Genomic DNA, 71373 nt, shown 5'->3' on the forward strand with positions numbered 1-71373 from the left:
AGTAACTGTATTCTGAATACCACCCTTTTAAACGGTAACTGTAACGGAATACAGTTACTCATATTTTGTATTTTAAATACGTAACGGCGGTACATGTATTCTGTTACTCCCCAACACTGACTGTTGGCTACAGAAATGCAGCCTAACAAACCAGGTGCAAAGTCTCATTGACATTAAAATGTGTTTTTAAAGAGGTCTAGCCAAGAGAGCAGCAGAAAATGAAAGAAATATAACATCTCAGTTTATAAATATATTTAAGGGACCAGAAGGACTGGATTAATGACAATAAGGGTACAATTATAGAGTCATAAAGATACTTCAGGAACAGGTCTTTTTTTAAATTTTACATTCGCTAAATGAACTTGCTATTAGCATTAGCTACAACTCCCAGCTGAAAACAAAGTGCCGTACGTACACTTGACATGACAAACAAAAAATGGGAAGCGCATTAAATTAAATTAAAACAATAATATCAGCACATTAGATTAAATTAAAGCAGTAAAATAAGGGTCAAACAGCGTTATAAGCCAAGGAATGAAGTGGGTTTAAGACTTGTTTTAAAAATGGACAATGAAGGGGCCTCTCTAGTGTGCAGGGCAGGTTATTCCAGAGGTTAGGAGCAGCAATAGAGAAGGCCCTGTCCCGTCTGAGCTTCCTCTTGAACCTGGGTACCTCCAGAAGCAGCTTGTCAGCTGACCCGAGAAACCTAGGCATTCAGTAAGGATGAAGAAGCTCAGAGAGGTAAGGTGGGGCAAGACCATTTAAGCACAAGGAATCACAAGGTCCACTAGGACCAAACACAATCACCTCTGTTTTGCTTGGTTTACATTTTTAAAAAATTAGGGCCATTCAAGTTTTTATTCCAGTGTGTGAATGTGTGCATGAATGGGTGGATGACTGGATATGTAAAGCGCTTTGGGGTCCTTAGGGACTAGAAAAGCGCTATATAAATACAGGCCATTTACCATTTATATCCTCTAGAAATGCCAAAAGCAGTTTAACAGATAAAGCATCTTTCTGCTTCAGAGGCAGATAAATCTGGCAGTTGTCGGCATACCAGTGGAAGGCTATTCCATCCCTTCTATGCATGGCTCCCAAAAGCTGTAAATACAAGGGAAATCCAGGGGCCCTAAAATTGAGCCCTGAAGAGCAGCAGAAAATTACTCATACCCTTAAAAAGTTAACACTAAAAGTTATGTCAGACAAATAAGACTCAAACCAATTCAAAGTAGTACCACGAATGCCTGCAAGATGGTGTAAACGAGACAGTAAAATGTTGTGGTCTACAGTGGCAAAAGCAGCTGCTAGGCCAAGGAGGACAAGAACAACATGATTACAAGAATCATAGGTAACGAAGCTATCACTAAATCTCCAAGATACCATTCTCATCGAAACAACCAATCAATTAGGAATATACATTTTCTCTATAATTTTAGACAGAAAAGGCAGCTTGGAGATAGGCCTGTAGTTAGCCAATACAGTGTGGTCCAGGGCAGGTTTCTTGAGCAGAGGTTGTACTGCATGCTAAAAATTAGCAGGGACAACTTCGGATATTAAACTGGTGTTTGACAAAACCCTGCCCTATGCTAGGCAACATCTCCTTAAAAAAATCGTGGAGGGGCAGGATCATTTGGTCTCAGATGGCCAACCACATCCTCTAAATAAGAAAGAGTCACAAGCTCAAACTAGTCAAAAACAACAGAGCAGGGGATGGAGACAGAGGGTCAGACCCAGGGGCAGAGATGAGAGCTTTTTCAATAAAAAAAGAAAAAGAAAGACACATAAAACATTAGGTCGTTTATGAGAGGCCTCCAAACAGCCAATTTGTGGAGCATGGCATTAATCTTTTCACGAAACGCTCCAGGAGCAACAAACGCACGCGCAGCTCTCCCGTCCAGTCTGTGGCAGTCACGTAGCAACTGAGAAAAAATGTTCGCAGTAGAAGAAGAAAAGCCGGAAGCGCTGCGGATGTTTTGGAAAACAGTCGGCTCTGGGGTAGGGAAACTGAGCTGTGTAGGAATGTGACGTTTGCTCACATTTGACTTACTTTATGTCCCTGAAACAACGAAAGCGACCTCTTCAGACAGTAAGGACGACATGTAGCGTGTACGGCTGCAGTTTGCTGCTGCTTCTTCTTCGTGTACGAGATTTAACGAGCTAACGGTAACATTTAACTTTAGACTGCTGTGAGTTACGAGTTTAACACTCGGCTTAACGCGGCAATATTTTATAGTATTAGGACGCGTTTAAGAGAGTAAAATGCGTCTTTTAGTTTAGTTTCGTTTTATGTCAGGGTGACGTGTTGCTTTAAATCAAGCTTGATTTTTGTGTTTATATTAACCGGAAACGTTATTTCCTCTTTAACATCGCCTTCCCAGGAAAATGCCTAAAAAGGCCAAAAAGAGAAAGCACAAGAAGTCGTCTTCGTCCTCAAGTGAAGAAGACGAGAGGGTAAGGTTACAGCGTTTGTGTACTGTAGTTGACTTTGCTGCTACATGACATGAATACTGTCCAGTCACAACAATGATTTATTGAACACACGCGTGGGAGATGTATACAGTGTCATCCTCTGCATAGATCTCAACTAGGTAGCACACAGCATACTGTTTTTATATATCAGGGTTCAGCCCCTTCATAAGCATATATCCTAACATGCATCAGTTGCACTTAGATACACTTCCTTTATTGACAAGCTTCTGTAAGACTTAAAGAGCTGTCTCAGCTGTCTTACACTTCAGGTGTTTCCCGCTGTGCTGCTCTCTTCATACTCATCTGTGGCACATCCTGAGTACATACTGTACTAACCTTTGCTGAGCAGGCACGTATGCAAGTTACAAGCAGAACGTTTCTTCTAAGGCCCTAAGCTTTGCACGTTCAATAGCTTCTAGGTTAATATGTCACTAATAAAAGCCCTGTTGTATAAAAATATATTTTCCACAATACGTGTGTGTTAGTGAGAGGGATGTAAGAGTGACGCTGGATGAGTTTACATGCCTGGGTTAACCATCCAAATCGAGGGATAACGCACAAGAGAGGTGAAGAGAGAGTGCAGAGAGAGTAAGTTTGAGTAAGAAATAAGATAAATAAAAGTAGTCCAAACTCATTTTGATTTAAAAGCCAAGGAAGCCATAAAAGTGGGTTTTCAAAGGGTTTTGAAAGTGTCCAATGTTGGGGAGGTCCTGATGTGAGGGGCAGTTTGTTCCACAGTTCAGGAGCAGTCACAGCAAAGGCTCGATCTCCTCTGTGCTTTAATCTGGACCTTGGGACAGCTAGGAGCATTTGATCTAACCCTGATGACAGACTGACGCCAGAGTAAAGACTATTACAAAAGTCAAGGCGAGATGAAATGAAGGCATTAAGGAGGGGAGAAAAAATAACTTCACCCAGACTGAGCTCCTGATGGGAGAGCAGTTTGAGAACATGTGTGTGGAGCATGTATTCAACTCGAGAAAGAGAGAGTGCCCTTTCACCTCTTTTTAAGAAAAAGTCAACAATCCTGAAGTCGACGCAGGTGACCTTGAGGAAGTAAGATGATGAGGCAGAGCCGTCTTGTAATCTGGGAGAATTTGTTGTTCCAACTTTGGCCCTGAAGCTTCCAGCTGGTGAGGGGAGGCAGCATGAAGATAGTGGGTGTTTGGGTTTGGTTTAGGGCGACGAAAACTGCATCCCAATTCCCAGTGGCACTAGGACAAGACAGGAGGCGTGGCTGGAGGTGCCAGAGTTAAAGGTTCCTAAGATTTTCATCGGAAGGGATAAGAATTGGAACTTCAACATTATGCACTACATACTGTACATTAATGCCACTGTTTTGCACATGTCTCAACTCTGTATATTTTTATATATTTTATTTATTGTTGACTCTATTTAATTTGTAAAATATGTGTATACACACACACACACACACACGTAGAAAAACATTTAGTATACACATCCAGAAAAAATTTTTTTTGCATATACTATTATATATTGTACATATATTTATTAGTTTCAGATTTAGCCATTCGTATATTTTGCCTGTTTATGTTATTGTATTTTGCACAACTCTGTTGCTTGTGAAGCTCGCACACAAGAATTTCACTCGCATGTGCTGTACCAATGTACCTGCACATGTGATGTGACAATAAAAGTGATTTGATTTGATTTGATTTGAATTGGGAAGAGTATATCAGAGAAACGGCTCAGGTTGAGCAGTTTGGAGACAAAATTGGTTTCGACATGTGCAGCATAACTAAGCACTATCATGACAAAAACGTTCAGAATAGGAGTGACAGGGCACTGGAATATTACAAAGTTTTCCTAAAAACAAGAAGTCCCTCATGTAAAAAATATCAAGAAAAAATAAAAATTTCTTTTATTGCTTTTATTTCAGCTGTAGTCTGCCTTAATTGTTGCATTTCACAAAATGTTTCATGTTTTTTATGTTATCAGATATCCAGAGGACAATATGCAAGCAACAGTTACAAAACCGCCAAGAGGAAAGAAGTTTTAAAGAGTCAGAAAAGGTTTGATGGAATTTACATAACCATTTATTTATTTCTGCATTTTTTTAACTGGAAATTAATCGTGTTTTTATATTATTAAAAAAAAAAGTTCTTACAGCATCGTTTCTTTTTATTCTTCAAAATCTAGCTGTAAAAAGGACAAGGAAAAATCCGTTTCTTCTTCTGTTAAAGATGACTCCCAAAGCACCCGGCAGATCAAAAAACCTGTCTACAGACTGGCAAAAACACAAGCAACAGAGCAGAAACCCATTAATAAGGACAGACAATATGCAAAATCCAAACCAGACTTTGTGGCATTCCATGGGGATCATTGCTCCAGTAAAGCAAAGAATTATGTTTCAGGGAAAGATAAAAGTGTCACTGGAAGCGACATTGTGGAAAGAGGATACTCAAAACTCAGTGCAGGTGCAGTCCCTCAGAGAACAGAAACGAAGTCTAAAGGTGGGTTCGATGAAAAGTCTTCCCAGAGGAGCCAGTCCAAATTAAACAAGCCTCGAGTGGGTCCCAGTTTAGTTTCTGCTGAAGTGAAAGAACCAAGGCAGGATGTGCAGAAGAGGAACTGCAGAACTGAGGACCCACCGAGGACTGGAAATCACAGCAGGTATATCAAGACCAGCAAACCTACCTCCTCCACCTCTGCTATAGAGATGTGTCAAAAGCATGAAAAAAAGGAGTTAAAGCCCCAAAGAAGTTTCTATAAAGATGATGCAAACACGTCTTCTGCCTCCATCTTAAAGAAGTCTTCCACTTCAGCCAAACACAGTGCCTCGGAAAGCAGCTCAAAGGTAAATTTCACATCAGTGTCCCGTGGTAAAGTTCAGTCATCATCAATTCCAAAGCAAATCCTGGCACATTATCGAGAACCATTAGAATGTTTTATTAGGCTCAGATATAAATACACCATCATCTGCATATAGGGCCACTTTGTGGTCTTCTCCACTTATATGAATACCTTTAATACTTTCTCTCTGTCTTAACCATTGTGCAAGTGGCTCTATATATAAGAAGAGGAGCAGACATTACAAATGCTTATCACTACACTGTTGATCTTCCCTGAGATTACTATATGCCTCCCTTCTTAATAGGCCTCAGAAATGTACTCAAATTGTACTTTTTGTGATGTTAATATCACAACTACCCTCATCAGTCCATTTTTAGAAGACTAGTAGTATGCCCTTTTGTAACCCATTCTTTTCAGCTTCTCACGTTCTGATGCTGCACGTTTTATTTTCGATAATATCTTACTTCTTTAACCAGACTTGAGCCCCTTTTACATTAAATGAGACCATCTTGATGTCCTGCATGATCGTATGGTGAAAATGTGCTAAATGCTTTTCTTTAAACTTGTGCATGGACAGTTTCTCTCCCTCAGAAAAAATAATGAACTCAAACATTGAATAAAAACAGAGATTAGGAAAAATACAATAAAAACAAAAATAGTCCTTCCAAGAAGAAACGAGCCTTCTACACCCTAACAAGTTTGTGTCTAACATCCTGACTCAGGATCTAATTTTTGAACATAGTTATATATTTTTAAAAAACTCCACAGTTATTACAAATAGAGAGAGAGAAAAGAGAAGTAAGAAGCCGAGTTAACGACTCTACTAAGTAATGTGACCATAACCATGATGTAATATCAGATTTGTAAAACAATCTGAACTCTTCAGTCGTCAGTATCTCTCCTGAACATCCGAAGCTTCTCTGCAGCGGATGCGTTGGCTTTCTTGCGTATGATCAGGCGTCACTCCGGCTTGGTGACCGTGCGCGGTGCGCCAAGCGGACGGCAACTGAATCTCTTCCTGCTGTCGGGTTGCTGTGGGGTTTTCGCGCGGTGATATTCGTTGCGTCTTTTGAAGACCTCATTAGGGTAGTCGTGGTCCGCAAAAATCGTACCCTTCATAGAGCACCTCCTTCTTCTGCCATGCGCTCCAAAGAACATCTTCTTTCGTATGGGAGTCCCCAAACTTCACAATGGATCGGGGCTTTTCGCGGTCAAAGCGCAATGTGCTGTCTGGTCACTGGGAAAGCCCAGCGTGTTTTTCAATTAATTGTCAAAACATGTAATTATGTCGGCCCTTTCTTAATCTTCACATATTCCATATATCCAAAGGTTGTCTCTGCGCGCTGCTTCTAGGCTAGCTTGACGTCCCGTCTCTTATTTAATGACGATGCCGCCGGTAGCGCCGTCTCAGTCTCTTCATTCGTCCCTCTGCCTCTTCCACTCTAGCATCAACTCCTCTTAACTCACGTTTAATATCCGCCTGTTGTTGGTTGTTGTCTTTTCTGAAGTCGCGTAGCTCTTTCAGGATATTCAGGAGGGTGGGCTCAGCTGTATCCATGCCCTCCGTGGCTAACCTTGGGTCAGGAGAGTAGCTCCAATCCACGTGGCTTTTCTGTTTCCTCATCTGTCGGAGTTGTGACTCTCTTACTTCTTGTGACTACCCCCGTTTCCATATTTAAAAGCAGTCTCCACTATTATAAGAAGATTAGCCTCGTTTAAACCATACAGGGACAAAACAAAACAAAGCCTGTCGTTAAGAACCGGAAGTTCTTAGCGATTAATTCTAGCTATGCAACGAACCCAAAGTTGCTCAGATCTTAAACCAAGGTTAAAATTTGATGGCAGGCCTTCTGGGTATGGGCAGCTCCCGCAGACACCTGATACCAACACTGACCAGGTAACATCACTCATTTAATGTTGATCCATGCTCAGTCATCTGGACCTAGCGTCTTCAGTGGGAGTCATCCAAGTGACTTCTTCAGTCTCAGCCGACTGCAGGTTTTCCCAACCTTATCAACAGTACATTTCCACAATAAACCAGCCCACCGAATGAACAATCGTTCAGTGGGCTGGTTTCAGTTCATATTGTCCACATGAACAGAATCAGCCTTTTGGGATCACTCATTTAAAACAGTAAGAAAGAACTGAAGGATAGATGTTTGTTTTTAAATGGATGGCTTTTCCACAGATACAGGTGGTTGAAGAGCTTCATCTTGCCCGCTCTGAGAAGAGATTGGAGGTGAATGTCCTGAAGAGCTACGGGGAACTCACCGCTATGGACATAGATTGTCCCGAAGAAGGACCTGCAGGTACGTAAGCGTCGTCTCTTTCCTAAAGACGTCCCAATTTTGTACACTCATCATGTGTTAAATTTTAAATCACACTTTGAGGAGTTTTTGGTTATTGTTTCAAAATTTCAATTAAGTATGTCAACTTTCAACTCACTAATTCAAACATCTGTAAGTGACAAAACTGAAATAAAAGCCCAAACTTTCAACTTGTGGCAGAAGCAATTTAACACATCTAACCCACTCGTAACTTGATCCATGGTTTGACTTTTTTTAATTAATCCTTGTGTGACACATAAAGATTACGATATAAGCATCTGATTTATATATTTTAACATCTGACTTATGGATTTAGTTATTAATCTAACAAAATGGATAACTGATAAGACAACTGAGATGCTCAGCTCAAGTTAGTCTTAAGTAGTTTCTGAAATCGAGTTTCCACAAAACAATTATGTGGAAAGTAATATTATTTTTTGTGTTATTTTATTTATTGTTTTGATCATTTAAAAATAACCAAGAAATTACTTGATTCAATCCAATGTTTTTTTTCTTCACAGGCAGAAACTCGTCTCAGCAGGACCTAATCCTTGTTCTCGACACAAACATTCTCCTCAGTCACCTGGATTATGTGAAAAAGATCCGCTGTCATGGCCTCGGAGGTGTTTCACACTATAATTTGCTATTAAAGCAGTAACTAATACTAACGGTGTTTTGTAGAATGATTTATAATATTTCATGTTGTTAAGATTTTTTCAGTCATGAGTTAAATGCTTACGTTATCTTCAAGCAGTGTATTTAGCCTTTTATCTTGAAAATTGTCCCCATAGAACAGCGTATTGCATTTTTGCTTTCCCTAACATAACATAATTTAGTTTTTAGACTCTATGATCACGCATCTGCTCCCAAAGAATGATTTCATTCCAGGATCAATACAGTTGCAAGAGAACTGAAGAGAAATTTTTAATTTAAAAAAACGTTATGATCGCTTCCACATTGTCAGATTGTATTTTTATGGATAAACTAATCAGTACTGTCTGCTTGCTCTGTGTTTACTTCATGTTCTGTTAGGCCTGGGCTTCCCCATTATCGTCATCCCCTGGGTGGTGCTTCAGGAGATGGACTCCCTAAAAATGGGAAGAGGCCTGTCAGGCTCCGTGGCCCACCTGGCGACTCCAGCCATCTCTTACATTTACAAGTGTTTGAAGAGCCGGGAACCTCGGCTGTGGGGCCAATCTATGCAGCAGGCCGCAGAGAGCAGCAGTGAGTGGAAACTTTGTCTCTATTACACATCCATTAGCCCATGTGAGAGCTGCCTGATAGGCTGTTGGGTGAATTGTTGACTTGATAAATAAATAAATGTCACCGTCACCCTCAACAACAGCGAGCACATGAAAACCTTCTATCCATTACAAAGGAACGTAACCGTTCCAATGTTACCAGCATGACAAGCAGATCCCACCTGAGATGTTTTCCACGTGCCACAGTGGAGGAGGTGCCCTAACTTCTTCTTGTTGCATGATGAAACTCCACTTGGAACCTTGTTAACATCCAACCATGCAAAATATGATTTTTTTGCCATTTTTCAAGTGGTCTGAAACTTTTGGTCGGGACTGTGTTTTGTCATTGCTTGACGCCTCTGCACAGACACTAGGTGGCACTAATGCTGAACTCTTTCTCAAGAAATTAGTCACCATAATATACATTGTAAATATCTCAAGGGCACATTGTATCCGTGCATTCATTGCTGTGTCGATATTTTGTTAGATTTTAAACAAGATCTGACAAAGGAGATGAGGAAGAAATGTTTTGGGTTTATTTTGGAGCCTCTACGCCTTCAGTATCTCTTTTAAAACAGGCATGAATTCTCCATCTTGTGTTTTCATTGTTGAGTCCTCCTGGTGTTTAACAGCGTCATGTCTTGTCCTTCTGTCCCTCTCTCTCTTCCTGTCTGTCTCCCCTTGTATGCAGATGGTCTGACTGCTGAGAATAACGATGACAGAGTGCTGCAGTGCTGCCTGCAGTACCAGAGGCTGTACCCAGAGTGTGCTCTCACCTTATGCACGTGAGTTATCCCTCCTCCCCCCCTACAGTAAACTGCTGCTGCTGCAGAGTGTGTCCTCTGCTGATAATGCACATGCATGTGACTGTGAGTGGGTCCAGCCAGATAGTTCCAGTTGGGATGAGAGAAAGAAAGCGAGGGCCAGACAGCTATTGGCAAAGAATAGATGTGCTGAGCACGGGAATGTGAGTTTAGTTTAGCAACTTATTGGCTCCGATTTTATGACGCAGCTATTTTGTTTTGTTTTCATCATTTTGACCTATTTCACGGCGCTGTTTCCTGCTGTAGTCATCGATTGTTTTGCTAAATCAAATTAGCGGGCAGACAGCGCTTCAGTGTCGCACAGTGAATTGATAATGAGTGTGGATGTCTGTGAAAATAAATAGTCTTAATGCCTTATCACTGCCCCCTGATTAAAAACATGCTTCTATTCTGTCATCTTCAGCAATGATAAGAATCTGTGCAGTAAAGCCCTCCTGAGTGGGGTGAAGGCACTCTGCAAGACTGACTTGGAGGCAGAGGTTGGGAGATCCAGACATGGTCTTCAGATCACTGGAGGCATTCAGGCTTCTGTGCCACCGAGCAATAACCCTCAGGTCTTATCACCAACGCTGAGCACGAGGTGCCCACCGGTTCAGCCACATGGTCAAAAGAAAGCGGGCTTTTATGTGGGAGTCCTACACAAAGGTGAGCTGGAGGTTAATGTGTTGCTTCATCATCATGCAGTAGTTAATGGCACATACTATCTATGTACTAGGAATCCCCCGCAACACATGCACTTCCTGTTTTCCTTCCCTCCCTTCTTATATTAACTGTACACAAGAAGTACACAGAGTTAGTATTACAGATGTTCATTTCTAGTCATTTACTCGTATGTGCTCTGTATCTACTGCCTAAAATCACTCAAACATATAAAATACTTGTATGTAACTGATCACAGAAAGCAAGCAGCTCAGTGAAGGAGACGAGGAGAGGACACTAAGGGACCTCAGCGGATGCATTTCTGCATTAGAAGACTGTCTGAGGGAGGTGCTGTCTGACGTTTTGCAAGTGGAGATGAAGGCTGCTTATGATGACCTCTGGCTTGAGGTAAAATAAATAAATATGGGGAATTTCACATCACTGACACTAAAAACACAGGTTCATTAGTTAAATGTTAGGTTGTATCAATATGCTGTTATAATATAAGAAGTTACTTTAGATATGGGTACGGTGATTGATGAGCTCCTCATAAGTGACACGTTCATTCTGTAAATAAAACTGTAATGTAAGTAATTGGTTCATGATATCATTCTTTGCATTAACAGATCGTTTATTTAAAGCCACCGTGGACACTTCAGGATGTCTTACAGTGTATAAAAAAGCACTGGATTGCTGTTTTTGGCCACCTCACCCATCGGAGGAAGGAGCAAACTGTTTTAAAGCTCATCAAATTTTTCAACTCCGGTAAGCACAAATATAGGTGAAAATATACTCTTATATACTCAGTGGTTACGAATAGTGAGTCTGTTATTAGCCTTATTTTGGAGTCTTGTGTGGTGATTTGAAGATTTAACAGGCAGCATTGTTGTGAAGGACATCACGTCTGTTTCTTGGATCTCGCAGGCTTGATAGAATCAGACATTCTAGATGAAAACATGATGACGACAGTTTCCTAGGAGCTTGTGTCCATATTCCCCTGAGAGTAAACAGCAGAATTTAATGTGTATAAAGGCAAATACTATGTAATTATTGTAGCTCTGTAGTCATTTCAATGTTATAAACTGAAGCTTCTGATAGTCAGTTTGCCATATAAGCAATGTTTGAAACTGACGAGCTGATTATTAGCTCATCAGTTATGCAAAAAGTTACATTGTTAGGCGATGAAATGTCCAATTTCCGATACTCTGCATTATTTGTATAGAAAACGGTGCTTTCCCTGCACCTTGGCAGAGAGCGGTGGTGAAATACTGAGTCATCCCTCGAATGTAAGCCGTCCACCGTGGGGGTGTGATGTTGTCCGCCCTGCACTGTGCTAGAACCCTAAAGAACTGCGTGCAGAATCAGGTCATTTGCTAAAGTAGGAGACGGAAATGTGGGTCAGAAAGATGCTGAGTCGCCCACTGCAGCACTTCTGGGTCTTACTGCTGGATCCCCTTTGTGTATTCTCACAGTGCTGAATGTGTGTGTGTGTCTGTGTGTGTGTGTCTGTGTGTCTCTGTTTCTCATGCTCTGTGTCCACCTGTGTTTAGCTGCCCAATAATTTTTAATCCAGGCAAGAATGTTAATAGATTAAACAGTGTGGTTTTGTCCTTGCTGTGTGTTTTTGTGCGTGTTTGTGTATCCTTGGTTCACATGCTTGATTTCTTGGTACCACGCAGCCTGGCTCTGTGCCAGGAAGCTGAGAGAAGGGCGAGCAGAAGGAGGAAGTGAAGGCTGGATGGACTGTATCTGAGGCTAAGAACAAATCTGGGAGTGGAAAAGTACTGCATGTGATTTTCGTGTGTGTGTGTGTGTGTGTGTGTGTGTATTCATATCTTTGTGGGGACCAAAAATTGGAAGTTTAGTATACTTGGGGGGACCAACAGCTGTTATGGAGACCAAAATCCTGGTCCCCAAAATGTGGTTTTAGTGTCAGGGTTACAATTGGGTTGTGGTCAGGTTTAGGGAAAGCATTATGGTGATTAGATGTTTGTTTTTTAAAAACAGCTGTGTTTGTGAGGACAGACTGTCTTCATACACATCTGTAAGGTAACAATATTCTCACTGTTAGGGCTACAGCTGGAAATGGAAGGATAAGCGTCCTGATAGATGTGTAGCTGTTGCTGTAAAGAATTTACTTTGTTTGTTTCCTTTGCTGTCCATACACAAATGCCAAGTTAGGTAAAGGATTTTTAAAAGAACAAGATAAATAAAGATAAAAAATAATGGAAGATAAATAAATGAGTACAAAATAAGTCAGGGAAGACAAGTGTGGAGATGTTGATGTAGATGGATGTACACGGAGCTTAATGTGCAAAGTGTCTGACATGCAAATTGCAGTTGAGGTAGGTCAGCTGTTCAGGAGTCTGACAGCAGGGGGGAAGAAGGAGCTGTTGAGTCCGGACGTTCTGGGTTTCACACTCCTAAACCTTCGTCTGGAGGGCAGAAGTGTGAACAGCCCGTGTTGGGGGTGTGTGGGGTCTTTGAGGATGGAGGCGACGCTCTGCTCTGCAGAGAGGGCAGCGGAGTCTCTGACTCTGACCTTCATATTTATAGAAAATAATGTGTTTATTGTGTAAAATGTTGACGTGCTGTAAACCTTCTTCTATGTGTGGATGTATGTTTTCTTGCACAGTATGTGCACATGCAAGCTCCCTGTCAGTCTGCGCGTCTATAGGTTTCCACCTGACTATAACAGGAACACAGCAGCTCTGCAGCAGAGCTCACTTTCATAATAGTTCAGTTTTTGTTACGTGACGTAAAACAGAGTTCATTTAGCTTCATTCATTTAGCACATTTTAGTTAGGTGAGATTAACCTTTATGTGCAGTCAGCTGATGGGCAGACTGCATGCATGCGTGCGTGTTTTCTCAGGTGAAACGGTGGAGCGTGAAGCCATCTCAGAGGTCGTTCAAGATGCCAAAGAGCTTGTGAACGCTTTTTCGAGAAGTTCAAAGCGCGTTCCACGAGCAGTCGCTGTACTGGACGACATTTTGAACAAGCTACGACCTCAGGTCAGCTCGAGCGCATTTGAAGAGTTAATGGGTTTTTGTGTATGTTGTATCGTGGTTGTGTCTGTTTGTGTCACGTATATTGTAAGGGAAGTATTTTTAAAGTCTGATAACGAGCTAAGCATTACCCATTTTCTTATTAAACATAGCAATTTGAGTTTTTTTGTTTGAAACGTATTTTTCGTATTGTTTCTCAGCCAAATCCTCCTACGGGGGGAGAATCTCCCGCCTGCGACGTTGTCATGAATGACGATGACGATAACGGAGACTCTCACCAGGAAGTGTGGGCCGTCTTTGAGAGGATCTGGTCTCACGTGTGTCAACTAAGGTGGGCATGTTTGTTATTGGAGTGTTGGGATTATACTGCAGGTGCCATATTAGGATTACTTACTAGCACATATGCTTGGATTTATTTAAATAACTATGTCACCATCAGTTCAGAAGTTAGCGTATTCTGCAGCAGCACCGTACTATGATGATAGTGTGAGAGCCAAGTGGTTCCAATTGTGGAGGAATTACAAAAAGTGTGATTTTGCCAGGACAAAAACACACTTTGGAGTTTATTTTGAAGTGTGTCTTGTTTTTCTTTCCGTTCTGCCGACCCCCTGAAATCTTTTGCTTTCTGTTTTGTTTTAGCTTGGAGGTGTTCAAAGCTCTGGGCTTTGACCCTCACACTAGGCAGTGCCTTCAGCCAGAGGGAGCTGCTCCACCACCACAGGATGCCTTGGCCTGCTTGCACAAACTGTCCTCCATGGTCTCGCAGCTGCTCCAAGCTTTCAGCAGGTATGTCACGTCAGTTAAAAAAATACCGCTGGAGGCCCCTTCCTGTTGCTTCTTTAGATTTTAGGTGTGTGCGTCGCAGTCACCGTTTCACAAATCTTACAGGTACATCTGGATCCGTGTCTTTCGGTAACCTCCACAGAGGAGTGTGATCTTGCTTAACCTGTCACGCTTTCCTCATGTTTTCACAGGTGTGTCTCACCTTTGCCTCAACAAGTAGCTTTTCGAAGAAGTCCTTTAAACGGCCACCCCTCTCCTTCCTGTGCGCATGTGTTTTATGCTGTCATTGCTCTCGGGCTTCATTCGGCACCGTAGCGCAGGCTGTAATCTCCGTGACCTTGTAGCTTTGCCTTATCGCCTTTCCCATGACGCAGCAGCCTGTGCTTCAGTGTAGCGGGAAGTTTCTGGTACGAACTCTAAGAAAAATGTCTAGAATGCACTTCTTGTGCCTGCATTGTCAGCGTGTGGTATGTTCACATGTAAGAAGCGTGTTCTTATCGCACTGGGAACGACCCGAGTCAGTCTTTAGTTTGTTCTCACGTTTACATAACACGAATCATCACAGTCGTCTGCAGCGATGCGGCTGCAGTCACGTGCTTTTAATTTGTTTTCCATTCACTCGGTTCCACTCGGAAAATTCAACAACAGCGCTTTTTCACGGAAGACATTTCACGCTGTGCAGTAGGAAGAGCTTGTGGACATAACAAAGTTAAGAATCGCCGATTTCCATTTGACCGCTTCCGTTTCCCAGAGTTGTGACTCGTAGCTCGGTGTCAACCTCGTTAATCCCACCTCGCTTCTGTGCGTGGGACACAAAAAGTGACAATTATTTGTTATCTATTTCCCGGACAGCATTCAGTGTGACATTTGGGTCTCTTTGAGGGAAGGTAACAATAAACCGCTGCCATCCAAAGGTCGAGGTGTCTCCTGATGTTCAGCCTGGTGTCAGATACAAAAACAGTGTAGAAAAGCTTTTGCTCTGGTAGTGACGCGGTGTTTGTGGTGACATAAAACAATCTGCTGTTTTAAAGTATATGAAACTTCTCACAGTGCGATATCCTGAAAGCCCCTCAAACCATTTAACCCTCCGAGCTCGTCTGTTTTTATTGTTTTTGAATGGTGGGACTTCGTTACCAGATATTACATCACGTCTAATATATGATCTGGTGAAGCTGCAGATAACATTGTACAAAAGCCTCCTGACACGTTGTGCCACAGCGGCGTCCTTTTCGAACACTCCGATAATCCTGCTTTCTCTCGAGTTTGCAGCTGCGGCGTCCGTGCGTACCCGTGGGCGTGTGCGAGGCTAATAAGAGCCACTTTAAATAGATAGTAAAGTAAACACACAGTGAATTCATCAGATGGGATACTGTCTGTAAACATCTAAGAAGGACATACCAGAATATGCATAATGGCCGAATAACACGAGTGCTTTCAGTCCAGAGAAAAGCTGGAAACAAAAATGGGAACTTCTGTCACACTGAGTGATATTGCTGTGAATGCATTTCCACATTAGTGTGAAGCATGTCGAGTCAGGTCACGATTAAACAATCTTAAACTTGATGTCTGCCAGCATGACAAATATTATAAATATGAATCACTGCAGGATTTGCATTCCTGTGGATTATTATTAGCAGGAATCTGCATGTTTGTGTGTAAATCTGCGCCAGTCCGTACACATGCATGTGTGTATTGGGCTGCACGAACATGGTTGCCTAGGAGACAGCCGGGCTCATTTTCATGTGTTTGAGCAGAGCTATGAGTCATTCCATGCACGCTATCGCGCCGTCTTCCTCTTTTTCATTTTTCTCATTCTGCATATACTAGATATGGATAATTTAGGACACTGTCATTTCCTATCATTTTCTCCTATTTCCTATCCTTCCACCCTCGTTGCTCTGCTGCCGTTCCTTGCTGTCTTCTTGTTTCTCGCTCTGCATTATCCCCGTGTGCGTCAGAGTAATGCACTTAATGACAGTGCGGGTTTGCATTTTATGCAGATGCACGGTTGTGGATGAATGCGCGGATAATATATGGAACTGCAAACTCATTTTGTCTGGCACAGTTTTAATCTGAGCAAATTCGTGCAATCGCAGAAGAACATTACACACCGGTTAAAACCATCCTCCAAATATTTGGTGGTCGTCTCCCTTTGGCCATAAAATCAGTTCAAACCTGTCAGAGACGAGCGCTGGGCCTTTGGGTTGCGCACACAGTGTTTCTGGGGGGCTTTTTGTGATGGTTCATGAACCCGAGCGTTTGTTTTTCCTTTTGATATTTAGCCTTTATTCAGATATTACTTTGTTGAAATCATGTAACGCGCTGTACAGGTCCAGGGACTCACTGCTGTGTGTGCTTTATAGGCTGCCGTCGTGAAATAGGGGTGTGTGCTGTGGTTTCCTTTCACAGCCATGTGAACGCATGGACGGTTAACTCGTGACACTAAATTGTGACAGCGCTGCTGCCTCTGTGTTAGAGGACAGACTCCAGGGCCCCAACCCTGAGCTGGCTAATCAAAACTGAAACGTATCGATCCCAGTGGGACTTTCTTGTAACAGAGATCAGTTCTAACATTGTGTTTTTCTGTTTTCAGTGTCTTGTTATCAGCTCCCGGCTTAGAAGAAGTCCAGACACTGCTCAGCATCATCAACTCCAACAATGTCAGTGGCATATGACAATTATTGGTACACAATTAGATGCACTGGACTTTGCCATGCTAAGCGCTTCTTAATGTGCTGTTTTCTTTTAGCTCAGATAAACTGCTTTCTGTTTCAGATAGTAACTGAGAATTCCAGGTTAACCGCCAAAAGCCTGCTCGACTGTTTTTCACAGCCGGACTACAGGTAGGGAATATTCATCTACATAACATAACTGTATTTTTATTGTTAAATGTAAATGGCTGCTTTGGAGCTTGGTAAAAGCGTGACGTGGCTGCGCACATACTCAGTGATGCGTGCCATTAGCTATAACTTTCTTCTTACCAGGTATTGTATTCAAGCATGTTCTCGAAATTCTTGCGCTCTTTGTTGCAGCGTGTCCAGGCGAGTAGCTGTTACAATGACTGTGTCATGCCAACATTTCCAAACAGTCGTGCAACTCATTGTTAATATAGTTCCTTGGGGAAAAATCTGTTAGCCATACCTTAGCAACCACTAAGCTGCTAGCTTATCGGTGCAGTTAGCGTGTCCTTGTCAGTTGCAGAGCCATAACTACACGCGTCTCACAGGGTGAAGCCTTAACAGGAGATCAGTGTTTAGTAACCCGGCGGCTTCATTTGAATCTTGGAGATGTAGCAGTGCTCCTGTGCAGTCTCATAGAGTAAAAGAAGGGTCACAAGTGAATTGAGTTTTGTGTCACCTCATTAAGCTGCCTTTGGATTCAAGAGCTTATTTTAACCTGAGCTCTATCTCACTGTTATCTGTTGAGATGTAAATTTGAAGTAGGTCGGACTTTCAAGGAGCCTGATGAAGTGCTGAGCAAAGGGCTAAGTTCAGGACTACGCACAGAGCAACCTCTGCCCTCCTTTTATATCGTGTAACGTGACACATGAGCTTTACATTTACGCTTTCTCTGAGATTATCTCATCAATCTTAAATGCCCATCATAAACTGTTATAAAGGGAACATATTATAGGATATAAATGTCATCATTACGTCACAGATTTTGGACCGTTTTTGTCTGCTTGTAACCTTCAACGTGGTCGAGAGTGTTTAAGCTGTGAGGTGTCTTATACACACGTACATTATTTTATCACTATGTCAGATGGATTTATTCAACTTCTGCTTGTATTTTTAAAGTTTTAATAAACAGACTTTAATCTTACATGAAAACTCAGCCACAGAAACAAGCAGAATCACTACACCCGTCAGTCCATTGTGATGTCAGCTACCATGGAAACAAGCCACAGTTTTACGTATTCAACCGTCAGTTATTTGTTTAACACTGCTGCCTGACTCTCAAAAGGTTTCTCAGATCGTGACATCACTCCAGCCGTCAATGTTATTAGGATTGGTTTTGTTTGTCTTCAGTCTATTGAACATTTATGGATCAGGGGAGGGCCGGTGTCCTGCAGGATCTCACCCTGGGTCAGCACACCTGAATGAGATGATTAGTTCATTAACAGGCCTCTAGAGAACTGCAAGACATGGGGGGGTCATTTAGCCATTTAAATCAGCTGTGTTGGATCAAGGACACGTCTAAAATCTGCAGGACACCGGCACCGAGTCCTGGAGTTCCCCACCCCTCATATAGATAATAATAATAATAATAATAACAGGGCTCTAGACTAACTTTTTGCCATGGGCGTACCGGTACGCCTAACTTTAAAAAGTTAGGCGTACCGGCACAAAAGTTAGGCGCACACAAATGTTATAATAATTTATATAATATAAAGTGTTTTTCTGGATACACTGTGCTTTTTCAGCATTCAAAGATTGATGACACCGTGTCAGAGCACTGGCTATGAATTTCAGACGGATCAGGCCTTAACTTAACAGAAAAGTTAGCAATAGTTCTTTTCCTATTACAGCTACATCCACTTCTGTCGTGCCTAGGCTGCTCACTAGGGCTGGGTATCATCACTGATTTCTATAATCCATTCGATTCCGGTTTTCAAAGTCCCGATTTGATTCAACTTAGCCTCAGACAGTCAGAAATATTATAATTCTGATCATTTATCAGCACTGACTTCTTCAGAATTGTGAACATCACAGCAGATGCCTTTGTGTGAAAGTAACTGAGAATAAAACACAGAAAAACATGAAGGAGATTTTCCTGGTCTGGCTTTTTATAGCAGATAACCTTAAAAATATTCTACAATGTTCTGCATATAAAGTTTAAATTTCTTCAGTATTGAACAACAGAAAAAACAGGCTTTCTTGTCCGAGGTCATTTAAGTGAAAAAGAAAAAGACAGCAGCCACAGCGCTGTAAACAACGGTAGACTGGTGGGTAATAAGCAAATGAATAATACAGAAAACAGAGATTGGAGACGAGAAACTGTTCTTGAAGTACAGAGAGAGAGAGCTAGCAGTGCATGAAGTGTGATTTTAATAGTCGTGGAAGCAAAACAGCAAAATTCATGACGACATTGATCAAATGTGAAGCGCAGTTTGCTGCTTCTTTTGCTGCTGGCTCAGTGGATTTTGGTTGGAGAGACAAAACCTGCAGCTCAGAATCAGTGCAAAAAGACGTAATCACAGCGCGGACCGGACGCATCAGGATCGCTGAGCTCCGACAGCGTGTCCGTCTGCGGGCCGTCGGGTGAGAAAGCCGAGAAAGATAAAGTTGATTCTGATGCGTCGGGTCTGTGTTTACGTCTTTGTGTGGAGTCCGTGTACCTGCTCTCATCTGCTGTTTGGTTGTTGTTGAAATAGTTTTGTGAGCTTTAATCTGAGAATCTGGCGTTTCTGGCAAAACACAGTAATATTTAAAAGTCGATTCAGGATTTAATGAATTGATATCGCTTTATTCAAGCTACTCACCTCCCACTTCCACCTGCACTTTCAACTGGACCACGGCCAATCATAGAGGTCCCGCCCCTTACTATCTCTGATTGGTTTAGTCCACGATAGGGGCAAAATGTGTGTCTGTTGTTGACCACAGGGAAGGTTGCAGATTTTTTTTTTTTTTTTTTTTTTTTTTTGCTACCCGAACATTTGGTCGCACAGGTGCAACCAAATATTTTTTTTTTTAGTAGCACCACTGAAAAATTTGGTCGCATTTGCGACCAAATTGGTCGCACTCTAGAGCCCTGAATAATAATAATAATAATAACTTTATTTATAAAGCACTTTCAAACAGTGCTGTACAACTATTTGAAACTACAGAGATAAATAAAATAAAAGCGATACACGGCAATACAAGTAAAAAACAGTAAAAATTTAAAAACTAAAAGCCATAGAATTAAGACGTAAGATAGGGTGAACAAATGTGTCTTCAACTTAGTTTTAAAAACCTCCACACAGCATGCCTGCCTAATATCTTGAGGGAGGTTGTTCCATAGAAACGGGCATGAAAAGAAAAAGCACGCTCTCAGATTTTCTGGCTCTAGGAACCTTTAGAAGGCCAGAGTCCTGAGATCGGAGAGCGAGAGAGGGAGAACATTATATATAATATATACATTAGGTGAATGTGCAGTAGTAGCATGTATGCAGCAAGCAGGTGATTTCTGTACATCATCTGGATGGCTTGGGGATAGAAGCTCCTCTTGAGTCTCTCTGTCCTTGCCCGGAAGATGCGGAACCTTCTACCAGATTGCAGAAGTTGGAACAGTTTGTTGCCTGGATGGGACGGGTCCTTCAGTATCTGCTCTAGTCCGGCATCTCCTGGTGTAGGTGTCCTGAAGCGGGGGGAGAGCAATCCTGCAGCAGCGTTCTGCTGTACGGATCACTCTCTGGAGAGCTTTTTGGTCCTTCACACAGCTGTTCCCAAACCACGATGTGATGTTCTGTGTGAGGATGCTCTCCACAGCGCCTGTATAGAAAATCCTGAGGATCTCTGGAGAGACCCTGAACTTCCTCAGTTGTCGTAGGTGATACAGGCGCTGCCTAGCCTTTTTGGTCTGGACCTGAATGTGGGCAGCCCATGTCAGGTCTGAGGAGATGTGGACACCGAGCTACTTGAAGGATTCGTCTGATTCTGGCTATGTTCCTCAATCTTTGTTATCTCTTTTACACGAGACTCAATTTATGACACTATCATCAATTTTCAAGATGAGATTTTAGGACAAGTGCTGAAAGTTTTGAGGCCGAGATGACTCGAGGTTTTTTCGTTTGGTTTTTTTGATGTTTGGTTTTTTTGCCGTCAGAATTGTTGTCTGAAGGCCAACAAGGAGACCCAATGGATTTACTTTACCAAGTGGATCATCACGGCCTTACTGTATTGATCCATTTGATCGACCTTTGTTGTTATTATTTATTTTATTTTATTTTCAGTTGTTACAGACGGGACAGACATGACTGAGGGATAGGAAAGGGAGAAAGAAAGATGAAGGAACAGAAAAACAGAGGGGAAGTGGGACAGTGAGAAAGGAAACTTAAAAAAAAGAAAAAAAAACTCCTGGATCACCTGTTGAGAGAGAAAAATGGCTCGTTTTGTGATCTTGCTTATTGTGTCATCAGAGCTGAGAGCATTATCAGATGACTTTCCTGTATTTCAGTGACTTTCTTGCCTGGAATAATCATGTGAAGTCAGATGTTTTATTTAGTGTTTAAAGGCAGCTTGTGCCGTGTCACTTCCCAGAAGAGCTCTGCAGGCACTTGGCAGTCGCATCGTTCTGGCTTTTGTTGCCACAGATCGTCACTGACAGGCTCTTTGTTTTGATCCTAAATGTTTTATTTGTTACATTCGCCGTGAACCAATCTAGGACTTCACTTAGCGAGCGCAGTGTTAAATATTTGATTTCTTTGTTGAGTGCAGTGGTATTATGTCACGAGTTATATAAGGCCTTGGGAGGCGCTGGTTTCAGCTGATAAGATTTTACTGTGTCAGGTTAAATAAAACGTGTTCTGTGTTGCTTATCGTTCTCGATAACATACTTTTTATAACACTATAAAACACATTTAAAAATAATCAGTGATAGGTCTGTTACTCTGCACTGGCACAGAAGCACCAGGAATAAGGGTACTGCTTTCTGTTATGTGATATAGGAATGCCATTGTGTGTTTAGTAAGAAAGGATATTGTGCAAATCGAGCACAGAGCTTGTGGGCAGTCACATGTGCTTCTGAAAGACATCTAGATTTTGAACAAAGAGGCAAATGTTTGGCAGATTTTGAGCTGCTGGTAGCGTGGGAGGATGCAATTGAGGAAGCATTTGAGTGCTAGTTGACCGATGCAGCTGTCTCAGGGCCTTAACACAAACCAGTGACGCACTCTGGGGCCTGATCAACCCTGGCAGGGCCTCCTTGGATGAGGGTGTCTGGCGATAATGGCCGAAACACCCGATGAATCCAAGGTCCGCTACTGACGATGTGTCCCACATTTTAATATGATAATCTAGATCAGATCTCTAATCCCTAAAGCTAACCAAGGAAGGTAAAAATGGCAGATTATTTTGGGTGAAAGACCGAAACACCCTGTGAAGTTGAGGCACATGACGATGTGTCTCGCTGGTAACGTTTCTGGGCTGCATTTCCTCATAACAGCAATACCTGAAGACCTTCTCCAATTATCAGGGATTGTAACTTCCAGTCCTGTTACTGAATGAATGTGATGTCCTGCGACTCAGCTCAGTTTGCCTTCTGTTGAAATCCACTCAGCTCCAAGAAATATTCAAATCCACACAGCCCTGCTTCTGCTCTTGTTTGAAAACATCTGTTTTGTTTTCATGGAGTCATCGGTCTGATGATGACACCACACCTGGATTATTTTTCACTCGCAGACGTGCCGTCAGGTTGATGCCCGATGGCTTTTAGTGCAGAGCAGCGTGCCTGTTGGTTACCGCAGCTGATAATCGAATGACTCTGTTATCACAGAGTGCTTGTTCACACATTAGCCACGTCCATGTTTAACTTTCATATCGTTTCTGGCATAATACGCTGACTCACTCGACAGATTTAGCGGTGGCTCCTTCTGGCGTCGTCTCATGTCATGAAATTTACACATTAGTTTTATGTAACTCGGTCACACGGAGCATCCAGAGGGAAACGCCGCTCTGCCGTTTCGTAAGCCTGTGGGGAACAGCACATCGTTCAGCACAAGAAAGCCTCGGGCGTTCCATTAGTTAACTTTCTGTTCATTATACTCGAGTGCTGCTGTGTGTCTGATAAGGCAGATCGGTCTCCTTCAGTAATAGAAGCTTTTATTTTGCCCTCTCGTGCCTGATGTTAGTGAAATATGAATCTTTGTTTTCATGTGTTGCATTAATTTGAACGCACCGCCTTCGCTTGCTCTTTATGTTCATCGGACACTTTAAAAAATCTTCTTATTGATCAGTAATTAGAATTCTTTGTCCGCATCACAGTGACAAAGAAAGATTTCTCTGTGCTTGTTGGCAGGACCGGTGAGGGGAAAAGGGAAACATGGATATAAATGCAACCATTTTCGTCTTTATTGTTACTGTTGTGATGCTTTTTGCTCAGATGCAAGATCCTAAATGTTCTTAGCGCCATCAGAGGGGATGGAATACAATCGGAGGCTTTCTGCTCCTGCTAATCACATGATGCTCTGCTTTAGAACATCACATCATCACGTGGTCCTATTTTCAGTTGAGTGCAAATCATTAGTGTCTCCCGGGGACATGCATTAACTACCTGTCAAACACATGTAGGCCGTTATGTAACACAGCAGCCCTTCCCTGTGTACACACTGTCGATGTGACAAACGTGTCGCAGTAGTTTGTCAGTGGAAACACTTTGAGGGAAGCTTGTCTGTCCATGGCGCGCTCTGGAATGCAAAACCAGCCCAGTTGCCACCAATCAGCACATCCTGGGAGCAGCCTGTACCCATTTCCACAGGCTCCAAAAACACACAGCTGCACCCTGGGGTGAGGGACGGGAAGTGGATGGATAGCAGTCAGCAGATTCCTCTCCTTCCTGCAGTTGCACAATCATCTAGTGAAAACAAAGAAAAAAGGCCAACGAGCAACAAGCTCCCTCAGCGTCTCCGCTGCTAAGCAGCTGTTGCCAAGATTTCAGCAGCCAGTTTGCATGTCTGTGCATGCCGAACCCTCGTTATGTGCGTTTGCAACTGCCTGGATGTGCTGTACTGTAGCAGTGTTACCAAAAAAAATTAGCTCAGCTGAGGGAAATGTGCTTAAATAGCTGCCAGTGAAATCCAGAGCTTCTGGAAGCTGCCGTGTACACAGAAGCAGGATTGTCTGTTGTGAGTGGCGAGTGCGATCAGCACATCCAAAGTTCAGTGATCAAACTGTTAGCGTAGAAAAGTCTGGATTCATCCACACGGTGCCATGTTCGGTTTCATTTTCAGGCATCAATTCAAGACGACGTGTTGATTATTTCTAACTTCAACTTTCACAGTTTCAAAATTACAAATAGGAAAAAGAGCCTTAAGCAAACGTTGGGGCACCTCGTGGTGTGTGCACGGCACCACTCTGTTAGGTGACTGTCAGCTTTTAAAGGTTTTGAGTGCCTTCGGGTTATTTAGGGGTTTTTTGGGGGGTGGAGGGCTGCAGTGCAAAGACTGAAACTAACCCACTGAAGGAGCAATGTGAATGGTACTCATGGCCATTGATCAGTGGTCTTTGATCAATGGTTGCTGATCAATGATCATGACAATTTGCATATTAATAATCAAGGAACTGACCTCAGAGCCCATTGTTCATTCAGTGGTGCTGGTGTCAGTCAGTGTGCAAATGTCCTGTTTATAAGGTTGGAAACCTGCAGTCAGCTGAGACTGAAGACGTCACCTGATGATGATGAAACGTTCTGCTGGTGGACGGCGAGGACGTGTCTAAACCTTTAGCTTTTGTTTCTAGAGACAACACCTTGTGAATTATCAGGTTTGGTAGGATCATCCGTAGTGTTGTGATCAGTAGTGTTTAACTGTCGTTGTTTACCTACAAACCATTCTTCATCTCACCACTGAAATGTTCCCTGTGCCACTTGCTGCAACGTCTTTACTCAGGGCCCTTAGAGACTCCTGTTGTTTAGTTCATCAGTCCACAGGCTTGTTTCGATGCTCATTTGCAGACTTTTATGGGGAGGTCACAGGAACAGACTTTTCCCAATGACTCTTCCATGAAGGTCATATTTATGCCGCAGATAAGAACGGTGCAGCGCCATGCCTGACTGTGCTTCCAGGTCTTTTTAAGTGAAACAGGTTTTCCTTTCTTGCTGTCCTGTGAGCAGTTTTCTTGAAAAGTGCTGCGATCTTCCAGATCTCAACTTGACCTCCATTCCCATTGACACGATCAGGCTTAAAACATTTCATTAGCCACAGGCTTTTTGGAGATTAGATCGTTGTCCGCTCTCAACTCCTTGTCGCACACTAAGAGACATTTCTGGAGCGGGGTTCTCAGGGTTTTATGTTTAAGTTGTTTGTTGCTGATTTTTAGTTTGGTTTTTTTGTCTTTTTGAGAGCTGACGCAGTCTCTAAGGGGATGGGTTTAGGGGATAACAGGAGGAGGGAAGCTGCAGAGAGGCATTGAAGACTGCAACTCTGCTTTCTGCTCCCAGCTCTGGATAGTCACATTTCGGGGGTTTTAATAAATTTGGCCAGATTTCTAGAAATGAGAGCTGCTCCATCCAGAGTGGGATGGATGGCATCTCTCCTGAGAGAAAAAGTGTCACACACAAGGTTCCTTTTGTAAAGCTTAGCCCATCTTAAACACTGTGTACTGGTGGAGAGTGCATTCCTGTGACCAAAGTGCCGTACGTTTGACACCTTTCTGTTGAAATGTTCAATTCAATTTTATTTATACAGGCGCTTTATATTGTAAGGTCGACCCTACAATAATACATACAGAAAAAAACCCATCAATCATATCACCCCTATGAGCAAGCACTTTGGCGACAGTGGGAAGGAAAAACTCCCTTTTAACAGGAAGAAACCTCCGGCAGAACCAGGCTCAGGGAGGGGCGGGGCCATCTGCTGTGATTGGTTGGTGTGAGAGAAGAAAGACATGCTGTGGAAGAGATACAGAGGTTAATAACAAGTATGATTCAGTGCAGAGAGGTCTGTTGACACATAGTGAGTGAAGAAGAAACACCCAGTGCATCATGGGACTCCCCCAGTAGCCTACACCTGTTGCAGCATAACTAAGGGAGGATTCAGGGTCACCTGATCCTGGTGGATGTTCTGCACATCCTCCAGTTTCACAACACTGAACGCTTATCTTATAACTCAAAATTCACTCATCGATCTGTTTTCCATCCCAGCCTTTCAGTCTCCGTGTACTTTGTGTAAAAGCCGAACGACAGGAAAGTGTAGTTGAAGGGTTAATATCTGCCTCTGGATTATAAAGTGAACAAGTCCGCTTTAGTGGCTCTATTAGTGGATCTAATTAAACCATACAGGCAAAGCTGTGTGAGAGAGGTGGATGCCACTCCCTTCTCTGTACTCATGTCTTTCTCTGTTTTCTCGTATTCCCAGGGAGAAGCTCAGGGTGGGAGGGACCAAGTTAATGGAGCTTCAAGAGGCCTTGGAACACTGTGTTCAAGCTGCAGGTCAATACACGACGTTCCCCACGTAGCACCGTCAGGAACGTTGCTCATCAACCAAACTGATTCCTCGACGTGACAGATTCTTAACTTGAACTCAAAGCTGTCGAGTTAAAGGCGCATCTGCTCGTGCTGTGCCCGTTTCTGCCTTTGTTCTCCATCCATAAAGCTCATGTTACAGAGATAACGCTGTTTTCTGAAGGTTTGTTTAATGCTGTAACAGCTGGTTTGTATAATTCAGCAAGTACAGATTTCATTATTCTCTAATAGCTTTGCACTTGTGTCCTGAATGAGTTTTGGTGAGTTATGGTGAAATTTAGTTTATAAATATTTAAATCTATTTTAAAAAATCATATTATTTTGTTTAGAGTGATTAGTTAAATGACAAAACATTTTTACTTGAAATATTTTTTTAATAAAAATAAAACATGTACCATTTGTTATTTAAAGGCCTGCATTTATTTAGGTTTGTTTTTAAATCATTTCTGATTACCTGACAGCTTCTTACAGAGCTTAATCTGTTGACGTTGTTTAACTCACATCGATGTCGCTCTCATTCAGTATGAAGCTGACGCCTGAACATAATTCTTTAATGTAGATCAGGACAAAAACCCTTTCATGATAAACCAGCAGGTCAGTGAACAGAAAAGGACCGTTTTCACCACGAGGCTCAGGTTACATCCATAAAACACTATTTTTCTTATGAATGCTGAGATTGTTCAGTGCATTTTTTTAAGAGCCCATTTTGACATCTAAACTTATTGTTGGCTAAATTGTCAAGTAAAGAACTTTTTTTTTTTACTGTTGCTTGGTTTTGAATCACTAAAGAGACGCGTCACGTTTTCTTTCCCAAGGTAGCGTTCGCATGTGCAGAGCGCTGCTGTGATCGTCAGCCCGAGCGTGGTCATGCGTGTGTGTGAAGGGTGACTAAGGGGATTATATGCCTGTGATGCCAGCAGACAGGCTTAGAATACACCTGCTGGTAGTGTGACACAAGCAGAGGCTGAAGCATCAGACACCATGCAGGGAGAGGTGGAAGATGGTGAAAGGACAGGTAATGAGGACCCCAACTTCCTGTCTCAGCTTAGTCATTTAGAAAAATGTACAGAGCCTTTCTTTTAAACTTGTAGCTGTCGAGGGACCTCGCTGTGACGTTGTAATTAGAAAATGACTGGAAGAAAAACTATCAAAGTTATAATTGTAAATGATCAGGTAAGAGTTTAAAATACTTCAACACATGTCGATGCTCTCAGCTCTTTAGTCATGATCCCACTTTACAATGCAAGAGAAAAGTGTACAGCCACACATACTTATACTAGCCCATTTACCCCACCATACAAGTTACCAGTGACCAAGTTGTGAATTGAGTGCAGGGCAGGGATTAAACCAGCTCCAGCAGGCAGGCAGTGATACGAGGTCAGGCAGTCCTCTTTCAACACTTCCACTATCCAGGATGACTGTCGTCATCCCTTCCTGCTGATGTCTGTTAGCCAGCTTAGCATAATCTCCACTAAAAGACACTTGGGAGGGGAAAAAAAAAAAAAAAAAAAAAAAAAAAAAACCTGGCTTAGTGTGGTAGTCACTGTGGAAAATGGTGGCAGTGAAAGCTTAGCAGTGAACAGGACACAGCAATTACTCAGGAGCAGAACTAGAGGAAGATGAGGTGGCAGCAAAAGTTAGGGTCACCTGCTGAGTCACGACTTAAAAACGATACAGTCTGTTATCGAGCGATACTTTGTTAATTACTTGATTAATGTCAGAATTTGCAAACTGATGATTCATCTCAAATTATGACACATCACGCCAAAAGAATCTGGTTTAAATGATTTATTAAGAAATGTTACAAATGTGGTCATTTTCTTGCTCTAACAATCCTTCCAGAAGAATCTGCCAATGCCTGACACTTTAAACCCAAGACGGGAAAAAAAAGAAAAGATTTTTAGTAAACTGCATGTCTACATACATCAATTTCTTAAGTCACAAAAACAAAAATGTAGTTAGCAGAAGCATGGTTTGTGCGTGTGTGTGCACGTGAATGCAACTAAATCTGGCACTGGTTAGAGTCAATGACTGAAGCTCTCTGCTACTACTATTTTTTTTATTTTTAAACTGGTAAATCAGCAGTGTATAAAAAAATATAAAAAAAGGCCATCATTTAAGATCCAAAAAGCAACCCAGCTGGTTTAAAATGACACAAAAAGCCATGATAGGTGTTTATCTACTCGCACTTTTGAGTAAGGCTTCAAACTACTGACCTTTAAATGTGTGAGCAAACTTACATTTCCCCCAACAGAAATATTCTTAAATGAAAACAAAACCACTCCATACAGCCACCTTTTAAGTAACCAAAAGTCAAACGTTTCTGTGAAAACCTCAAAGGTGACAAACCTTTGAAATGTAAGGGGGGAAAAGAAGCACTAAATGTGTTGGCATATGACAGAAATGAGGAAGAAACTAAATATATACAGCACAAAAACCATTGTATGCAATATGCAAAGGCGTCATGTTGCTTTGGGCAACAACCCCCCCCCCCACCCCCCCTACATATAAGTCGATCTTCACTGAAGACCCCTCGCCCGTCCCCCCACCCCCACACGTATCCGCTCATACACACAGATCATCACGAAACACGATTACATCACTAAGCCTGTTAGTTTGGGGGGGAAAATAAAAATAGGTGAAGCACTGAAACGCCAATCCCCTGCTCTCCCTCCTCCCGGTCTTCCCTCTTCAGTCAGAGAGGGGAGACGGGGCTTTGGCGCAGTCGTACCACTCGTCCATCTCGGGGTTGTATACCTCCACCGTGTTAAGGAACTCGTTTCCATCGAAGCCGCCCACGGCGTAGATTGTGTCGCCCAGCATGGCCACGCCCGCATTGCTGCGAGACGATGTCATGCTGCCCAGCATCTTCCAATCGTTGCGGGCGGGGTCGTACATCTCCACACAGCGAAGAGCGTGGGTGCCGTCGAAGCCGCCGACAACAAACAGTTTGCCTATCGAGAGCCAGAGATGCCAACATCAGGGAAGTCTGACCGAGAACGGATCAGTCTGAAAGGCAGGTCTAGCTTTTCGTATCTGTGGACTCACCTGCATGAACGGCGACGGCGGCCCCTCTGCGAGCCACATTCATGGGAGCTATCAGAGTCCAGGTGTTGTTCTCGGGGTTGTAGCGCTCCACGGTGTTCAGGCAATTCCACGACTCTGCCCCTCCAATCGCGTACATGAAGCCGTCCAACTCGCACACTGCTGCCTGGTGCCTCCCTGAAATCATATTCGCTTAATGAATACAGCTTTTCATCTCACCTCAGGCTGCAAAAAAGTCAAAATCCACTGTGGATACACACTGATGTTGAGGGAGGCACAGTTGGTCCAGGTTTTGGCCACAGGGTCAAAAGCGTCACAGTTCTTCAGACCCTTCTGCCCGCAGGGATCCGACCCTCCCACAACATAGAGTTTGTTGTTCAAGGAGCAGACGCCTTTAAGAGAGATGAAAGCGACGAGTTGAAGACTTCAGACACTTTTTTTCTAGACATGGAAAAAAAGTTACATGCATGCACAGTGGACCGACCTGCGTTGCAGCGATTCGTCCTCAGCTCTGGTACTTGAGTCCACTCATCAGTGCGAGGATCGTATTTCTCCCCACAGCTCAGCTCATCAGAATGTCCGTTTGAACCTCCAATCACGTAAAGCTGACCCTGCAAGAGGTCATTAGACCCTTTCACACTTCCAATTTTTGCAACATCAAGTGCCAACTAACAGAAATGTAACAAACATATTTGAACACGAGGAGTAGAGAAATACTTAAACAGGACAACTAATCCTGTTTGAACAGGTGCAGCTACGCTCCCGGGCGGATATTAAAATGTCTCTGTAATCCAGAACAAATGAACCTGAGATAAGATAAATGCTAAAACTCTACCATGAGCACGGCCATCTGGAAACGAGCCCTCGGAGTCCGCATGGGTGCGATGAAAGTCCAGCGGTCCTCCTTGGGGTCGTAACACTCGACAGTCCTCAGACACTCCTCTCTGTTGTAGCCCCCTGCAGGAACACAAAGAGGCACCACAGTCAATAACTCCCTTATATAAACTCAAAATATTAATCAGTGCAAAACCTACATGTCCAGTGAGAACAACGTGTGTACGTCTGTCCGTGCTGCACTATAACCTACAAATACACACCCCACCGACAGAGAAAGCAGTAAGGCTAATGGATGATTTGCCAACCTGCTGCAATGAATTTTCCATTCAAGGCTGCGGTGCCCAGGCCGGAGCGAGCATAATGCATGGGTGAGAGCGGTTGCTCTTCGAGCTCTTCTGGCTGGGCCTCGAAGCTGAGGCTCTTCATCAAGCAGGGAGTGGCAGAGGGAGATGTCTGAGGGCTGTTGCGACCGTGCAAGAAGATCACACACAGCACACCGTCCAGCACAGCCAGACACAAGTAGTTGTTGCCTAGGAGTAAGATTAGAGATGGTTAGGCAACAAAAAGTTTGCTTTTCATGTACAGCATGTGGCGTTTATTCCACCCAAAGGCAAGTTCTGATCGCACAGTTAATGGACTTACTTGCGGTCTTCTCAGAGGCGATGTATTTCCACTCTCTCCTGGCGGTCTGCTTTGGGGCGTTTGCTGCTTGGTTGGAGGGAGACAGGCTTCCTGAAGAGCTGCAGCTCATCTGTCGCTGGTCGCTCTCCCGTACAGGTTTCTTCTGCAAGAGTATATTGCAGCTACAGAAACCAAGCTTGCACCACAGGCCCCAACAGTGGCCAACGCCAACCAATTCCATCCCAGCCTACTCTTTGATCCAGCTGCTCTAACGTAGACGTAGCATGATCTTGCCGGAGCAAGTACCAAAATCTCACCTCCCCATATCTGAAGCCAGCTACAGCAGCTACTACAGCAGTGTCAGACCACCACACAATTTAAAGGAGGCTGATAAAAACCTGAAACAGCAACTGTCCACGCTCAGCTGGCTGAGATTAGCTTAATAAACACAGAGAGCTTTTAACATATGCTCAACAGCACTGCCAGGCCGGCATCATTGGTCATGTTCTACGTTACATTAGCTCTTACATTGTGGCTAAATTATGGTACAAATGAGCCATATAGACTTTTAGCCAGAAAGGGACCATGTAGTTCTTTGATGCATGGTCAGGCACAAGCTGTATGCCGCACGCTGCCAAGCAAAGTGTGGTAGAGGCGGTGAAGCCAGGCACAAGCTGTTGAGTACCTGCACAAACTGAAGGTGGTCCTCCTCGCCACCAAACACCTCACTGTGCCCCTCAATCACCAGCCCTCCATCCACCAGCTTATGGTCAGGTGAGTAGTACAGCGTTTGCACCTGAAAGACAAACAGGAACAACACACCCATGTGGCTGTCTCCATGGCAACACACTGAGAGCCCCTTATAAGGGGGGAGGGGGGAGAAAAAAAGGGGGGGGGGGGGGAGAGGCAGTGCTGTAAAGAGGAGAGGGGGGAGGGACAGAGACCTGGATCTTCTGCTGTTTGAATAGAAAGGCTTCCTTTAAAGACACACATACCACCAGCACTGCACAGAGTGTGTTAGGCGTTCAAGCGCAAGAAGATATCGGCCGAATGTGACAGAGCATCTCCTTAATTTCCATCTATGAACAGAGGGAGTTGGTAAAAAAAAGAAATAATAAAATGCGAAGCTCCATCTGGAAAGATCTTCTGTGAAGAATGAAGAAGAGGAGCTGCGTGTGGCACACTTCCCACATCAGCTGCTTCAAAATTCAGCCTCTAGTTGAAGTTGTTACTGTGACAGCAGCCACAACGAGCAGGCAAGTCCAGATGCCTAACAACAGTGCAGGTAAAACAACTTTGCTGGGACATAACAGATTAAATCCACCAGGAGACGCGAGCAGTCAGATGTATTCTGTCGGAGCTGCTGGAGTCACTCAGCTGCCCATCTTTAGGGCATATAAAAATAAAATAAAAGGCAAAGGATTGATGTGTGTGTATTTTAGAAAAGTTTAACATGAATTTATGTGCAGTAACGGGGTATTCAATTGCATGTATCGCTTGTGAGGGAGATGATGAACCATGTGTTCTGATAAATGTGGAAATGGGATTCATGTGCATGTATGCCATGGACAGATGGGGACACAGTGTTGTTTGGCTGCAAAGAGAAGCTGCTGAGGGGCAGTTGTGCTCCTCTCCTCCCTCCCTTTTCTCTGACTCATTACCCTGGTGGCTCAGTCCTGGCTCCTCAGTCTGGTCTCCTGCTGCTGCTAATAAACCTACAGGAGATATAAATCAACGGGGAGGAGTGCCTGTTAGTGCTGCAGCAACAAACGTGCACCTGTTCAGATAGCAAAAAGTGAAAAATCAGAATCAAGGGTCAGACCTTTGAGTGTGTGTGTGTTCATAGGAGGAGAGGAGCACCGTAATACTCAGATGGGGTTGCATGTAATCCAACCACATACCCAAAAGAGAATATTGGAAAAAACAAACAAACCAAAAATATAAAGACAAGAGCAGACAGCAGCTCTTTTGGGCTCACCTCTAATTTGTAGTAGGGTTCAGGGGTACAGAGTTTCTTACTGCAAACACTCCAACAAATCAGAGGGAACAAAAAAAGAACAATGCTGATAGAACAGCATGAAAATGGCATGCCATTTCTACTTCAGCCTCCTAATGACTTCTTAATGTCAAAAACAGGAGGAGTTAAGAGGGAGGGGAAGGGGGAAGGCAAGAATGCAGATTAGTATGAGCCGAGACGGCACACCCGGATACTGACCTCCTCCATCAGTCGTTCCAGATGGTCACCGTTCTCCCACAGGCTACGCTGCACCCAGTTGAGAACCTTCGAGTAGAGCTTGCCATTGCTGGGCAGGGTGAGGTTGTCTTCTAGCATTACCTCCAACTGTAAACACAGAGTGAGGAGGTGAAACAGGAGGCGTGCACGGCAGAAATGAAGTGAGCACGTAACAGAAAATGAATACCACGAGCTTTACTGGGTAGCTGGGAACCTCATCTTACTGAATGATTAGCATTTTGCCATTAGTTTGTTTAAAATGCCAATTTCAGCTCTTCTCTCAGCATAATGCAATCCTACAATAAAGGAAATCACATGCAGGTTTATATTCCAGCCTTACAAAACTGGAGAGGCTCACTTTGACTCAACCACGGGGTTAATTCAGTCCAGTGTGAACAAAAGCCTCATGTTAGCCTGCTGCGCTTCACGTCCCCCACACTCAACAGGATTTGAGTGTAATGATTAAAGGGCGCACGTTCATACTGTAAGTATCGTTAATCTTGCGTTAGAGTCAGAAAGGTATAAATGTAAAGCTTAATCCTGAGTTATTTCACTAAACACTAACTGTAGCTACAGAGACATAAGACTGTTAACGGAGGCTTACAATGTATCACTTCTTCATTACAGAATGGCTCAAATGCACTTAAACAGTCAATAAATACTTAAATATTTAACTACATGTGTGATCCTTTATGCCAGTACCTTAAGGCGGGGAAGTTTAAGGAAGTCCTCCTGTTCAGACACTTCCAGTAGATGGTCTTGGATGAAGGCATCTACCTGGGACAAAAATCTAGCATCTCCCATAGAGCTGGCAAAGTTTCGAAAGGAGATGGCATTCTGGGAATCCAATTTAGACAGCAGGTAGTCGCCACAAATCTGAAGTGAGCGGAACACACTGGGATTAACTGAGGAAATAACCTTTAAGGATGATGGGGGAGAAAATTGTGACGAATGGGGCCGATGAGGAAAAAACATACCTGTTTGACTCGCTCCATTTTGAACCTTTTGGCTGCAGAGTAAACTTCCTTGACCAGCTCCTTGTCTGCCTTGAGTCTATCACACAGAAAATGCATAGTCGTTATCAACCAAAGGTTAAGAATCATAAAGAGATGGGCGTAAGGGTCAAAGGTCAGAGTTGCTACTGACTGGGCAGTATAGGCGTAGTTTAGCAAGATCTCCACAGCCTCTGGGTCCAAGTCCTCAAAAGTGACATGTGAGACTCCATGAGACTCAATGTCACTGTTAAAGATCTCAAACAGGTAGGGACTGCAGCAAGCCAGAACTGCACGGTGGGCCATGAGTTCGTGACCACACACCTGGGCAATAAAGAGAAAGAAGGGTCACTCAATCAGGATCGGGGGGGAAATGCATAAAAGATCACAGTGGGTAAAACTAATAAAGTTAAAATGAAAAGCAATTGAGTTTTGTTTTTTTTTTTACAACATGTATTTAAAGGTTAATCAGTGGAGTAAGTGGTCATTTGTCCTCTAGAGCACACCCTGCTCCACCTCAGCTCATAGAAGTTCACAGAATAACTCGGTGGCTTTTCTGAGAATGTGCAATGGACCATGCAAGTGTTTCTGCAATAAAGCATACCTGCAGCCTAACGTCACAGAACTGCCCGTTTTTCCTCAGGGCATTCATTTTGGCCACGGTAGAGTCCAGGAAACTTTCATCCTCAAAGATCAAATAACCGTTTTGAATCATCTTGGAAAAATTTTGACAAATTATCTAAGGAAAAAAAAAAAGAAAAGAGAACAAAAAATATATGCATTTAGTCAAGCACTAATGAATATCTTCTGCAGTGTGAGACATGCTTTCAGGTATGCAGGATCGTAAACGCTGGCTTATTTCATTGACGACTACACCGGATTAGGATTAGGCGTCTGCAACGTGCACTGTCAATTATAATCCTTGCATTAGTGGTTGTCTTACCTAATAGAGAATAATTCAAATCCAGGGAAGCACCACTGCTGAGAGCAGAACAGGAAACAAACGTAGGCACCAGGCAAAGCAGACTAAGATCCCTGTGAGAACTAAGTCTTCTTCACCCAGGGAGAGGGATGGGAAGTTGTCAGAAGAAATGCCAGCTGACCACTGAGCAGAATGGAGAGGGGAAGCAGCCACAAGGACAAACTATCAGGCTTGAAGCGACTGCAATCGAGTCCTTGGTATCCCGTTGGCTATAGAGTAGTACTTATTCTGTGTTTGTTGCACATTATAACCTGCATGGGGGAAAAAAAGGAGAAGGAAAACAGGGAGTTACGTTCTTGCTTGGTTTTTAAATGGATGCTGCATGTTCTTGGCATTCAGGCAATGTGAGCATGAGTCAGTTCCACGTGGTAAGAAAGTGAGCGCTGCAGTCCCTTCTCTTTGGAAACAAACAATCACGCAGCAGAGCTCAGTTTTCCTCAATAGTCACAAGACTGCTTACAAAATTCAATAAAAGATAAATCAGACCAGTCAATCCCATCACGTTTAAGAAACTGTTATCCCAATATCCTGTAAAGCAGGGGTCCCCAACTCCAGGCCTCGAGTGCCGGTATCCTGCAGGTTTTAGATCTCACCCTGGGTCAACACACCTGAATCACATGATTAGTTCATTACCAGGCCTCTGGAGAACTTCAAGACATGTCGAGGAGGTAATTTAGCCATTTAAATCAGCATGTTGGATCAAGGACACATCTAAAACCTGCAGGACACCGGCACTCGAGGCCTGGAGTTGCCTACCCCTGCTGTAAAGCATGGAGCCTGCAGCACTGGTAGCCAAGCACCATATACTCCTCCCTTGCAACACTCCATTTGGCTCTAAATCTCCACACCTGCTGATAAGGCCAAGCAAGACCATTTAATCCATCTCATGTCTTCAGCTTCATCTCCCCTTCTCTCCGAGGCAAGGCTCCATCAGCTCTATGTTACATGACAGGCCTACTCGGCTAGCTCCTCCCTATAGGAACCTTTATAATCAGGCACTGACCTATAAGAAAAATGCAGGAGGAAACGACTTGTGACATGTGAAGCTTCATATAATAATAATAATTTTTTTTAATTTAAAAATAGCGCCCCTCAGAACACCCAAGGACACTGTACAGCAAATGCATCATATACATGTAACCCTAGTGCACAACCCCACCTACAAATCACATCACACCTAGTAAATCTCCAAAAGTTGATTCTGTTCATCTGGACGTAGCGTTTTGTGGGAGAAACGTTTTGTCACTCATCCAAGTGACGTCTTCAGTCTCAGCTGACTGCAGGTTTCCCCAAATCTTATAAACAGTACATTTGCATAATGACTGAAACCAGCCCACTGAAGGAACAATGGGCTGGGAGGTCAGTTCCGTAATCATAATTATGCAAATTCTCATGACCATTGATCAACAACCACTGACCAAAACCCACTGACCTAGTAAAGATCCTCCCCCTCAGACATTTCGATCCAATACTAAAAAACAAATTTAGACTTCACCAAAAAGTAAAGCAGAGGGATACCTAAACTGACCCCGAAACACACGATTATCCCAGTTTAACAAAAAGATTTTAACAGAAGTAAATACAGCTGTTCTACGTTTGACTTCACTGCTAACCCGATAAAGAAACAGCAAAAGACCAGACTGACAATGAGGCAGACAAACAGCATGGTCTTTGTAAGCCGCTGCTGAAATAACAACCATGTTATCCGCTGTCAGATAGTTCAGAGGAAACAAACACATTCTTTCCAAGCCAAGGTCACGTGTGAATGACACATTTGTAATAAAGGAACAAAAAGGAGAGAAAACTATTCATTTGTACTCTGCTTTTTAAAAACATTTATTTTCCAGCTAACTTTGAATAAAGTGCATGTTTGTTTTTACTGCAACATTAGAAAAGGATCAATAAAAACGGTATGAATACATAAATCAATCTTAAACTTCTATCCGATATCATTTACAATCACACTCGCAGAGCAAGTACACACATGTACTGAGCCAGATCAACAAAGTAAAAGTACTCAAATCCAGTGACCTACTAAACTCATAACCATACTGTTAGCAGTTTTATAAGAAAGTAATGGAAGGAGGATCTATTCTAAGAAGGGATTACTGTGCTTCAGGCTGTATCCAACAGTTTCTTTACCTCCACTGCAACCCACAAAGGGACGTGAATAAATTGGGACAATTCAAGTCTGAGGGACAAAATGATCATGATTAAAAAAATAATAATAAAAAAAGATTAAAAAGTAATGCATTTTCCTGAAAAAGCATTACACTACTTGTCAGTCACTACTGGCTTTATTTTTTTGCAAGTGCTGGAGTGATGCTACTTGCGTGCAGTATAAAAATTAAAGCCAGAAAGCATCAAGATGTGCCATGTTGCGCAACTGTTTTGTTTTTGGGAAAGAGCTCATTGGCAAATATGTGAACCTGCCAATAATGTGTGCCAAAGCACACACTGAAAAAAAGCAAAGCTCGGTGGCACATTCTAGAAAATAGGCTTTTTACAAAGCAATGAACAGCACACACAGCGAGACTGGCACAGAAAGCTATAATTCAGCTCGTCTGCGTGTGGACGGAGGGCACGCTGACCTATTTTTGAGTCGTTACGCAACATCTGGCAGAAGACTCCCTGAGAAGGAACAAATGCTGTGAACTCCTCCACAGGCCTGGGTCCACCACACTGGCATATTGACTCGTTTCACTTCCCTTTTTCCCACCAAGCACTTTACGTGAAACTCTGGCAGCCAAAAGCCACACCTTCAACTTTCCAGATAGTTCTTTAACAGAGTTTCCATCTTAAACCCAGCTTTCCTGACACAAGGACCTGGTGTATTTGGATAATTTTAAACCACTGACACAGTTATTCTGGGAACCAGTAAATGTTTATTGTCTCAGGCTTAACAGAATATGTATGAAATTGTTGCCTGTGGCTGTCCTTTGGGGCACTTGTGTGAGCACAAGTCATGATCAAAACTTGTATCACATCAGACACTGAGCAAGCAGTAAAATAAGAAGGGGGGGGTCGGGGCGCATGGTTGATGAGCTTCAAATGCCGTTGTACAGGCAGGCTTGAAAGCCACTAAACAAAGGAGGGAGAACAATAGCCTGGAAGAGAAAGAGTGACACTGTTCCCAACTTTGTCACAGAGGACAGCTCTGAATGGATCCTCTCTCCGTTTTTCCATCTGATTAAACAGGCACAAAGAATGCTGGTAGGAAAGCTGAACAATTAATGCTTGTTAGGCAGCCCTCTTGTGGTGAAAAGAGGCACTGCTTAATATTACACCCAGTTTTCACCGTGTGGAAATTTACCGCCTGTAACACGTCGCAAAGGGAATCTAATAAGGGTGAACAACAATAACAAAAAGCACTATACACCCAGCTGCCTCTGTAGCTTATTAAAACACAGTCCTTCCTACGCTGGAACATGTCTGTAGTTGAAATCCATTCCAATAAGCTACAAGGTGAGGAGGCCGTCAAATGCATGTAAGGAGCAAACCAACCCCCTCCCCCAAGTCAACTACTGGCCATCTCATTAAAATAGCACGTCTGCAAATAAAAGCACTAATGCCTGTGAGCACAACTGATCAGACTGCATATATACGCACACACTCCATTTAGCACATACTGGACATACATTAAGGAACCCGTTAAATGTTTATTTTTAGCCCTTTCATTAAATCAGTGTGTTACTAGGGAATTTTCCACGTGACTGTTAGCTTCAGAAACCGATTAACAGCACAGTAGGTCAAATACTACCATGGCGTTAGGCAGCATGCAGCCAATGAATACCAAATGATCAAGGGTAATCAATAAGCCCCAGTGGCAAAAACGGGGCATCAGTACTGTGGCAAGACTGGTCACAGCCCACAGAATGTGGCTAAACTACATGAAGGGTCAGTAAAGGACAGCGTGTCCCACCCTAACTACCTACCATTTCTCGAAGGGTAAATCTTGCAATTTGATTTAAAGTACGTATGTTTGTCTCGTCGCTATTATGCAGTGCCATTCAATAACCCCCTCTCTCCTTCACTCTAGCGAGAGGAAACCACCACCAGGGCCATGATGTCTGGCGATGATCCAGAAGTCATATAGCCACTAAATACAATCCCGCCACCGGAAACTGAGTCGGGAAAGGGACCCCCCCCCCCACCCCACCCGCCCTAAAGTACCAGATTAGGTTAAATCGATTTTTTTTCTCCAAAGACTACAAAGGAAGACTATACAAATACCTCTGCATTTACGCGACCTAGGCATGGGCATGCAGGTGGAATGAACGGAATGAGCTAGGAAGTCACGGAGAGATGGATCCGAGGGAAGCGCATGTTAGCCTTTTTTTAAGCTAGCAACCGCTTCCTAGCTCGGTAACCACGGGGCAGCTACACCAACAATAAATTCAGACACTGTGTTTTATTCAGTAATTACATCTAAAATAACAATACTCTTATGTTACCGGTCAGTGTTAGCTTATTGTAGTCATCAGTAACGCCAACCTGAAAGCTGAGGCCGGGGTAAATTGTCCGCGACTCTCCGCTACGAGGGAGCATTGCGCGGCATTTTCAGCGGTTGTCGCACAAACCCGATAAATGCGAAAATTGCCATTTATCTTAAGCTCCAAAATACACATCTAAGAGTCGTTTTACGGCCGTGCTAGTGCCCAATAACCCATACAACGGCTTCACCACGCGTTAACAGCTGACTACACGTCGAAGCCATCAAGCAACATCAGTTCATCTCTGAATTATTTTTAAGAGAGAGAACAGTCTTACCTGAGGCGTTTGATAACAAATGATATGAGACATATTTAATGCGAATTCAGACTTGGTGGAGTCGAGCTGGAGAAAAGACGCAACGCGGCTACAGGCACGGCGTGTGGAGCTAACGGTAGGTCTTTTCTTCCTCAGTAAAGGACCGTCGACACACAGTCAAACTTCGACTGTCTCTGTGCCAGAATGGCCGAGCAGCGCTAAAATGAGAACGCGCGCTCCCGAGAACCGCCACTCCGCCCCCCGCGTCACCGAGAGTGGGCGGTCCTTAACGCCCACTGTGAAAATGATGAAATCCAGGTTGTAGCGAAGCGCGGTGGATTATTAGAAACACACTGAGAAAGACGGTTTTATTTATTTTTATTTTATTTATTCGTTATTAATTTATTCATGAAACATTTTAATATTTCTTTAATAACTAGTCCTAAAAACTCTTTTAAAAAGGCTCATTCCTCGATTATAATTAACTGTTGCGTTTAAGGTATTTCTAAGCAACTTTTCAGAGTGTGGTTGCTATGGAGATGATGACCTTTGTTAATAAAATTTCCTCAAAATTGAATCACCTTACAGTATATACCACTCCTCGTATGATCATCATGGAAATGTGTTCATTTTATTAATTCGCCTGTGGTTTTTCCTACGTTTATCTAAACCTCTTTCATCCATTCATATCAGCAAAATAGAGAAAGTAGTAAAATATCTACAGTGAAACGAGATTAAATTGGCCTTATAGTGTCCTGTTTGAATAGGATAGTCTTTTATCTTCTCTGTCTTTTGAATGCACCTGCCAAAATTTACTTGCTATTACTAATATACTGATCCTATGAGTCATGACAGCAAGCTCTAACAATTACCACAAGTGATGTCCATTAAAAAGGAACATCCAAACTAAACCGTGGCTGCTACTGCAAGGACGTCATTGTGGAAGAGCCCATTCACCTGCTGTGACTGAATGGAGCTTAGTACAAACTCAGTGCGTCAGTAATTAGATTAGAGGATAGGAATCACTTCCATAGCCACGTGTCAGTCAGTCAGTCAGTATCTGCACTGTGAGCATGTCTATTTGTCTGCAGCACAAGAGCATATGTTGGTAACCGCAGCGATAAGAGCCGCAGTCAGAGTTTAGCCATCACATATAAGGTATCAACACAGCATAGTCTATTCATAACAGCTCTTGTGCTGGTATTATTACCACAACACGCGGTACTTCCATCCATGTAGGTTAACATTCCTGACAAGGTGAGATAAGTTATTGCTGGCTAATGTTCAAGAAAATAAATGAGTGAATGACAAAGATGGAGCCTGTTTAATATTTGACCTCTGAATGTTTTTGCAGTGATGTGTCTCTGGACTGCAGAGGAAGCTTCTCCACAGACAGCTAAGGAAACCAAGCAATTCCAAAAGCAAAGCACCAAGGACCTAACAGAACAACCTGACCTTCATGCATCAGTGATACATTTCTCCCTGTCACTGTTAAAACACTTGTATGAACATTTAAACATGACGATCAAAGTTAAAGTAGCATAAATGTTTGAACTCCACCCTAACAAAGAGAGACAGTCAACCATTCACACCTATGGCCAGTTTTCAGTTTCTCCCACTGAGAACGCTACATCCAGACAAACACAATCAACTTTTTGGGATTTCCTTGCCTGGATGATTGAGCATGCATTAAGACACATGATGTGCTCACTATAAGCTTTCTGTTTGCAAAATCACTTTCATGCCCGTGTGGAATAGGGAATGAAGAGCTCTTGGCAGGCAACACAGTGCCTGGAGCTTCAGACACACACACAACGATTATAGCTGGAAAGCAGCCACACAATCCAAACAATCAGTTAGTTTCTTAAGGAGGTGTTTTTAGCAGTCGGCTTGAAAGAAGAGAACTGAGTAGCCAGAGGGATACATTTCCAAAACATCCCCGATATTAAGAAAAACAGCCCAAAACTTTGTATTTCAAATATTCTGTTTTAGCTTAGTTGTGTACAAAAGCTGTAGTCATTTCTGAAGTGTTAGTTTGCAGTGTGACTTATATTTTAAGTGTCCACAGGACTTTATTATTATAATGCCTTTTATTGGAATGAGCAGAATCAAATCAACGTTAAATTATAAATGATAAAAGCTACAACATCAACCCAAACAAAGCATGAAATGTTAACCAGATGGAAAGCTTAAAATCCCAGTTGTTAGTAGTGCAGCCTCAGGGGCAGACAAGAAATACAGATAAAAGAACATCTTATGAGCACTGCAGAGCGTCCTGTGAAAAACTAAGGGCACCCTTACAGCTTCCAATTAAGAATAAAGGTTTTAGGTTGCAGCCGGATGCTGCTAATTAAACCATTGATTAACCGATCCTCAGCACGAGTGACATCTCTATAAAAGCAGACGTTCTGGCAGCTTGCTGGTCTGGAGCATTCAAGTGTATATTAGCACAGCTGTTCAGAAATAGCAAAAACAGCTAAGAGCTACATCTCTTGGCTGCAGGCCTCAGTTAGCATGTTAAAAGTTCAAGTTCAGGACATCAAAATTAGATAAACCTGAACAAGTATGAGGTGTTTGGGTTTTTTTTAGAGAGAAGAGGTTGAAAAGGGAAGATGGAGGAGTGATGATCTGAGTTTGCTTTGCAGTCACAGGACTGGAGCACCTTGCAGTCACTGACCATGAACTCCTCTGTTTACCAAAGTATGTTAGAGTCTCATGTGAAGCCATCTGTCTGACAGCTAAAGCTTGGCCTGAATTGGATCATGCACCGGGACAATGATCTCAAGCACAGCAGCAAATCTAATGATGTGGGAGGTGGGGAACCAAGATGTCAAAGTGCAGATTTCAACTTCACTGAAATGCTGCGGCGAGACCTAGAGAGCTGTACATAAGAGAGGAACGTTGTAAAGTAAAGCGGGCCAAGAGTCCTCCGCAATAATGTGACAGACCGATAAGGCCACATAGAAAATGATTACTTCAAGTTATTGCTGCAAAATGTGGTCGCGAACAGTTATTGAATCACGGGCTGCACGTAGTTTTTCACAGGACAGCAAAGAGTCCTGCAAAAGCCTTTTTACATGACAGTAATTACACCAGCTGCAAATGTGTTCGTTTAAAAAATGATGGTATCCTATATATTCCACTTTCATGAAAGGTCCTTCTGTGGTTGCTTTACTGTAGCAAGCAAGCGTACAAGTGAAACAATGATGACATTATGTAATCCAAATGTATTTATGTGGTTATCTGTCATTGTTCACTGTAAAGCAGATAAAGCTGCATCTCTGTGCTGTATAATTCCTCTCAGCTAATCTCCATATGTCACTGCGCTTCTCTTTTGCACAGTACTTGTTACTAATAGTATTTCTTATTTTGTGTTACTTTGTCTTGTGTATATGGCATTTATAAAAAAAAGATTTTACTTTGTCGTGAAGATGGGTTTTATCTCTGACGTTTGACATTAATTATTGAACCAAGTCCAAAATAATAATTTTAAGTATTTATTGCCTGTTTTACAATGCCAGCACAACGGACGCAGCCCTTACTTCACTGAGTCATCTTGGCGCCCGTTCTTTCTACAGAGATTTGTTCACTGGAGCTGCATAAATGTGTTCTGACAAGGACACTATGAATATTTTAGGTACCTGAGCCCGGCTGTAACACGTGTCTGATCCTTGCGTGTATGAAGTTGAATACAAGCAGGAGGATGAAGTCCTGTCAGGAGTTTAGAGAGGCTCTGCAGTGTTTGGAAACTTCCCCACATGAAAACTTCTTTTGAAAGCAAACCGCTTCGTGCCTGCTGTGGTCTTACCAACCATTTGCAGCTGTCTTATTTTGCAAAATATGATGCGGACTCATTTATTATGGCGAGCTCTCTATTTTTCTTAGGATACCGACTATATCATTCCCCCGGATTTAATGTGCTTCAGTTCTCCTGTCATTGTGGTAAATTGTAGTTGGAGCATCAAACGTGAGTGTGCCTTTCAGAGTCACTAAACTGTGCAAAATGTAGAGTTTTGTTTCTAACGACATCCTAACCCTTCACCCTCTGGGCACGGGAAAAGGAGAACAGTGCCACGTGAGCTGGAGTCACACAGTCCTCTGATAAGGTAGATAAACTGCAAAACTCTACAGTGTACATTTGATGACGGGCTGAAGATACTGGCAAAAAAAACCCTGGGTTTTCAGTGGGTCAAAGGTTAGATTTGGTTGTGTGCATTCTGTGTCCTTCTGTGTTGAGAATCACCTGTATTCACTTCGTAAAACTACGCCCTGTAATCTTGTGTTAACGCAGATATTTTGGTTTTCTTTTTTTAAAGCAGTGTTGTTCTCTCAAAGGAGACACTCAGTGTAATGAAATTAAATCCAGTGCATTATTTCCGTGCAGGTTTTCCAATGCTTGCTGGATATGTTGCGCTTTCTCCAAATGAAAGAACAAACCCCTCAGTTTGTGATGCCGACGTTGCAGGTAGGTTTTGCTTTGCTGCAGCTGAGGATGGTTTGCATCAGGAAAATGTGAAGGAGGCCGTTTTATAACTTGTCCTGCTGATAAAAACCTCCCCGATGGCCATTCAAGCTACACCAAGGTAAATAAGTAAAAGTAATTTAATGAGAGAAAAGTCTTGTTTTTTTCACTACTGTGCAAATTTTAAAGGCGAATTAACAAAAGACTTTCTGGGCAAGAAGCTACCAGAACTATTTCTGTAATTTTACACATTTATTTGTTAAAATGTAAGAATTTAACCTCTATGTTACAATTTAAGCTCATTTCTACAGTAGCATTTCTTTGCCACCTAGAAAAAAAGTAGATGTACTATTGTAATTACAGTTTTTCTTACATTAACTGTGCAGTTAAACATCTTTACACCGACAGATAGGAGTGTTTCCTTGGTCTGGGTCTTAGACACTTATGTATGACTGTGGTATGTTAGCTATATTACAGCGGTCATGAACCTTCAACCTGAGCGGCATCGTCTCCTGCCCTTTGACCTCTATGTTGAAATAGTGGCAAGTGAATCAGTGAGTGTCTCTTCTGCCTCTCATGAAACTACTTCTTCATAATTAACAGAAGCTCATAGTCACCATCCAGCTCTTACTTATTAAACGGATTGTTGACTATGACACACAAAGTATTGTTGTAGTAAACGACCTCTTTTATTTTTAACCACTGAACTGAGCCGCTGTTTAAAGGGGGAGGAGTCTCAGGCTTTTTGACCCATAGATATATACAAAACCACTCACATGCTTCAGTGTAAGTAACATGACTCTCACTTTTCCACTTCCAACATTTCCCACACAAGGAAGTGAGTCAGTCTTGTGAAATTAGAACCACATACAAAAACAAACATCCACAAGGAGGATTTTGTGGGAGAAATCACTCTTATTTCTCTCTGGAGTCACACAAAACATACCTGTCTATCAGAGAGCAACTTGGCATCTTGCTCAAGGATAGTTGGAATGGAGACTGGAGCAGCTGGGGATTGAACCAGCAACCGTCCAATCAAAAGATATCCTACAGCCAATAGAGATGGGCAAGGCAAAGTGGAAAAATGCATGAAAAGGTGCTTCTGCTCACCTTTTTTGTGTGCTTTGTTTTTAAGCCAAGAGGTCATGAAACCAACTACTCAAAACCATCAGTCAGTGGATCCCTTCAAATAGTCGGTGACTTGGGAGAAAATCACATCAAGCTCTGAGGTTCGATCGGTGCAGCTGTGGCAGAAGCAATTTGAATGTTACATAAATGACTGAGTCAACATTTGGATGCTTGTAAGGCTCCTGTGAGCTTATATGGCAGCAGTTTAAAACCATGCAAATCTGTAGACTCACATGTGACAGTTTGTTTTAGATCATTCCAAACACTGCCTGCTCTTTTCCCCTCTGTTCCTCCCTTTTTAAAAATAATAATAAAAAAACCCTCCCCTCTCTCTGTGAACAAAGCTCATGCCCAGAGCACAGACACTTAGATCTTCATTTCTTTGAAACACATAAATAACCTCAGTCATCCTTTCTACTCTGTATTCCTCTAGCCAGTATTTTTAATCGGGTGCCGTCTCTCATGTCTATTCCTCATGACTGTTAAAATGGGATTATCTCAGCTGAACTCATAAAACATCGCTATTTTATTAAAATAAATAAAAAAACAGAGCTCGGAGCAAGTATGCTATGATTCAGGGAATTTTACAACAAACATCAGTACTGGAGCCACATGAAAACCCGTAGTCAATACTGGAGGAGCCAAAAAAAGAGAAGAAAATCTGGCTTTAATGTCTATTTATTATGAAATTCACGAAACAAGGCTGCAGTTCTTCCTACATGCACAGTAGTTTCATCCGGGTTTTGTTGTTATTTAAGGACACACAGCAGAGTGAGGTGAGCACACAAATATATAAACATGACAGCTCCATTATGCATTAGAAAATACAGCAGTCCTCAAAAGCTTCTAAAATCATAAGAAATGAGTCTTTCTTCTTAACACGTCTCACCCACACTGACAGTGAGAAGCTGCCAGCAAAAGCCAATTAGTTGCATACCAGTGGTCAGCTCATCACACCGTGGTTTACATAATGAGCTAGTTAGCAGCATATCCCCTTTGAGGATGATACACATTAGAGCAGTGATGCCAGTGGTGGGGTGTTTCTGAGGCCAAGGTGAACGTTTGAAAAGCACCTTCGCCTTAGAGCCTTCTCGCTCCCTTCAGCATCATTTATCAGTACTTTCTAATCTTGTTCCCTTCAAACATTTCCATACAAATCAACTGCTTAAGTAGCAACACAGAGATGTTTACCTTCAGCAGAAAATGAATCTGAATAACTATGACGATTGAGGGAACCTGGATTGCACCGTGCACGCAGTTAATCATCATTCTGTTCACACTTGAGGAAAGGGAATTTTCCGCTGCTTAAGGCAGTAGGTCAACCCCCCCACCACCATCAATCTGGGGGCTTAAAGCAGAGCTGCTGATGCTGCAATAAGACGTCTCTGTGTTAGACCTATTGGGCCAATTAGCCCTAAAGCAGGCGGACATAAAACGCGACCTACAAGTGTCATCGGTCAAACTTCAATGAGTGGCGAAAGGCGCCGTGGCATGTGGGCAAACATTGAAAAAACGCAGACACATCCGAGTACACACATAGACACGCACAGTGGCCGCAGGCTATCAGTGATAATCTTTGTAATCAATCAACTATTAACCAGTCTGCTTCCAGTCATGAGATCTTACATCATTTTGACCCCAGTAATATATCCAGTTATAACCGGAGTTTATTTGGCAGCTCAAACTTCCCGTCTCGCAGTACCTGCAGTACTTTATTATTTGCTGAAAGGCACTCATGAGTCCACAAAGCATCCAGCGCACCCGGTGCAATAAAAGCTCAAGCCTTGTTTGCACGGTTACATTTTACAACCTAATTGCATTCATAAAGTGGTTTTAAGTGCTGTTGCACTTCAGATTGAACCATGTATCTGCGAGCCGAGCAGCTTAAAGAACCAATAAATAAATGGATTAGATTCTGCGCCGATTAACGTCGGACAAAGAGTTCAAACACGAGTTCAAAACCAACTAAAGTGAGACAGCAAATCTAGGTTAGATTATGTCTCGGAATGTGAAAGTCTTCATCTCGGTGTTTTGTGCAGATGTTTCAGGAAAATGTTGAGTTTCACGTTAACTGACAGGATGAATGAGACTCAGATGTCAAATGGATTTTTGCAGTAAGTGCTTGTAATCTACTTCTTTCACGGTCTTATCTGTTAATATAAATGGGGGATTAACTGAGCAAGTATCATATTGAATTACATATCCAGCTGAGGAGAGCTGTAACAAGAGAGGCCATGGCACATACAGAGCGCGGGCTCGAATGGGTAAAGTAATGGAGCGAGACTGCGGTGCTAATGCATGGCTGTGTGCTCCTCCTTCTCTTTCTGGCATCCACTAATGTGTACGTTAAAGTAGAGACACAGTCTGCATTTAGAGCTTTATCATCTCGAGCTTTCAGCATTTTCTTGGAAGCCAGTTCCTGACTATTTATAGGTAAAAAGTACCGTTGATCTTTCATGTAATTCATCCGGCCCACACACAACAAGAGGCGCCGGTGGCGGTGGTGTGTTTGCGTTTGTCTTACGCATGGAAAGAATGTTCTCATGTAGTGGGAAATTTACTTGTCACCTTCCTTGTTGTTATGTTTTATCATTGCTGCACGTGATTTGTTTTGTTATGGCGCCAGCAGCAGATGCAAGCAGGCGCGTTCTGCCAGGGCAGACCATAATATTTACGTCGGGAACTGACTCATCACAGTTGCTGTGGATAGCATTAAATGTGAAAATAAATAATAATACAAATATTGTAATCAAGGATCAAGTGTAAGGGATATCTTTATTATTGCCCAGGCGCGATGCATTATACAGTCTGCAGAGATGAACCAACCAATGAGTAATAAATACACAATAAATGGAAAATACAACAGCAACAAAAAGCAACACTGAAAACATGGTGAGAATAATCACAGCATTTTGGCTTAAATAACTACTAAAAAATATTATTATAATGTAAACGTTTTAATTGTAACACTTTCTAAACAAAAGCTGCCGCTTCCAGTTTAACCTCTGTCAAAACATTTCAACATTACATTTCCTAACATCAGCTCTGACCCTTTGTGCGGGTGTGTTAGTAATGTAGCTCTTTCAGTGCCACACTATGACCCAGCTCTTTGTTTATTGTTGCCAATGTCACATATTAGAAGTGAAGAACAGCGTTTGTATTTTGTCCACGACTTTGTGTTTTGCCCAAAACTCCAGTCACCCACTTCCTAGAATCCTTCCTAAAGGTGTGACCTTGCTCTTTTCATGCTAAATAAATTACACTGTAAATAAAAACACTTTAAGGTTGAGGACGAGTTTTTCGCCTGAGGTCGTTGCCTTCTTTAGTTCAATAATAGGGGGTTTTACTAAATAGCATTAGCTTTTCCTTTGTGACCACTTTAGTTAGTATCGAAGAAATAAAGTCACCACTTGCATTCACTGAATTAAAACTGAAGTTTTCCTTCTGACTACACTAGCTCTCCTCCTGTACAGGGTGGGCTGTTTTAATAATATTTAACCCAATAAACTAGGTATTTATGCAAATTACATGACACAAACATAAAGAGATAGGGATTTCACATTGAGACAGGTAAGCTCCTGCCTTGTGCCCTCACCCAGCATGTGGATACACAATCTGCACTGCACACATTCAAATGTTAAGACAGCGGCTCACCTTTAAAGCTGGAATGGAAACAGCTATGACATACAGATACTATACAATAAAGATAATATACATTTAAGTAGATAAGTGTTAGCTTAATTATTTATTTATTTATTCATAAGCAAATAAATAATTAACATCTCGAAATATCTTTCACTGTAAAAATATTGCCTGCAGGAAATGCTCCACTGCGAGGAGAAGATAAAGATCTAGACTGTTAGAAACGTTTGTTTGGTCAAAGCTGCAAAATGTACTGCAAACCTGGTTAGCGGTTACTATAGCAGCCAACTCAAGCAACTGCTGTTGACAGATAAGGTAGTAATAATAGCTCAGTTTGATGTACACACAGAAGTAACGATGCAGTTAGTGTGTGTTTTGCACAGACTGTACATAAAAGACAGATGTTTTTCTGGGTCTGAATAGTTAAGCCGATACAAAAAGGCCTTAAAATTGCATTATTTTCATTGGCCAGCACTGCAGCAGGCAGCTCCCTTGGCAGGTTTGCTTATCGTAGAGCCTTCTAATGCCGTCTGCAAAATTAGTTGTGCTTTCCAAAAAAAAAAAAAAAAACAGGGTCCTGAGTCCAGGTACCATCATATTTTAATTAAGTCCAGTCACACAGAGACTCCTTGGTCTTCACTGTTTACTGGGGAAAATATTCCTTCATGCCAAACCGAGGAAATAAAAATTTGAATCGCAGCTGTTTGTTGGTTGTTAGAGGTTACAAAGATTATGAGTTGCCAGGATTTTAGCAACCAGTATCCAGGCCTGTGTGGCTGGCGCCTTAATCCATCCATTTCCTTAACCACTTATCCAATATAGGGTTGTGAGGGGGCTCGAGTCTTTCATACCTCATTTGAGAAAACTTCAACTTCAATCGAATGAATGATTCGGTGGATTTTTCCTGTGTCCATGCTGCACCTCTCAGCTGACTTTCATGAAGATTGTCATGGTTTTGCATAATCCTGCAGTCAGATAAACTGTGAAAACATCATGTCCTTGGGGAAGGCAAATATGTCCTGACCCATAATGGTGTTATAATGAGGAGACATACCCAAAATGTAAATGGGCATAATACACCTTCAGTGTTTCTCGTGTCACATGTCTTACAACCTCGGACACGTGCGACACGCTCAGACATTTCTGTAGTGCCTGCTTGTCTTTCACTGATTACCAAGGTCACCGAGGTGGCTTTGTTGTCAGCGCTTTGCAGGCTATTACATATCTTAAATAAATGTCTTCATTTAGAAAGCAACAAGAAAAGGTCACCTGCTTCACACCACGTGTACAGCAAACACACACACACACACACACTTTCTCTCATACAGGAAAACCTGCAGTGACCTTGTGACCACCTCTGCCCACAGATAAATCTGCCTCAGAAGCCTTCACTTGGTGTGTTTGTGTTTCCATGGTGAATTATATTAGTAATCTGAAGCTTGTCCACGTGAGTTTTGTTGGTGCCACAGAGGAAGGCAGGGCTGGAACATAAATTTGTTTTTAAAACAGCATGTAGTGGTTGTTATAACCTCAGGATAAAAATGCTCGGAAACTCAAGTGCCAGTTTTAGGACGTTTACTGACCACTTTTAGAAACAACCACAGCTAGTCGCACACATACAGGAAACTGTTCCACACATAACATTCCGGCAGGGAGAACCCTGAAAAACCTCTGAAGGTTCCGGGGTTCAACGCCCCCAAACATACATTAACAACAACACTGTCTATAACACTTCCCCCCCCTTAAGCAAAAACCCACAACATAGCAATTATGCATAAGTACAAAAAGAGAGGGAGAATTCAACACCACATTATTTTAACAATTCAGTCTATCAGGGGGCTTGTGCTGCCTCTTTGACCTTCTCAGTCCTGCTGCTGGGTTCTCTAGGCTAGGAGCCTGCTGAGCTCCTGTGACCGGGTTCGGCTCAGGTGATTGCTCCACCAGCCCTTCTGGTGATACTGAAGAACCAATCCCGATCTCAGGGGCTGCTGACACGACTTCCCCTTCGGGTGAACCACTCTGAGGCCCCACAATGTCCACAGCCCTGTCTCCACCATGTGCGTGCGAACCACTCTGAGCCCTCTTCTCAGCTCCATCCATGCGGGCTCTCACATGATCCTTGTGCCTGCGAACTTGTCTGCCATCCAACAACTCCACCACAAAAGATACTGGCCCTGAACTGTGGTGAATGACGCCAGGCAGCCACCGTGAGCCACCCGTAAAGTTTTTGATATACACACAGTCTCCCTGCCTGAAAACACAGCCTCTGGCATGTAGATCATGTCTCACCTTCTGCCCACCTTGTGACTGGGCGACTCTGGCTCCCACATCTGGGCGAAGAAGGTCCAGATGAGATCTGGGCTTCCTCCCCATCAGCAACTCCGCTGGGGACAAGCTTGTGGTTGTATGAGGCGTGATGCGATACTGAAACAGGAAACGGCAGAGCCTCTTTTCTATGGAAAGACCTGGCATTTTTTTTTTAGACCGTCTTTCAGCGTCTCCACGGCGCGCTCCGCTAAGCCATTGGAGGCAGGGTGGTAGGGTGCTGTGCAGATATGTCGGATCCCATTTCTCTCCATAAATTCTTGGAAAACCCCACTTGTGAACGTGGGCCCATTGTCCGTGACCACTGCCTCTGGTAATCCATGTGTTGCAAAGATTCTCCGGAGTGTGTCTGCGACGACTGGGGCTGTGATGGTCGGCATTATGTGGGCATCCAGCCATTTTGAATGCGCATCCACCAACACCAGGAACATGTGGCCCAAAAAGGGGCCGGCAAAATCTAGATGAAGCCTGGACCATGGACGGCCAGGCCACTCCCATGGGTGGAGTGGGGCAGGTGGTGGCATTTTTTGGTTTGACTGACATTGAGAACAGGCTTTTACCTTGTCTTCCAAGGCACTGTCCATTCCCGGCCACCACACGAATGACCTTGCCAGACTTTTCATCCGAGAAATCCCTGGATGAGCCTCATGCAACACTTCAATGATCTGTGACCGACCTGGAGGCGGAATAATGACTCGGGAACCCCACAGGATGCAGCCATCTTGAACACTGAGCTCCTGCTGACGCTTGGCATACGGTTTGAGCTGATCTTGCTCCACTGTTGCTGGCCAGCCCTGCAACAGCCACTGTTTAACCTGAGATAACTCTGGATCCCGTTCAGTCCATGCTTTGATGTTTTTAGCACAGACCGGAGAGTTCGCCAGCTTGTCCAGCAAAAACACAGTTTCTGGGGGCAAGTTCGACTGGTCGGGGACCTCCGGGAGGGGGAGGCGGCTGAAAGCATCTGCATTCGCATTTTCAGGTCCCGCCTTATAAACAATGCGATACTGGTATGCCGACAGTGTTAATGCCCAGCGCTGAACCCGGGCTGAAGCCATGGGTGGGATGCCTTTTGTTTCACTAAAGAGACTCAGGAGGGGCTTATGGTCTGTAACAACAGTAAATGGGCGGCCATACAGGTACTGATGAAAACGTTTCACAGCAAAAACTATTGCTAAGCCTTCCTTCTCAAGCTGTGAATAGCCCTTTTCTGCTGCTGTGAGCGTGCGTGACGCATATCCGACCGGTTTCTCTTCCCCCTCTTCCATACGATGGGAAAGAACAGCTCCTATGCCATACGGGGAGGCATCACAGGACAGGACCACCTCCTTCTCCGGATCAAAATGCACCAGGAGTGGTGCCGATTGTAACAGTTCTTTTACCTGTCTGAAGGCCTTCTCCTGTGCTTGGGACCACCTCCACTGACTGTCTTTGTGCAGCAGCCCGTACAGGGGAGCAAGCATGCTGGAGAGGTCAGGCAAAAACTTCCCATAATAGTTCACTAAGCCCAAGAATGATCTTAGTTCAGCTACATTCTTTGGACTCGGGGCTTCTTTTACTGCCCTCACTTTCTCTTCCAGCGGGGACAGGCCCTGTGCAGAAATGCGATGACCCAGGTATGTCACGCTAGGGGCTTGGAAAACACACTTACTGCGCTTCAAACGCAACCCAGCTTCTGAGAGCTTCTTCAACACCTGCTCAAGGTTACGCAGATGCTCCTCTTCTGTTTTACCTGTAACTAAAATGTCATCCAAGTAAACAGCAACACCAGGAATGGTTTGCAGAAGATTGTCCATAGTGCGCTGAAAGATAGCCGGACTGGATGCAACGCCAAACACCAGGCGGTTGTACTTGAACAGCCCCTTGTGTGTGTTTATTGTCACATATTTTTTTGATTCCTCATCCAGCAGCAACTGCTGGTAAGCATGACTCATATCCAACTTTGTGAATGTCCGACCACCCGCCAGTGTGGCAAAAAGGTCATCCACTCGAGGCAGAGGGTAGGCGTCGAGCTGAGAGGCTTGGTTCACTGTCAGTTTGTAATCACCGCATATACGCACCCCTCCGTCCTCTTTCAACACTGGTACGATCGGGGCTGCCCAGTCCGAGAACTCTATTGGCTCAATGACCCCTATCTGTTGTAGTCTCTCCAACTCTGCTTCCACCTTGGCCTTCATGGCGTATGGTACAGTGCGTGGTTTGAAAAAGCGTGGCCGGGCAAAAGGGTCCACACACAGCTTCACAGTGGTGCCCCGGAGAGTGCCCAATTCATTCTTGAACACATCTGCATACTTTCCCAGTAACTCTGCTATTACCGTTACATACCTGATTTCCCTCCAGTTCAGGCGGATTTTCTGCAGAAGGTCACGACCCAGCAGACTAGGCCCCTCCCCTTTCACCACCAGCAGTGTTGCTGCAGCTTCTTGACCCTGATATGCTGCATGCACCTCTATAGCACCAAGCAGGGGAATGCATTCACCTGTGTACTGTCTAAGGCTTATCTCAGTCGCTTGGAGGGCTGGTGCCCCGCCCGAGTGCCACAAGCTGTGGTAGGTGGCTTGGCTGATCACCGAAGCTGAAGCCCCTGTATCCACCTCCATTTGTAGCTCCTTCCCATTTACCTGGATAGTGGCATAGATGGGCTTCGCACAGCACTTATTAAAGCCAACCAGATTAAACATGTTGAAAACACACTCATCCTCCTCAGGTGCCATGCCCTGCAGGTGATGAGTGTTTAGTTTGTGTTTTGTCTTCCATTCCTTCTTTGATTTCTCCTTAGTGCCCCTGCATTTCTTGGCTAAGTGCCCCTTTTTCTTGCAGTTATGGCAGGTACTGTCTTTGAAAACACAGTCCTTGGCAAAGTGTGCCCCCCCACACCGGTAACACTCCAAAAGCTCCCTCAGTTTGCCCCTCACACTCCGAGATACATGATGCACCTCGGTTGAGTGCATATTGTTGTTAGCTTTCCGAATGTCTTTAGTGTTATTAGCTGCCGTTTCTATTGCCTGAGCAATTTCCAAAGCTTTCTTAAAGTCCAGTGTGGGCTCCCCCAACAACCGAAGCTGCATGCCATCATCATTTATACCACACACCAACCTGTCGCGGAGCATGTCATCCAGCACGCCTCCAAACTCACAGTGCTCTGATAGCTGTCTCAGCTCCGTCACATACGCAGCCACCGAAACTCCCGGCTTGCGTGAATGAGTGTGGAATTTGAACCGCTGAACAATCACGGAGGGTTTCGGGCAGTGATGATTTTGCACCAACGTCACCAGTTCTTTGAAACTGAAGTCCCCGGGCTTCCGAGGCGTCGTCAGGTTACGTATCAACTTGTAGGTCCTCGCTCCACACGCACTGAGAAGAACTGACCTTTTTTTTTCTTCGTCCGAAATGTCGTTTGCCAAGAAAAAGTGTTCAAGCCTCTCGACATATTCAATCCAGTCGCCGTCTCCCTCGGCAAACTCCGTGAGCGATCCGATCGTAGCCATAGATGCGAAGTGGTAGTCCGACTGCAAAATCCGTAGCAAAAACTCAAAACTGTCCGCGTTCGGCTTTTATCCTCGTCGCCAAAAAGGTGTTATAACCTCAGGATAAAAATGCTCGGAAACTCAAGTGCCAGTTTTAGGACGTTTACTGACCACTTTTAGAAACAACCACAGCTAGTCGCACACATACAGGAAACTGTTCCACACATAACATTCCGGCAGGGAGAACCCTGAAAAACCTCTGAAGGTTCCGGGGTTCAACGCCCCCAAACATACATTAACAACAACACTGTCTATAACAGTGGTGAAGATGTGTCCTGAGTTTGTGTGTGTGATTATGAGTTGTGTATTTTTTGCCTAGAAATGATCCAGTTCCTCTGTAGTTGAACATGCATTAAAGACAGCCTAAAGGCTGGATGTGAAGCAATTATGGGACCAAGATCCCAGTGCATGTGTGTTATAATAGGTGAGGCATTGAAAAATAACAATACTGATGCAAATACCAGCAAAATGGGAGACGCGATGAACTGTCACCATCATTTTGTTTAGCACAGAGGATCCTTCTGTTCAGAGGAAGTAGGAAACTATGTAGTGAAAACTCACATGACTGGATCATTAAAATCTGGATTTTTCTCAAAGCCTCTAAAAGATGTGCAGTTGCTGCACGTCAGTCCGTGTTTTGTGTTTTTCTGCGTTTCAAACACGCAGTCTGAGCATTTTGTCCCGTGTTCTTATAAGGCAAACATCCACAATTCCGCTTCCTCAAGGCTATGGGAAGTGAGACTTTCTGCTTCTTGACTGACGCATCCCTGCGCGAAGACAAAACGTCCCTCTTCGCACAAAACACTGCACGCCTGACACAAATATTGACGCCTTCTGTCAAGCATACGTGGGCCGTGAAAGACTTTATTGTCAGAAAGTCGTTTTGCGGTTATAGCAGACATTCTTTCGAGAAAATAAGTTCGGGGAAATGTTTTGAGAAAATGCTCGTCTGAGAAAAGATGAGGCCTTCTTTCTCACAATATTCCTGCTTGTGTCTTTTCTATGACCGGCGCACAGGTTCACGCGTGAAGAAGGGAGGAAAGACCAACTGGTGATCAAGAGAATGATGGACGTTGTGTCTTCATTGCATAAGACATTCATTTCTTCACCCACATCCTCCTCCCCGCGTCTCTAACGCAGTGCTTACACTTAATCCTCTTTTTGATGACACGTTTTGTTACTGTTGTCCCACCGCGTCTTCACTTCCACAAAAAAGGTTGTAAACATTCACGCTCAGCAAAAAAAAAAGGACAGAAACGGATTAGCGCAGACGATGACCGTCGACTGGTCCATTTATCAGAGAAGTAGAGAGGAATTGGCAATTACTCAGATCCCACAAGTCATATGACTGACCCAAATCTACACTGCAAAGGCCTAAATGTTACATTAGCTTTTAACATAAACAGTTTCATATCCTCCTAACAGCTCCAGTACTGCTGTGCAAAGATTTTGCGTACAATAAGAATCTGTAAAATCTCCCGTCATGTTAGTCATGTGGTAAAACACCTTGCAACAGTTTCCAAACAGCACGACACGAGTTCCAACAAACGTGGTTGAGGTTCACAGAAAAAAAGAAAAAGTTTTGTTTAATGTGACTCATGATGTCAAGCTTGTGCAAAAAGCTGCAAAACTACTGAGGTTTATAGCTGTACCACTGCGCTTTTTTTCATATTATTGGAGGGCTTCTTTTAATGTCGCAACTTGTTTGGCCTGTTTCCGGTCCTTTCTGGGGTCTTCAATTGGCACGATCTTGTGTCCATGACAACACAGCGAGAGCCGCAGTGAATTGGGACAAACGCGCACATCTTCCAGTGTAAATAAGAAGTCACCTGACCTTACTAAGTTACAGCTTGTTCCGGCTCGCGCGCTCCTTCCTCACGCTTCTCTCGCCCTTGTCTGTTTTTTTCCTCCTTTCTTTTTGTTGTTGTTGTACTCTCTCTTTCACTTTCCGGCACGCCCATTTATTCACATGCACGCACACACGTACGCACGCTGTTCTCGAAGCGTCGCTGAGTTCCTGGCCTGTGAAAAACAAAGCCGAGCATTTAATTATGCAACCAGCTTTTAATGTGGGGTTTTTGTAAGGGAAGAATGCGCAGATCAAATAGTGCCAGAGCCCAGATTCTTGAACAGGGAACAAATGGGATCCCGTTAGATCTGACAGAGGGAGAAACTTCTTCTTTGCTTGTTTGTCTGTTCCAGCACTGCCTGACTTCCCGGATGAAACAATGCAGTGCAGCCTGTCTTAAAAACAACTATCAGTGTCTTTTGTACTCATGCGTAAAGTCTGCCGTACCTTTAAACGTAACGTTTCAGCTAAATTCCTTTATTGCGTCTCATCTCTCCTCATGATTTGAACTGACTATAATTTTAAAAAAAAAATAGCTAACTAGGAAAGAGGAGGATATATTCTTATCACTGCACACTGTAGCCTGCGGTTAGAACGAGGGAATGAGGACAATTGTTTGTGCTCCCAAATGCTTATACTCGCATGGTTACCCATGTCTATACTGCACACAGTGTATGTTTATGAAAGGGATGAACCCAGAGTGGGAAAAAGAGATAAAAGAGAGAATAGGGACGGATTACAAAGGGTATGTTGTTGTGTGTGCGCGCAAAACCAGTGAGCCTCATTGGCCAAATGAGTTGTGTTCACTACAAAGGGGGGACTTTAGTGAGATGAGAGGGAGTAAGCCCGGGGATTAGGTCTGTCGGGCGACAGAGCACCAGGCCTCAGGGCGGCCTTTCTGGTTGGCTTACTGGAATGATGGAGCGCATGTGTCATGCGGAACATGTTTGTGTGCTAAAGTCACACTTGTCCCGGCAGCCTGCATTGAGACACAAGCATGCGCAGAGACAGTGGCTCAGCTGGTTTGTGCGCGCTGAATCTTTCCAAAGTATTATCTAAACTAACGTTTACTCGCTTTGACTGATGCAATCATAGTCATCCATTCTAGCACCTTCTAGCAGTGCAGGCAGGTATTAGTTATCAGAGAGAAACTGTACCGTGCCTTGGCACTGTGCTTTTTTACTTCCTGTCGTTACCTCAGTGCTCAGCAGAAGTTTGAAAGTTACTAACAAGGACTCCATGTGTTACTGTTAACATCATGACTGTATCTTGCTTTTATACACTCTGTTTCATCCAATATATAATCAACAAGCTCACATTTGTTCAGTTTGTTCAGTGATCTTAGTTTAAGTAGTAGTTAAAATATTTATTACAGTTTTAAATTTATTAAAGTAAAAAGACGACAAACTCTAATTTTGCAGGACTGCTCGTGGTAAAAAGAGGAGTTGTTTACTGTTCGTAATAGAAGAACATTGTGTCTTGTAATGCCCCAAAGGCCTGCTCTCAGCCAGGAAAACGTGACATTGGTATTGTGTGCACTCTCCACTTACCTGCATGTATGCAGATTTACAAACCAGTCATACCTCATTGTTTGTCATAAGAAATCTCTTCCCAGCATCATTCTGAAAACAGAAAGCAAGATTTTAAAAAAGATTTTGTAGATAATCGTGGGAAACAACAACACAGCACAGTACAAAAACGCTGCAGCTACAAGGTGACTGCACTTTTCTCACTTCCTTTCCGATCGTGGCTCAAGAGTTGGGAGTTCGCCTTGTAATCGGAAGGTTGCCGGTTCGAGCCCCGGCTTGGACAGTCTCGGTCGTTGTGTCCTTGGGCAAGACACTTCACCCGTTGCCTACTGGTGGTGGTCAGAGGGCCCGGTGGCGCCAGTGTCCGGCAGCCTCGCCTCTGTCAGTGCGCCCCAGGGTGGCTACAATGTAGCTGCCATCCCCAGTGTGTGGATGGGTGGATGACTGGATGTGAAAAGCGCTTTGGGGTCCTTAGGGACTAGTAAAGCGCTATACAAATGGGTCATTCCTACTATTCGGTGCCATTTCAGTGTGATCACTCTTCATCAAAAAATACAAAATTTTGAATTATTTTAACATTTCATCTAAAAGAGGGATTTTCAACCTATAAGAAAAATGTATTGGTCCAGCTAAGGATATTATATTATAATATTTTTTAAAATCAAAGTCTTTACCATGACGTGCCAAATGTCCACCCTGTTACAGGACATTCAATTTTCTATTAATAACTGTTTTGAATGCACAGTTATAGTAATATTTACATTTTCTAAAAGCTACAATGTCCCTTTTTAAAATCTGCAAGGAAATTTCAAGGAAGTATTTTAAACAAGCATTATATTGAAAGAAGACAGGTTCAGTTTTAAGACACAGTGTAATTTCAAAAGATTGTTTTTAGATTCAAAGGGAATATTAAAAAAAAATTGGCTCCATTTTTAAGTAACTTAATTTTGCTGATTCATTCCCTCCCAATAACCAAAGAGACATGCATTATGTTTGTTGATTTGATTTAATTAACAAAAGAAACACACAGGTAACAGGGTGGACAGAGGAGAAACAGGGTGGACATAACATCAGTGACAAAAAATACCACCTTAAAGAAACTTCAAAAATCTACATGTAGCAGACATTCATCGTTTCTCAGATTTTCTCTCAGTTGTCTGTAGGCTCTATACTGCCATCGGATATTAAAGACGTGCCGCCTAAATCTGAGTAGTCCGTCATGAAATTCCCCTGCAAGTGCATCCTCTGTTGTCATGACAGTTGTCTTCACTGTAATTGTTGACTTTTTACCAGATACCTCTCCATCATTTAATTTTTCATTCTCTTCTAGAGACCACTTGGTAAAGGCTATCTCTGTGTTGTTAGGAGGTCTCAAGAGTGTGTGTGTTGTACTGAAACAGTCTTTGCACTCACCATATGCACAGACTTTGGATTTAGCATCACACATTGTTGCATCTACCATCTCTTCAATGTGTTTTGTTGCTGACAGACCTTGGACATACAGGGCATTGGCCATGAACTGTAAGTTCTCATGTGTCCTGCACTGACAGGTTTCACGATCAGCTTCTGTGGGCACCACAACCCAAAATGGTCTTAAGGTGCAGAAACAAGAATATGAGACCTGATGCTCAGTTTCTGAAAGAAACTTATGGTGCAGATTCTTCAGTGAATCAGTTAGCAAACGTTTCTGTTTTTTTATTTTCTTTTGAGTTAGTTTGCTTTCGTCCTGTTGTCATCCGACTGACGTCATCTCTTAAGAAGAAGGCCTTTATTTTCTGCTTGCAATCAACTGGTAATCTATTGCTTTCCTTTCTTTCAAAGGTTATGAGCCCTCCATCTTGTCTTTGACCACGCTTTTTTGAAAAGCCTAGAGCTGTCTGTGCAGCCCTCTGTAGCCTGTATTTCTTTATAATTTTTCCTATTGTCGTTTTTGCAATAATTTGCCTCTCTCGTTCCTTTTTGGTGTTTTTGTATTTATTCCTGATTTCCTCAATGATTGATTCCTGCAGTAATAGTCTTTTCCTAATTGTGTTGCTAACTGTTTCATGACGCAGCAGTGCATCCACTTTAGAACGTGGGGATTTTTTTTCCCCACCCAAACGCTGGCACCTCTTCTTGTATTTTTCTTTTTTCCTCTTTTCCTTTTCCAACAAGGCCTTTAGCTCTTTAATTTCATTCTTGAGTCTCCTTCTTCCCTGTCTAATATTCCTTCGTCCAACAATGTATTGCCTACAACACAGGAAATATTGTCACAATTATTATATATATATATGTTTAGATAAATGTTTAGATACAGTATAAGATAGACGTTGGATGTATTAGGCAGGTAGACTCACACACACACACTCACTCTCTCTCTTTCTCTCTCTCTTTTTAGGGCAAAATCACGTTTTATCATTCAAATACAAAATCTACCTAATCAGCAAAGCATTGAACTGTCAACTCTTCTTCTAACCTTGAGGGTCCTGGTTGCGGGGCATTTTCTGGCTCTAGGGAATATTCTGGACTTAGGGGAGGAGTATTCATAGCCTCAAATTCTGTCCTGCCTTTGGCACTAGCCCTCTGCTTTCTTTTCCTTTCTCGCCACTGCTTTCTCTGTGCTCTCTTCTGTCGTTCACTGAGATCTGCCACTTTCTTTTTTTTCCCCCTTCCTCTCTGTCCTTTCTCCACTTCTCTTTCTCTTTATTGAGATATATCTGTCTTCTCTCAGGGTCAGCATCACGACGTGCTCGGTAGCGCCGCTCCTTCTCCGCAGCAGACATTGGTGCCATTCCCTGAAAAATGTATACTATTCAAAATCTTCTAAAAGTATATATATACAGGTTAATAATAATTACCAATACACACTTGTATAAATAACCCTAAACACTAAACTTCTATCATCTTACGTCCCCCCTGTTACCATGTGTCCCCCCTGTTACAGTGCATAGCAATAACAGGGGTGACGGTATCAGGGGGGAGATTTTATGCTAAACTTAGCCATTACTACTAGTATGATGAACAACAAGCTAGTACATGGTGACCACTAAGAACCATTTTTAACATGTTTATTAGCCATATTATAAAAATTACAAAAAAAAAATTGTTTCCACTATTAATAAGCGTAACAGGTTGGACGTGTTATGCTTTGCCACATTACAAAATCTTGCTAAAACATTGAAAAAAGGGTTGATTAAAGAGTGGTACTTACTCGTCTTCTTCTTGAAAGTTTTCCCTCCAAAATATGCTACATCCGGGAGTGTCATGTGACTAAAAGAATAATCAGGTGATGTGTTCTATGGAATTCTTATCAGAGTAACAGGGGTGACAGTTGATTCAGGGACACAACATTTTTTAAAGATTTTAAGTATTAAACATGCATTAATAATAAAAAAGAACATTTGATGAGGAACATTAGAAATAAGCCAATCCAGAAATGATGAAAAATCTAGATTTTTTTTTTTTTTTTTTAAGTTATATTTGTAACTGAAGTCGAGCAAGCATGACTGGGGACATAGTACTTTAGTGACTTGTGCTAAAATAAAAGTAATTTACTTTTAATGTATTTATCCTGTGTATATATCAATGTGTTCTATGGTAGAGGGGGGTTAAACATACAAGAAAATGGTTTAGAAATAAGCATTAGACAAGTTTTACACTAAATATACCATATTATGTCATTAGGACTCAAATGGCACCGAATAGTAAGAATGACCCAAATACAGGCCATTTCCCAGGTCTCACTGCTATATCATTTGGAAAGTGCCGGTAGAGTAATTGAAAGCGGTAGTATAAAGTCAGTGCGTGTGTTAGCTTTAGATTTCTTGTGAAACTATAAAGGAAGTTGCACAACTTTAACTCGGAGTCCATTGAACTGTTTGGCTTTGGCACGTTTGGTAAATCTCTGTCTCGGGCGTCTGTACTCCTGCCAAACCTCCAACGCTTGACAGAACCTGAAACAAACAAACTGGTTGCCATAATGAGTCCTGTTAAATTTTAAACAGTGATAAAAGAAAGTGACGTATTGTTTTTCCACCAACGGCTGACAAAGGAGGGAATGCTTCAGTTTTCAGAAGATGTTTAATCATAAGATGAGAGGGTATCAATAAAAGAAACGTATTTGCTGTAATGTACCGCTGGCTTTTTTCTTCTTCTTTTTTTAAATGTTCTACACTTGTGCGCTGAACCCTGTTCAACACAATAAAATAAGCTTTTGCTATCAAGGTGATGTTTAACTCAAAAACCGGTGTGAGTCACACCAAAGACGGGACGTGACTGTGAGGCAGGACGTGTAACTGGTCCAATGACAACACGGGCTCCATGCCTGCTGGTTTACAAAGTAAATCATTAATTCTTTGTATTTAGATCAGAGCTGTGGTGGCTGTATGCTCGGGACAGTTGTTGTACAAACTGACCTACTTCCACTGTTGTGTTTATTAAGTAAATCTGTGCAGCTGTGTCACCGTTAAAACAACAATCACAGAAACAGTTCAGTTCAATTCAGTTTTCTTTGTAAAGCCCATCATCACATATAGAGCTTCAAAAAGCTTCACGGGCATAAAAACATAAGAACCAAGGTCACCTAAATATTAAGCAGACATTTAAATAACAAACCAACCTCGCGGAAATAGAAACACACAGGAACATACAAATAATACATTAGTAAACACTGATGAAGAAGATCTGCTATGGTTTCTATCTACCTGATTGCTAAATGTCGTTGAGCTCAGTAGGTGCGGCTGTATGGTCGTTTTATTGTTGAGTGGAAGCAAATATCAGCTTAAAAATGCGTCCTTTTAACAGCTTCTTGAAATTCTCAGTAAGGTTTGCTTTGCTGATTTTTTTAAGGGAGGCTCTCTGTGGAGCATTCAGTATCTAACATGTTAGCATAACCCTGCAGCAGAATTCTAGAGAAGCTGCACAGTAATGAGGATTTTTGGGGGAAGTCCAGCAAAAAAGGGCACTGCAGTAATCCAGTCTACTGGGAACGAATGCATAATGCATACATGAATGACTTGATGCGTGTTTAATCATCCAGGTAAGGAAATGCCAGGAAGTTCATTCTGTTCATCCGAAACATTTTTGAAGAAGTCACCTGGATTAGTGACGCAATGTTTAATGAACAGACTCAACTTCCTGGAAATGCACGATGGAAGTTTTCAGAGTCACGACGGTTCGGGACGTGTCGTGTCTTGGCATTTCCAGAGATGGAGCAGGACTTTCTTTCTGATAAATTCTTACTCTGTCAGCTAGTGTCCCCACCTTATGGACGAACAGATCTCGTTTGATTTTAAGGTCCAATAAAATAATTTCAATTTTGTCTTAAGTTTTAAAAGGTTTGCAGCCACGTCATCCGGCTCTATAGAAACACATAGCTGTGTAGCATCTGTGTAACTATGGAAACAAATGTCATGCTGTCTGATAAGGTTGCCAAGTGGCAGCATGCATAAGGAGAAAATTGAGGGACCCAGACGGCTTCCCAGTGGAACCCCACAAGAAAAACAATGAGTGGGTGATACCTGATCTCCACAGGTGATGAGGAATTTCCTGTGTATACGTAGGTGAAGTTAAATGAGGACAGCAACCTTATTACAGAGATAAGTTAGTCTGAGGTCATTTCGTATATTGGTGAGGTCCGTCTGTGTGCTGTGATTTGCTCCATGGCCAGTACAGAACCTAATTTAACCTTTAAGCACTGATTTGCATTAATACAGTTTTTGTTCTTTACTTAAAAGGTTTTATGTTTATCTGTAATATTAAGATTCATTCTTTTCTAACTGACTGCCACATCCTTTTTAAACATTTGCCCTTTTGCAGTGTCAAGGTCAGAAAGGTTCATGTAAACTTCTGCTCGCTGGACTGTATTGTGGAAACAAGTGCATCGACTTCTACAGAACTTAAACAACGTTCAGCTGTTTGTCATGGCCCTATCAGCTAACCTAATGTGGTGTTTACCTTAAAAGCAAGTCATAGCACATGTCAGTGCTTGCAACACAGCTCTTGTGTGTTAAATAGTAGATACACTTGTTTCCAGGGAATGAAGGAGTGCAAATTCACAGTGTGCCAACACGTTTACTTCTGCAGATTGTTTTGTGATAGGTTGATCATATTGCTAGAAAGCTGTGAAATTGGAATGTGCTAACGATCCCCTTTAAGATGTGATTTATATATACAGAGAAATGTGTTGTATAATCACTGCCTTGCAGACACATTTCTCTGTACCCAGTGCATTTTCAAATAGCTTTAACCTCCCTGTTTGTTTGCCATGCAAAATTCTCACAGGCAGCTGCTCTCCTCCTACATGGTTTTAGCAAATCTTGGTTAGAGAGGTTTGGATTCTTATTTGAATTTTTCCGTGTAACTTTCCACCCACATCCTCCGCTAAAGACCTCGTGAAATTATCCTTGGAAAAGACAGGCGATTAATGTCTCCCATCATTTTAAGAGCTACATTTATTTTTGATATATGCTATAAACGTTCTGTTGTTTGTAATCAGCGACACTGTTTACAGTACTAATCACCCCCTCCCGCCCCTTTTTTGGTTAAATTTACAAAAAAGCAAAAAGAAAGAAAAAAGGCAGGACGTCTGTGGCTGACTAGCTCCACCTAGTGGCCAAACAAGGTAATCATTTACTGTTGCCATTGATAAAAAAGTTTCCACTTTTAAAGACATTGTGATCCTTTTACACCTGATATCTCACACAGTTCTGGCCCTTAATGGGCAAAATGGTTTAAAGGTTGTTGGCCTGGGACTGAAGCTAGAAACTAAAATAAAACTTATGAGCATTGCAGTGGTGAAACAGAAATGTAAACCTGTAATGGAGACTCTCAGAGGTCTTTATTTCCAGATAGTAATATCATGAGTGCACCAACTGAAGTTTGATCCATCTGAAAGTCTCAAGAACTTCAACATCAAGAGTAAACAAATGAATTAGTTTCATTTCGATATGAATCAAAACTGTCTAAACATTCATCAAAACACATTTGACATGTTAGAAAGAAAACAGGTGTGATATTTATTGCTTAAGAGATTTATTCGATCACTTGTCATAAAAAACACAAACATTATTGAAATCTGCCAAAACCTTTTAAAACTTAAAATTCATTACATGACTTATCTGACAACTCAGTAATTAATTTCTGTTTAAGAATGCAAGTAAATAACTGATGTTTGGCATCTTAATCCAATAATAATAATAAGTGTTGTAAAGACTCACCTTTCAGCACACTCACCTCACCAGATGCACCTTGTTTCTTTTCCTCACCGTTGATTGGGTGTGGGGCTTGCCCTTGATTGCACTCACCTGTCACCTGTTATATAAGGACCGCACTCACCTACAGCTCTCTTTTTCTTCACTCCCACATGGGGCGGCAGCTGAGATGAGTTTCTGTTTGAGGCTCCAGAGTTCATGCATTATTTTAACTTACTGACTTACTTAAATCACACTTTGTTTCCTTTCAGAGTTAGCAGTTCATGCGTGTCTTTCCTTTAATGCTGATTATTCAATAAAACGAGAAACCTGCAAGTGATTGATGACTGTTCATTCTCATCCTGACCAGATGAGCCCATGATGGTAACTGTCTCCAGCCTCCTCTGAGCCTTCCTTCATAATAATAATAACTATAACTTGGTGAACACCCGCTGTGAACACTCAAAACTGATTAAAGTTTGCAGTAAGGGTCCTGGCTTGTTTTTTCAGATGTACATGAAGAACTCATCAGAGTGGCTGACATGGAGGTAGTTGAGGACTAACGGTACCTGGGGGTACACACTGGCTGTAAACTGGACACAGACGCTGTCTTCAAAAAAGGGCAGAGCCAGCTTTTCCTACGGAGGCGGCTCAGGTCTTTCAATGTTTGTAGGAAAATGCTGACCATGCTCTATCACTCTGTGGTAGAGAGTGCTGTGTTCTTTGCAGCTGTGTGCTGGGGCAGTGGGGTGAAGACAGCTGATGCTGAACAAGCTGGCTGGTTCTGTCCCGGGTGTCCGACTGGAGAACCTGGTGGAGGTGTCTGAGAGGAGAATATTAAAATAGCTTCTCAGCATCATAGACCATCCCTCTCATCCCAGGAGCCATCGGAGCACAAAGACTCATCGCCTCTAAATGCAGAACTGACCGCCACAGGAAATCCTTCCTACCAGTGGCTATGAGACTGTACAACTCTTCATCACTCTGTAGGTGACTTTATTATATTAATCCTATAGGATTAATATGAATGCATTTTATTCCCACAGATTGTGCAATATTATTACTCATCTGTATGTTGAATGTTTTTTTCATTCCCCCATTACATGCTGCTACTCTTTTATTCATTGCACTTTTAATTCTTATTCTTATTTTTATTTTCATGTCTATTTTAGCGTAATTTATGACAGTATGTTTGCACTGAAGCACCGCAGCAATTTCCTAATGTTGTAAACCTGCTCAACATTTGGCAATAAAACCCTTTCTGATTCTGATTCTAACATGTCACTTGTCATAATTACTCGCGCTGATAATTATGCTATTTTATTTTTTCTGCACTAACTTTTCCTCTTGCTGCATTGAGCATGTTTATGACAAAAGAATTTCCCTCGGGATAAATAAAGTTCTTCTCATCTTAAATAAGAGCAAATTAAAATTACTTTTGCAGTCATTTTTCTGCCGTTAATGTCACAATAAAAACTTCTGATAAACATTTGATTTTCTTTCCATGCAAAACGATCTTCAGTTTTGATACTGACAATGAGGGTTTTTTTAAAAATTATTATTATTACTATTTTTTTTTAAATAAAATGGGCCTTTTATTAAAAACCTTTAACACAACTGGGTTAACACAAAATTTGTGTAAAAGCCAAGTTGCAGTCGCTAGATGGCAGTAGTGCTCAAAATCCCCAATACTGCAGACCTTCATTTATTTCAGCTCGTTTCACTTTAGGTGAGCGTCCCAGGCATGTCCAGTTCATGCCCCGGCGTCAAAGCTTACACCGGTATTTAAAAAGAATCTGTCAAAAATGAATTATAACGACAGCTTTTAAGAAATAATCGTACTGTGGTACTTTTGTGTCGTTGCTGAAGTAAAGGAACTCACCCAAAACATCTTGTCCAATCATAGCGCTGCTATTGTGCATGGGAAGTAGTCTGCGCCTTGGAGACTTTCTGGCCAGCTGAGAGGTGGTCTTTGTATGACAGAGCTGAACAGGGGCTCTGACTCTGCAGATCTGAGGGAACAGGGGCTGCCACAGCTGCTGGGAACAGAAGTTAAGCTTGAGCGTTGAGAGGAAACAACAGACTGCAGGAGAACCAAAAAGTAGGCGCTCGAAAGCTGCACCGGGAGATTCCCGTGTTTCTTTCGCTGATGCTGGGAATTTGATCAACTCTTATAAATTTTCAAAACTTTTTGGTGAGAGCCAGATGTCTCTGCCTCTATCTCGAGACTCACTCTGAGTTTCCCAATGGCGAAAACAAAATATCGTGAAACAATGACAGAGAAGACTCCTGGATCACTGATGTGGCTTCCGCTCGTCCTCTCAGTGGCGCTGGCCGCAGGGCAAGACGCAAACACGGGGGCCGTAAAGGAGGACATCCCGGAGGGCGCATCCACCCTGGCGTTCGTCTTTGATGTGACCGGCTCCATGTACGACGACTTGGTCCAAGTGATAGAGGGCGCATCCAAGATTTTGGAGACATCCCTGAGCAGACCGAAGAGACCTTTGTATAACTTTGCCCTGGTGCCCTTTCACGACCCAGGTAATGTAATAAGAGACGAAGAGATGGTTTGATTAGGTCAATTCTGCTTCTTTTTTCTTGTTTTTCTTCTCTTTAAATGTGATGATTTGGTGCTTACTCTTCGCAGTTTAAACAAAAGCAGACAGAGGTGTGACAAATGTGATAGTTTGCTCACAGGCCGCCGTCTGACTGCCTTAACCTCCTCACACCTCCACGGGAGGCACTTCTGGGGCATTTCATCTCGCACAGATGTTCAGCCTGGCGGTCACTGTATCATTAGCATTCCGCCAGGGTTACTGTGTGGCTTTAGGTTTGCAGTGCAGCTTGATGATTATCATCACTCGTGGGTGCTCTCTCATTCTGAAAAGTAATGCCTAGGCTGTATTTTATTGGGCAGTCAAACAGTATCCCTGGCTAGTATTAGTCTTCAGAGGTGCATGGGGAGGGGGAGGGGGAGGGTCATACAAGATAAAACATTTCCAAATATTCAACACACACATCTGACAAGAACGGAGTCCTTGTGAAGAGTAATGTAAGACTGAGGACATCAGTCTTATTGGTCTTATTGAACAACAGCAGATTAAAGTCATCATTTAGGGTTTGAATATTTGGGTGGTAATGTTGACTCACCTTTGTCTCTTTAATTGGAGATTATGTATCGGAATTTCAGGAGTGGGACCACGCCTCCAAACACGCTCTTTCCGATTGTCATCTATATAGGTTCCCTCAGTTCTGCAAGCTGTTCATTCTCGTTTACCTGCCCCACCCTCCCTCCTTGTTCTCAATTCTTTAACTTCTTCACTTCTATTTAGTGCATGAGGATCTGCTAGACTGTCACCAGTCCCCAAACCGCAGCTCAATTCATGTCCAAGCATCACCTTTACCTACTAGAACGCTGTCAAAACTAAAATGAGGACGTGGGCCCAGCGAGTGGAAGCCCCTTTCGTGATTATTTCATTCAAAACAAGGAGGCTCAATGGTTACTTTTCACCAGCATTTAAGTGTACCACAATTCAATTCAACTTTATTTATACAGCGTCAAATCACAGCAACAGTCGCCTCAAGGCGCTTTATATTGTAAAGTAGACCCTACACACAGAGAAAAACCCAACAATCACATGACCCCCTGTGAGCAAGCATTTTGGCGACAGCGGGAAGGAAAAACTCCCTTTTAACAGGAAGAAACCTCCGGCAGAACCAGGCTCAGGGAGGGGCGGGGCCATCTGCTGCGACTGGTTGGGGTGAGAGAAGGAAGACAGGATGAAGACATGCTGTTGCATGCATTTAATGTTTAGTTTCCATACGTAGCATTCTGCAAAATGTGCTTCGTGAATATTACTTCACAAAGTGCATGAAACACAATGCTTTCGTATTTTAATGTTGTATGTAGAGTACCTACATTTTTTCTAAATGCACTCGGAGCAACAAACATTCCAGGATCTGAAGGATGGAAAGAAAAGATGAATAGACGGAGGTGATCTGTGAGGTGAAGACACAGATTCCTATTCCAGATGTTTTTTTTCTCTTTTCAGTTTCAGCATGTCACAAATTCTCATGAAGCACATTTCTTCAATCATTGTTTCAGTCTGCTCTGTGCCTAGAATAATAATTATATTCAAGGAGGAAAAAATGCACAGTATACACAAATCTTACAAATGATGAATTCATTAGTGCGTGCCTCTGTGGGGAAAGTAAATCTTAGGTGATTAGCGATGCTCTTGGACAGAGAGACAGTAGTGAAAGAATGCTGCGGTTTTAACCTGTTTGTGTAACTGAAGGGTTTAATTTAGAGGAAATGTTGACTTCATTGAGAAGTGATTATAAGATTATCCTTTGGTAGTGAAACACAACAGCTCGATTGAGCGCTCCAGCGTCGACTTCTCTCTGTGTTTGTGACGTTTGTCTGCTTCTTAAAGTGTTTACGAGGATGTCAGGATGTGTGCTCCGACACCCCCGGCGGAATAGAGGAATGATTACTGCAGCGCACTGCAAGCAGGGGTAGCAGAGCATTTTGCCAAATGTTCTGACCCCGTCTCTCTCCCACTTTTTGTCCTTTTCCAACAAAATCCCGGCTCCTCGGAGAGAGTCGGTTTTGTTTTATTAAGGGTTTGCTTCATTGTGCCGCGGATCCATTTTCTCTGCTTTGCATCCAACGTGGTGCGATAACGCAGTCCCTCCTGTTTGACTTGGCTGCTTTTAAATCAGAGCTTCCCTTTTTATTTACACTGCAATCCGACACTGTAAACAAGAGAGTGTGTTTGCAATCTTTGTGTCTGTGCGTGCTTGCCTGAACGTGTGTGAAGCTAAAGAGTCAGGAGGATGCCTGGATATTGGGGTCAGGCCTGTGTGGGAAGATCAGTCAGGAAGCCTCCCCCCTTTCCTCCATCCTGCAGGCAGAGAAAGAAAGAAAGGCACAGGATCCTTCACAAGTCATTCTACCACAGTGCAAGGGCTGTGTGTTTACCGCTGAAGTCTGCCTGTGTTCTTAACAATACAATATGTCATTACTCTTGAAATGGGCATTCGCTTAATGAGAGAAGTGGCTGTACAGAAGAGTCCTGGACAGCTACAAACACGAACATCTCGCTTCTCTGGCTGCAGTCTGACGATCAATCTGTCAATAAGGACTTCAGGCTCATGCAGAGAAGCCAAAGGTGCGTTGCAAACAGACTCGCTGCACTTCTGGAACATTTATTTGAGAGTTTACAGACAATTAAACTCATTTCACGATGCTTCCGTTCTTCCCGAGCTACGAAACGTGGCCTCTAGCCCAAGACTAATGCCAGTTTGTGCATTGTTTCAATTAAAGAAACAAACACTGCATGACAATGACAGGAAATAAAATGGTAGACACTTATCTGTCTGCATGGCCCTGTTGGCATCCTTACATACACACACGTCCATGTAGCTACTACCTCGCTGTGAGAGGATGTGTTTGTGAGTGTCTGACACTTGCTCGTGTTAATGTTTAACCGTCCAAGGTTAAGACGGATCCAAACCCAGCACCTGGTTCCTAACGTGCCCAGGAAAGTCAGAGAGCCTTTAAACCTTGACACTATGTTGTAGTGCACACTCCAGCTTAATGGAGGGTGTCTAAGGCGTTTGGGGGTAGCACCGTCTTCCACTTTAGAGGACTTAAATAAACTTGCAAAAATGTACACAACAGCATAATCGGGTTTAATATTTGTTTGCAAACCCTTTGCGGTCAGTGACGTCTATGATCTGCGGTAATGCTCTACCAGTCCTATCTTGCATTGTTGCTGGTTTTGATGGTGTCGACACACTTCCAGTAGGACTGAGGATATAGTGAAAATGACTACACTTTCATTGAGTGTGGATGAAACACCGTTATCCTTAAAACTGATAGTTAACACCTAAACCTAACACTTTTTCTATTTTAAAGATAGATGAGCTAGAGTAGGGTTGCCATTGTGACTTAGGGTTCTTTGATCTACTCTGAAAATATATGATAAAGACTTAAAAAGATCTACGTTAGGCAG

At 42.8% G+C, this 71373-nt stretch overlaps 3 protein-coding genes across 10 annotated transcripts in view; 2 read left to right on the plus strand and 1 right to left on the minus strand.

Annotated features, from left to right (window-relative positions):
- The first annotated feature begins 1905 nt into the window (after positions 1–1905).
- Positions 1906–26667, plus strand: swt1 (SWT1 RNA endoribonuclease homolog). 6 transcript variants are annotated; one of them, XM_004553836.5, is made up of 17 exons: positions 1906–1995; positions 2379–2451; positions 4429–4502; positions 4630–5287; positions 7472–7592; positions 8132–8233; positions 8643–8834; positions 9543–9636; positions 10079–10320; positions 10574–10722; positions 10941–11079; positions 13188–13327; positions 13522–13652; positions 13961–14107; positions 16698–16764; positions 16880–16947; positions 26157–26667. In XM_004553836.5, exons 2-17 carry the CDS (start codon positions 2383–2385, stop codon positions 26254–26256), a joined length of 2493 nt encoding a protein of 830 aa, XP_004553893.4. In that variant the 5' UTR covers positions 1906–1995; positions 2379–2382; the 3' UTR covers positions 26257–26667. The 6 variants fall into 6 exon arrangements, with proteins under 6 accessions (XP_004553893.4, XP_004553892.4, XP_004553890.4 ...); XM_004553835.6 differs by having other exon boundaries at positions 1951–2086; XM_004553833.6 differs by having other exon boundaries at positions 1963–2163.
- Positions 26668–28036: 1369 nt separating this feature from the next.
- On the minus strand, positions 28037–39933 carry ivns1abpa (influenza virus NS1A binding protein a). 2 transcript variants are annotated; one of them, XM_004553831.5, is made up of 15 exons: positions 39744–39932; positions 34935–35224; positions 34596–34730; positions 34146–34315; positions 33977–34052; positions 33702–33875; positions 32982–33107; positions 31452–31562; positions 30788–30929; positions 30451–30675; positions 30144–30265; positions 29793–29919; positions 29569–29700; positions 29312–29485; positions 28037–29217 (listed from the first exon to the last, which is right to left on the minus strand). In XM_004553831.5, exons 3-15 carry the CDS (start codon positions 34704–34706, stop codon positions 28955–28957), a joined length of 1953 nt encoding a protein of 650 aa, XP_004553888.3. In that variant the 5' UTR covers positions 34707–34730; positions 34935–35224; positions 39744–39932; the 3' UTR covers positions 28037–28954. The 2 variants fall into 2 exon arrangements, with proteins under 2 accessions (XP_004553888.3, XP_076731876.1); XM_076875761.1 differs by having other exon boundaries at positions 33977–34315; positions 39744–39933.
- Positions 39934–67282: 27349 nt separating this feature from the next.
- Positions 67283–71373, plus strand: part of hmcn1 (hemicentin 1) — an 89906-nt gene continuing 85815 nt past the window's right edge. The window contains exon 1 of one of the 2 annotated variants that reach the window (XM_014407334.4): positions 67283–67894. In XM_014407334.4, the coding sequence (XP_014262820.3) occupies positions 67600–67894 (295 nt within the window). In that variant the 5' untranslated portion in view covers positions 67283–67599. The remainder of the gene's footprint in view (positions 67895–71373) is intronic. The other variant, XM_076875519.1, reaches the window with a different exon arrangement.

The sequence above is a fragment of the Maylandia zebra genome, linkage group LG17 (assembly GCF_041146795.1).
Source record: "Maylandia zebra isolate NMK-2024a linkage group LG17, Mzebra_GT3a, whole genome shotgun sequence".
In the NCBI taxonomy this organism is placed as follows: domain Eukaryota; kingdom Metazoa; phylum Chordata; class Actinopteri; order Cichliformes; family Cichlidae; genus Maylandia; species Maylandia zebra.

What these genes read in the sequence shown, in the direction of transcription:
- ivns1abpa (XM_076875761.1), bottom strand. Translation starts at nt 34,706, where the DNA reads ATGATTCAAAACGGTTATTTGATCTTTGAGGATGAAAGTTTCCTGGAC. An exon ending in AAATGGAGCGAGTCAAACAG is followed by an intron (nt 33,876 to 33,976) that starts GTATGTTTTTTC and finishes CGCTCACTTCAG; the next exon opens with ATTTGTGGCGACTACCTGCT. An exon ending in TTAAACTTCCCCGCCTTAAG is followed by an intron (nt 33,108 to 33,701) that starts GTACTGGCATAA and finishes CTGTGTTTACAG; the next exon opens with TTGGAGGTAATGCTAGAAGA.
- swt1 (XM_004553832.6), top strand. Translation starts at nt 2,051, where the DNA reads ATGTCCCTGAAACAACGAAAGCGACCTCTTCAGACAGTAAGGACGACA. An exon ending in CCGCTGTCATGGCCTCGGAG is followed by an intron (nt 8,234 to 8,642) that starts GTGTTTCACACT and finishes ATGTTCTGTTAG; the next exon opens with GCCTGGGCTTCCCCATTATC. An exon ending in TGTGCTCTCACCTTATGCAC is followed by an intron (nt 9,637 to 10,078) that starts GTGAGTTATCCC and finishes TGTCATCTTCAG; the next exon opens with CAATGATAAGAATCTGTGCA.